This window comes from Bubalus kerabau, chromosome 14, assembly GCF_029407905.1.
Source record: "Bubalus kerabau isolate K-KA32 ecotype Philippines breed swamp buffalo chromosome 14, PCC_UOA_SB_1v2, whole genome shotgun sequence".
In the NCBI taxonomy this organism is placed as follows: Eukaryota; Metazoa; Chordata; class Mammalia; order Artiodactyla; family Bovidae; genus Bubalus; species Bubalus kerabau.
The window spans coordinates 74,740,732-74,812,820 of record NC_073637.1 but is presented as its reverse complement, the minus strand read 5'-3'; positions in this window follow the sequence as shown (position 1 = coordinate 74,812,820).

Sequence of the window (72,089 nt, the reverse complement as noted above, 5' to 3'; positions counted from 1 at the left end):
TCAGTTTCTTCATTTGTAAAATGAGGTAACAATAGCAACTGTAATCGTTATAGTAATAGAAATATTAGACTTCACCAAAACAGTCTAGATTTTCATGAAGCTTAAATTAAATATAATCAAAAAGCATTTAACATGGTAATAAATGCTCAATAAATATTAGCATTTTATTAATGTTATCACATATTTTATAATTTCATCTTGTTTAGTTGTTCAGTCGCTCAGTCGTGTCTGACTCTGTGACCCCGTGGACTACAGCATGCCAGGTTTCCCTGTCCTTCACAATCTCCCAGAGTTTGCTCAAACTCCTGTCCATTTAATCAGTGATGCCATCCAACCATCTCACCCTCTGTTGCTCCCTTCTCCTCCTGTCCCAGCATCAAGATTTTTTTTTCTTGGACTATCTATATCCCCCCAATATATAATAAACTTCTTACAGTCTTAGTGTTTGACACACAGGCACCCCACTCCAGTACTCTTGCCTGGAAAATCCCATGGATGGAGGAGCCTGGTAGGCTGCAGTCCATGGGGTCGCTAAGAGTCGGGCACGACTGAGCGACTTCCCTTTCACTTTTCACTTTCATGCATTGGAGAAGGAAATGGCAACCCACTCCAGTGTTCTTGCCTGGAGAATCCCAGGGATGGGGGAGCCTGGTGGGCTGCCGTCTACGGGATCGCACAGAGTTGGACACGACTGAAGTGACTTAGCAGCAGCAAACATTCAGAAAATATTCAATAAATGATGTCCTTATTCCTCTTTCTGAGAAATTCTTTCTTTTAGAAGTTCATCTTGAACTTCCCTGGTGGCACAATGTATAGGAATTTGCTTGCCAATGCAGGAGGCATGGATTCGATCCCTGGTCTGGGAAGATTCCACATGCCACTGAACAACTAAGCCCGTGTACCGCAACTACAGAGTCTACGCTCTACAGCCCACAAGCCACAACTTCTGAGCCTGTGCACCACAGCTACTGAAGCCCACATGACTTGAGCCTGTGTTCTGCAACAAGGCAAATCACTGCAATGAGAAGCCTGCCCGGCCAACAAAGAATACCCCCCACTCACCGCAACTAGAGAAAGTTCACACAAATGCAATGAAGACCCAACACAGCCAAAAGAAATTCTTAAATAATTAAAAATAAGTAAATTCATTTAAAAAGTAAGTTCATCTCTCACTCAGGGCTCACAATGCCACTCTTAATTATCCCAGTGGAAACATGGGCACAAAGATGTCCCCAGGATGCACTGATGCATTGTGCAGTTAGGGGTCACATCGCATGCTCTGGGTCTGCACACATGTGAACTCCAGACTTGCTTTCTCCACAATTTCTAACTGCTGAGGTTTCCCGTACAATGTGCCTGTTGAGTACAGTCTGAAAGTGAAGAGTGAATGGAGATAATTTGGTATATTATTTTGTGGAATATAAAAGATAATTCCTGCATTCCATTCCAGATGTCTAACACACACACAATATGAAGTTCTTTGTTTCTTTTTTTTCATGATCTGCCTGTCAATAAATGTAATTTTAAGAAAAAAATGCTATTTTTCTCTGCATATATATTTAAATGTTTTCAAAGTGAAGTGATATTGCCCCAGGGAAAATCAAATGAGCTACTAGGTCTAGAGCTTTTTTGCAACAAATTGAGAATAAAGTCACTATCTTAATCAGTATCTTACACTATTTCTACAACTATTAAACCAAGCCTCTAAAGTGGGACTGCTGTTGCTGCTAAGTCGCTTCAGTCGTGTCCGACTCTGTGCGACCCCATAGACGGCAGCCCACCAGGCTCCACCGTCCCTGGGATTCTCCAGGCAAGAACACTGGAGTGGGTTGCCATTTCCTTCTCCAATGCATGAAAGTGAAAAGTGAAAGGGAAGTCGCTCAGTCGTGCCCGACTCTTAGCGACCCCATGGACTGCAGCCTACCAGGCTCCTCCGTCCATGGGATTTTCCAGGCAAGAGTACTGGAGTGGGTTGCCATTGCCTTCTCCGAAAGTGGGACAAGAAGATCTAAAAGAACGTCCTCTCCTTGCCCTCTGATGACCTCTAAAGAGGGAAATGAGCAATTGTCCTAGACTCTACTTGTGTGCTGACTTGCTCTCATCCTGGATCTCCAACAAGCCCTGAAGGACAATGTGTTTGCTAGAGCAGAGATCATTAACTTACCAGTGACTGTTTCTATTGTAGCCTTAGCTTTACAGTGAAAAATATTTTTTAAGACACCCTACTCCTGCTAATCATCATAGTATCCTTTTTTACACAATTTTAATAGTATTTGCAAAGGCTCCTTTAAAATTGCATTCTTTCTGACATGCTATCCTTCTTTTTCAAAATTAATTAATTTATTTTAATTGGTGGCTAATTACAATATTGTATAGTTATTGCCATACATTGACATGAATCAGCCATGCATGTCCCCCATGCCTGAACCTCCCATCCTAAAGCCTCCTCCCACCTCCCTCCCCATCCCATCCCACTGGATCATCCCAGTACACCAGCTTTGAGTACCTTGTTTCATGCATTGAACTTGGACGGGTGATCTATTTCACATATGGTAATATACATGTTTCCACAGTTTATTGTGATCCACACAGTCAAAGGCTTTGGCATACTCAATAAAGCAGAAATAGATGTTTTTCTGGAACTCTCTTGCTTTTTCCATGATCCAGCAGATGTTGGCAATTTGATCTCTGGTTCCTCTGCCTTTTCCAAAACCAGCTTGAACATCAGAAAGTTCACAGTTCATGTATTGCTGAAGCCTGGCTTGGAGAATTTTGAGCATTACTTTACTAGCGTGTGAGATGAGTGCAATTGTGCAGTAGTTTGAGCATTCTTGGGCATTGCCTTTCTTTGGGATTGGAATGAAAACTGACCTTTTCCAGTCCTGTGGCCACTGCTGAGTTTTCTAAATTTGCTGGCATATAGAGTGCAGCACTTTCACAGCATCATCTTTCAGGATTTGAAATAGCTCAACTGGAATTCCATTCCCTCCACTAGCTTTATTCATAGTGATGCTTTCTAAGGCCCACTTGACTTCACATTCCAGGATGTCTGACTCTAGATGAGTGATCACACCATCGTGATTATCTGGGTCGTGAAGATCTTTTTTGTACAGTTCTTCTATGTATTCTTGCCACCTCTTCTTAATATCTTCTGCTTCTGTTATGTCCCTACCATTTCTGTCCTTTATCGAGCCCATCTTTGCATGAAATGTCCCCTTGGTATCTCCAATTTTCTTGAAGAGATCCCTAGTCTTTCCCATTCTGTTGTTTTCCTCTATTTCTTTGCATTGATCGCTGAGGAAGGCTTTCCTATCTCTCCTTGCTATTCTTTGGAACTCTGCATTCAGATGCTTATATCTTTCTTTTTCTCCTTTGTTTTTTGCTTCTCTTCTTTTCACAGCTATTTGTAAGGTCTACCCAGACAGCCATTTTGCTTTTTTGTATTTCTTTTCCATGGGGATGGTCTTGGTCCCTGTCTCCTGTACAATGTCACGAACCTCCATCCATAGTTCATCAGGCATTCTATCAGATCTACTCCCTTAAATCTATTTCTCACTTCCACTGTATAATCATAAGGGATTTGATTTAGGTCATACCTGAATAGTCGTTGTTTTCCCTACTTTCTTCAATTTAAGTCTGAATTTGGCAATAAGGAGTTCATGATCTGAGCCACAGTCAGCTCCTGATCTTGTTTTTGCTGACTGTATAGAGCTTCTCTATCTTTGGCTGCAAAGAATATAATCAATCTGACTTCAGTGTAGACCATCTGGTGATGTCCATGTGTAGAGTCTTCTCTTGTGTTGTTGGAAGAGGGTGTTTGCTATGATGAATGCATTCTCTTGGCAAAAGTCTATTAGCCTTTGCCCTGCTTCATTCTGTATTCCAAGGCCAAATTTGCCTGTTGCCCCAGGCAGGTCAGGAAGCAACAGTTAGAACTGGACATGGAACAACAGACTAGTTCCAAATAGGAAAAGGAGTACATCAAGGCTGTATATTGTCACCCTGCTTATTTAACTTATATGCAGAGTACATCATGAGAACCTCTGGGCTGGAAGAAGCACAAGCTGGAATCAAGATTGCCAGAAGAAATATCAATAACCTCAGATATGCAGATGACACCACCCTTATGGCAGAAAGTGAACAGGAACTCAAAAGCCTCTTGATGAAAGTGAAAGTGGAGAGTGAAAAAGTGGGCTTAAAGCTCAACATTCAGAAAACGAAGATCATGGCATCCGGTCCCATAACATCATGAGAAATAGATGGGGAAACAGTGGAAACAGTGTCAGACTTTATTTTGGGGGGTTCCAAAATCACTGCAGATGGTGACTGCAGCCATGAAATTAAAAGACGCCTACTCCTTGGAAGGAAAGTTATATCCAACCTAGATAGCATATTCAAAAGCAGAGACATTACTTTGACAACAAAGGTCCATCTAGTCAAGGCTATGGTTTTTCCAGTGGCCATGTATGGATGTGAGAGCTGGACTGTGAAGAAAGCTGAGCACCGAAGAATTGATGTTTTTGAACTGTGGTGTTGGAGAAGACTCTTGAGAGTCCCTTGGACTGCAGGGAGATCCAACTTGTCCATCCTCTAGGAAATCAGACCTGGGTGTTCACTGGAAGGACTGATGCTAAAGCTGAAATTCCAGTACTCTGTCCACCTCGTTCGAAGAGTTGACTCATTGGAAAAGACTCTGATGCTGGGAGGGATTGGGGGCAGGAAGAGAAGGGGACAACAGAGGATGAGATAGCTGGATGACATCACTGACTCAAAGGACATGAGTTTGAATGAACTCTGGGAGTTGGTGATGGACATGGAGGCCTGGCGTGCTGGGATTCATGGGGTCGCAATGAATCGGACATGACTGAGTGACTGAACTGAACTGAACTGAGACAGTAAAGTCAATTTCTACTGCTGCTAGTAATTAAAGATGAAGCGAAAACTCTAAGTCACTCCAAGAAAATTTACATACATCTTAAGATTTTTATTATGACTCTAGATCTAAAAGTCAGTACTAGAGTCTGTCAGCTCAGGCAGCATACCATCCAAAGCTGCTCCACGCAAGAAGGCCAACAGTTCCTGAAAGGATGGACATCAAAAAGTTGAGCTGAAGTGGCAGCTGTCTGTTTAAGCAGCTAGAAATGTGCTGAAAGTGATTTGTTTAAAAGATTTCTTGGCTTCACTGACTTGAAATCACCTAAGGACATCTTCTGGAATTACTTCCTCTTCTTAAGACCACACAATGGCTCTTACGTGGTTCCTTATTGCATCTCATATCAAATTCGCCTGAGCCACCAGGGAAGTCCTGGTGGATCAGACAGTAAGGCATCTGCCTACTATGTGGGAGACCCAGGTTCGATCCTTGAGTGGAGAAGATCCCCTAGAGAAGGAAATGGCAACCCACTCCAGTATCTATGGATGCCATGGATGGAGGAGCCTGGTAGGCTACATTCCATGGGGTCACAGAGTCGGACACGACTGAGCAACTTCACTTTCACTTTTCTTTCAATTCCTTGAACACATCAAGTGCTTTCCTTCAGTACAGGTTGTATACATGCTCTTTTCTCAGTACATTCCCCTACCTGTCCCCAAACACACAACTGCGTGCCACAACCAGAGCCCACCAAATCAGACAATTTTTTGTAATCGTTCTTTAGTTTTCAGCTTAAATATCCCCTTTTAGACTTTCCTTGAATAAAGCAGGTCCACTGGATTCTTTGTCATAGTATTCTACTTGTTTCCTTCAGAGACTTTATCATCATTTGTAATGACATATGCTTTTACTTTCTTTTGTTCACTTTTTAAATTATCTCCCCCTCCTCCCAACTTAAAGACTATGTTTCTCATTATATCTTCAAAGCAGAATACAGTACACAGTATATAATATACAGTAAATGAATGGTGAAAGTACAACTAAATGAACAAATGTGAAATAGGAACAAATATGAAAGAGAAGCAAAAGAATGCTGTAACAATGTCTGTCAGTAACCATCTCCTAAACACTTCAGCATCTTACATTCAACGTCATTGTCCAATACCAAGGTACCTCAATCTTCTTAGCTCATTAGCATCACATGGGAAAGTACCAGGTGAATCACAAAGTAATTAAATCTGTGTATCTGAGAGATGCAGCTTATGTTTTGATAGCTTTTAAAGTTCTCTAAAGAAAAGAAAAGTGAAAGAAAGTGGAGTTACTCAGTCATGTCCGACTCTTTGCAACCCTGTGGACTGTAGCCTACCAGGCTCCTCCATCCATGGGATTCTCCAGGCAAGAGTACTGGAGTGGGTTGCCATTCACTTCTCCAGGGGATCTTCCTGACCCAGGGATTGAACCTGGGTCTCCTGCATTGCAGACAGATGCTTTACCATCTGAGCCACCAGGGAAGTCCTAAAGTTCTCTAGGTAATTCTAATGTGCAACTAAGACTAGCATATTCCTGTGGTTCTCAAATGTGACTGCATCAGACTCCTTGAGAGCTTATAAAACATAGACTTCTGGGTCCCATCCCCAAAGTTTCTAGTGTGTCTGCATTTCTGCATTCCTAGGCGATGCTGATGTTGCTGGACTGGGAACCACTCTTACACTTTCATATAGGTTGCAGTGGACTTAAGTTTGAAAGCGGAGGGAATGCTGGATAGGATATTTTATGGAGGGGAAACAAAAAGACTTGAAATGAAAATAAAGGGGTTGCTTTAGGCACAGTTTCCCAGTTAATCACTTCCACGTTGAATCACTTGAGATGCCAGAAATCACAAAATGCCATTCAGCTGAGATGGCAGCGACGGGAGAGCCAACATGTTGGCAACATGCTCTGTACTCATTGTATACAGAGGGTCATGAGAAGAAAGAGCCCAAGGCAGGCTGACGAGGAAAGGTTACACCATGTGTCTCCAAATAGCCTGTAACTTCTCTACCAATGCAATAAAAATTCAATTCTGGTAATAATGCCATCTTTGGATAGACCGATTTCTCCATGTGGTGTTAAGAAATATCTTTACATCCGCATGCAATATGCTGCCTATTGGTTTTTAGTAAGTTAACATGCACTTGGAGTAGCAATTAACTATGCCATTGCTTTAAACTTTTCCTTAACACTTAATATTTATGCTGCTCCTGAGTGTTCCAGCACTCTAAGAGGGTCAGTTTCCTGGGTAAAGGGAGGGAATACAATGCATCTTTAAATGCAGCTAGGCTGATCTGCTCACTTAAGAGCCTCAGTACATCATTTTGTAATCACATATCTCAGAATAATTTATACAATCAATTAAAGAGCATTATCAAGGGATGATTTGACAACTGTTGCCATGCCAACCAGCGAAGTAGACAGCGCCTCCATGTTTAAAGGCTGCACCTGGTGATGGATGTGGCAGATTTTGAGGACTTAGACAGAATCACAGATGTCCAAAAGGTGTGGAGAGAACATGATTTAAAGCTTTGATGTTGTGCCATTTTTACTGGCAAAAGGGTGTTGATGGCATGTTGTTCACTTTCTCATTAAAATTCTGTCATTTTTCACAGTGTTCTGCATTCAGAGCTGAAAACTAAAGTGAGAATGCACTTTACAGACTGATAAAATATGATAGCAAAATGGATGATGTTCATTTGCAGGCTGAATTAATTTTTAAAAAAAGTTTGTGTCAGTGCATTTATGAAAAGCCCATTAATCAGACGCAACTTTATCAGCCTTAATGGACATATTTTTAAACACTTTTACATTAATAATTAAAATTTTGGATGGCAAATGGCTTCCAGCACATTGAACTAAAAAGTATTTGAAATGAATCACAATAAAACATAACAGAAGCAGAAAATACACTTTCCAGTGTCCATATGCTGCCTGATTTTTTGATTCCAATGACCATGATAAAAACCAATAAACCTTAAAGACTTTGCAAGATAGACTGGTCTTTTACTAACTGAGTTATGCCAGAAACCAAGGAGGCTCCCAAGGGCATTTCCAATTACAGACCCTATGTCAATAAGCAACAGGGATGAGATTAGAGCTTATATCTCTGGGATCAGCAAGCCACTTCTCTTTGCAGTATGTAGTTATTCTTTGCTCTATTAAATTGTGCCTTTCAAATACCAATTGATTATATGCTAATATGTGATAGATGCATTGCCCACAATATTTTTTAAATAGTGTGACAGTTATAAACTTAGGCTCTAGAACCAAACTGTTTGAATTTCAGCTCTCCCTCTTGCTAGCTATTAGGCAAATTATTTGATCTCTTTCTGCTTCAGTGTCCTCATCTGTAAAATGAGAATAGTGTCACATCTTATAACTGTTATGAGGATTAAACAAGTTATATAGAGCACTTAGAACAGTGCTTGAAGTGTTTATCCTCAAGGCTTTTATTATTACCAATATCATTATTATTACTATATTACTATTTTTAAGGCTCTTAGCCTTTCTATAAACAGTTGTTGCAGCAATCACTCATTTTTGCTTTCCATTCAGAACATGAGTTGATATAATAAGGTAGGTAAATTGCAAAGTCCAACTAATGATTTACTAAATTTAACTATCACAGGAAAAGTACACTGAGATAAGACAACTTAATAGGAATAAAGTGAGATAAAAGGTGGAAGATACAGGTATAGAAGGCAAAACTATGTGATAGTATCATCTTACGTTCTATGGCAAAATTTGGTTTCCTTCTCCCATCAGCTACTCTCTGGGGTTTATCATAACAAATACAGAGCTAGGATAATAGGAGGGAATCTTCTGCAGAACAAAACAAGAAGCACAGATTCCTTAAAGCAAAAGAACTCCCAGAGTTGTGTTCAGAGGACTGTTGAACAATAAAAAGATTGCCGTCTAGAGGTTTCAGTTTGAGACTGGATCCTGAAAACCTGCTGTCCTTTATCCTCTGCTCTCAGAGGCCACATCCCCCTGCTTGCGGGAAAAGAGATGAGGCCAAAGGATTGGTGTGATAGTCTGAGGTGGAGAGAGGAAAGAAAAGGAACCCCGCCAGTCTGGGCAAAAGGAGAGAGCGAAATGTGAGGAACTCCACATGCTGCTCCAAGGACTGTTAGAACATGTAGAGGACTTAGGGGAAAGCAAAATGTGTTTAATTCACTCTCTGGATTCTTGATATCTACTTGATCTTCTATAGTAAGGTTGTTTTGTTTTTTTTTTCCATGATGGACTCTGCCTTTCAATCCTCCCAACATTAAATGCATGAAAAAGGGACAATTTGCATAACTACGAAATATTAGAAGCTGTTTGTCAATGATTACCTTGGCTGATGCAAGACACAATAAAAATGAATTTCAGAATAAACACTAGGTGCTCAGCAAACTTTAGTTTCAGTAGTCTCCATTCTTAAAATCAAAAGCTGCTGTCCAAATCCAAAATATCAATATATATACTGCTGTCAGTTGGAAAGACCCAGTTCATACGTGCCTTAGAAAGACATTGGAACTGCCTTTCAAAGTATGTTAATACTACTGTTGATTTTGAATGTCACTAAATAACTCTCTAAAGTTGGACACAGCCAATCACTTGTGGGTGGATGTGCCCATCTGCAAGTGGACAGGCTTCCATATGTGGCCAATTATGTACTACTAGTTCAGCTGGCATAATCACTTACACAAATCGATGGCATTTACATACATGTTCACACATATTTATAGGTAACACATAAAGCACTGTAAGTACGTGTGAACATGCACGTGAATGTCATCGATTTGTGTGAGTGATTATGCCAGCTGAAGAATTCACTTGCAGCCTTAGTTCTTGGCTCTTCCTCTTAGTGTTCACCTTTCCTAAAATATGATTCGAAAAGTATGTGAATCTCTGTATACACACACACAGAGACATACACAGACACATACACATACACAGTGTAAAAAAAAGTGCTATGTATGTGATAAACATACAGTAGTCTCTGTTTTAAGGAACCTACACTACATTTGGAAAGAGAAAAATAAATATATGAAAAGTCAGGTAGGAATGAAGTGACAGTCACTCAGTCGTGTCCGACTCTTTGCGACCCCGTGGACTACACAGTCCACAGAATTCTCCAGGCAAGAGTACTGGAGTGGGTAGCCTTTCCCTCCTCCAGGGGATATTCCCAGCCCAGGGATCCAATCCAGGTCTCCTGCGTTGCAGGCAGATTCTTTACCAGCTGAGCCACCAGGGAAGCCCAAGTAGAAAACACCAAATTGAAAAGTATCATAAGATGGTTTATATATATTTGCCAAATGATTGGTATGAAAGATACATAGAATAAGGCTAATATTTCTTTAGACACAAGAGCTTTTTCTCTTGGGCTTTCCACTTATTTAATTTCCCTTTTCTCTTCATCTTGATTTTGAGATGTTTCTAAAGTATTCTAATTATTTAAGATTCATTCTTGGTCTTAATATAATTAAAAGAAATGTCAATAATGTCATTATTTACACAAGTTTCTCAGTATCTTGGAAATAGTATAAGATTTCTATGTTTAGAGCACTTGGAAAGAAAGTTTGCTTTCTACATATTGGTTTTAGTTCTATGATAATTTTCAGTGCCTTTTGTTGTGGACAAAGAAATTTCACTCATTCACTTAGCAAGCAAGCATTTACTGAGAGCCTACTATGTGCCCAGTGCCAATTACAAAGCGAGAACTATAAGCCACGATTTCTGTTCCTGAAGATTGTTTTAAATGACAATAAAAAATGAAAGCTAATTATCAGTTGATAATTATTAGTTGTCAATCCCTACATGGCACTGAATAGCCCAAAAGTTTTGAAGGTTTAAAAGTTTCCCCAAAACTCCCAAACTGCTTGATCTGTATGTTGACCAAACTCTTTTTTATTTTTCAGATAATTTTTCTGGCTATTGTTGTTCATTTATTAATATCTCCCCAGATATCCCGGTAACAAGACCAAAGGTTTGCAGTGTCCTGGGAGTTGGAGGAAGGGCCCCGTGTGCATATTTCTGCATTCCTCTCTGTCACTTTTCTGCCTGCTTACTGCCTTTCTGTGTGTCCTTTCCTGGAGCCATTAAACTCATCTCTACGGGGAAAAAAGGAGATTAAAGGAGTAAAGAGTCAGAGTAAGATACACAGGCTTACAGGGCCATACCATAAGAAAGACATGGATGCATCATTGTAAAGAACTGAATATATTTGAGAAAAATCTTTTAGCTTGCATTAGCCCAAAAAACAAGTTAGAGGCTGTATGTGGGAAACTTTCTGCAAACAAACATGAAAACGTTAGGCAAAGGGGTTTCAAAACCAGTGGTTAAAGGAAAATGAAATGCACATGGAAAGACAGAGAGATAAAGTGTAAATTTAGTTCAAAGTTACTTTATGACAGACAGATGACTTAAAAAGAACTGAAACACAAAGTAATTATGAATTTGCTCAGAAGACAAAAATATGCTGAAACCACTGCTAAGATTAGCTTTATGTAAGCCTTTATCTCTTGAATCTGTCTCCTTCAAACTTCAAGTACAAACACTTTAAAAGAAAGATTGCAAATGTTGATTCATGGTCAGCCTATGGAAGTTTTGTTAAGTTTGCCCCTTCAGATTTTCAGTGCCACCAGGGCAAGAAAGGGTAATCCATTTTAAATCCCACAATACTGATTGTATCCAGAGGGCACTAAATGAGTAATTTTTATTTTAAAAAGGGCTCTTAAGCATTAAGAGTAGAAACCATGACTTTTAAATTTGAATCTTATTTTTTAAATGTGTTTTGTATTCTTCATTCTGTCATTACAAAACTAGAGTTCCTCAGCCATTGGTCTTAGGTCTGATGGTTGATTGATGAGTAACTGGAAAAATAATTTTAATTAATTTGAATACAAAATATTTTTCATTTTCAAAACTGTCTCAATTGGTTTATTCAGTCTCTCCAAGTCCTATGAGTTTACAAATGAATTAGATAGGCACAATGAAGGCAATAAACTAACACATATCAACAATTTTTTAAGTGTGCCAAGCCCTATGCTGTCTGATTTACATATGGTGCCTTATTAAATCCTAACATTAAATCTGAAGAAAGTTTGATCTGGTCACTTTCTTGCTCTGTCACTTTATTTGTCTGCAAAATGAGAATACTAATAGTGGACTTCTCTGGTAGCGCAGCTGGTAAAGAATCTGCCTGTAATGCAGGAGATCCTGGTTTGATTCCTGGGTTGGGAAGATCCCCTGGAGAAGGGATAGTCTACCTACTCCAGTATTCTTGGGCTTCCTTGTTGGCTCAGACATTAAAGAATCTACCTGCAATGTGGGAGACCTGGATTCAATCCCTGGGTTGGGAAGATCCCCTGGAGGAAGGCATGGCAATCCACTCCAGTATTCTTGCCTGGAGAATCCCCATGGACAGAGGAGCCTGGAAGGCTACAGTCCATGGGATCACAAACTGTTGGAAATGACTGAGCGACTAAGCGCAGCACAGCATCTGACTTACAAGATTTTAATGCAGATTAAATGAGTTAATACACATAAAGTTTTGAAAGGAGTGAGAACAAGATTGTGGAGTGGGGAACCCTGAGCTCATGACCTCACACAAACACATCAAAATTACAACTACATATAGAGAAACTCTTGCTGAGAACAACCTGAAGACTAGCAGAACTGTTCTTCTACAACCAAGACTATAATGGAAGGACCACACGAAGGTTGGTAGGAGAGGACGATAAGCAATCTAGTAGGAACCCACAACCCTAGGGGGTGACTCAGAAGAGAAGGGGGACTATCACAGACTTGGAAATCCTCCCTACAAAGCGAGAGCTTTAAGCCACATATTAGGCACCCCAGCCCTAGGGTCCAACATTAGGAAGAGAAGGTGGTTGAAACCAGTGGGGCTTACTAGCTTCTCAGAAGGCTCTTGACATTTAAAACATAATTAAGGTGGCAAAAGTTAAGGAGAGAATTTTAAAGGTAAAAATAGGAAAATAAAGAGTCACATACAAGAAAACTCCCATAAAGATATCAACTGATTTTACAGCAGAAATCTTGCAGGACAGAAAGGAGAAGCATAATATATTTAAAGTAAATGTGTCAGTCACTCAGTCTTGTGTGACTCTTTGTGACCCCAGGGACTGTAGCCCACTAGACTACTCTGTCCATGGGATTCTCCAGGCATGAATACTGGAGTGGGCTGCCATTTCCTTCTCCAGGGGATCTTCTTGACCCAGAAATCAAACCCAGGTCTCCTGAATTATAGGCAGATTCTTTAATGTCTGAGCTACCAGGGAAGTTAGTACTGAGACAAAAATACCCCCGACAATCTAGGACATTTCACTTATCAAAGGTATCATTCACAATTGAAAGAGAGACAAACAGTTTCCCAGACAAGCAAAAACTAAGGTATCATCACCACTAAATCTACCTTACAAGAAATGTTAAAGGGTCAGATTTAAAAGAAAAAGAAAAGGCTATAAATGAGAAATAAAAAAATATAGGAAGGGAAAAATTCCACTGGTAAAGGCAAATAAATGGTTAAGGCAGTGAATCAAACACAAATAAGTTAGTATGAAAGTTAAAAGACAAAAATTGTAAAAATAAACTATAGCTACAATAAACAGTTAAGGAATTGACATGAAAATATGAAGTATGACATCAAAAACAAAATGTGGTTGGAGTGGTAAAAAATATAAATCTTTTAGAACGTGTTTGAACTTAAATGAGAGTCAGTTTAAAACAAGTAGATTTAGATCAACATATAAAAACTTTATGATGATCACATTCACAAAACAAAGGATAAAAATCACATGATCATCTCAGTAGATGCAGAGAAAGCATTTTTTTAAAAATCCAACATCTTTTCACAATAAAAGCTCTCAACAAAGTTGGTATAGAGGGAACATTTTTTGTTTATGACAAACCCATGGCTAATATTATACTCAATGGTGAAAAGCTGCAATTCTTTCCTCTAAGATCAGTAATAAGATAAGGATGCCCACTCTTGCCATTTCCATTTTACATAGTATTGGAAGCCCTAGTCATAGCAATCAGGTAAGAAAAATATAAATAGCATCCAAATTGAAAAGGAAGAAGTAAAATTGTCATGGTTTACAGATGACAATAATATACAGAAAACCCTAAAGACTTCACTAAAATGAATTAGAATTTAGAAATGAATTTAGAAAAGGTATAGGATACAAGATTCATATATAGAAATCTATTGCATTTATATACACTAGTAATGAGCTATCAGAAAGAGAAGTCAAGAAAATAATCTAATTTACAACTTCTTCAAAAAGAATAAAACACCTAAGAATCAGATCAGATCAGTCGCTCAGTCATGTCTGACTCTTTGTGACCCCGTGAATCGCAGCACGCCAGGCCTCCCTGTCCATCACCAACTCCCGGAGTTCACTCAGACTCACGTCCATCGAGTCAGTGATGCCATCCAGCCATCTCAAACTCTGTCGTCCCCTTCTCCTCTTGCCCTCAATCCCTCCCAGCATCAGAGTCTTTTCCAATGAGTCAACTCTTCGCATGAGGTGGCCAAAGTACTGGAGTTTCAGCTTTAGCATCAGTCCTTCCAAAGAAATCCCAGGGCTGATCTCCTTCAGAATGGACTGGTTGGATCTCCCTGCAGTCCAAGGGACTCTCAAGAGTCTTCTCCAACACCACAGTTCAAAATCATCAATTCTTTGGTGCTCAGCCTTCTTCACAGTCCAACTCTCACATCCATACATGACCACAGGAAAAACCATAGCTTTGACTAGACGAACCTTTGTTGGCAAAGTAATGTCTCTGCTTTTGAATATGCTATCTAGGTTGGTCATAACTTTCCTTCCAAGGAGTAAGCGTCTTTTAATTTTATGGCTGCAGTCACCATCTGTAGTGATTTTGGAGCCCAGAAAAATAAAGTCTGACACTGTTTCCACTGTTTCCCCATCTATTTCCCATGAAGTGATGGGACCGGATGCCATGATCTAAGAATAAGTTTAATCAAAAAAGTGAAAAATCTATAATCTAAAAATGTAATATATGGATAAAGGAAATTGAAGATCATATAAATAAATAAAAAGATGCTCTGTGTTCATGTATTATAAGAATTAATGTTGTTAAAATGACCATACTACCCAAAGCAATCTATTGATTTAATGCAATTCCTATCAAAATACTTGTATGACATTTTTCACAGAAGTAGAACAAATAATCCTAAAATTCACATGGAACCACAGAAGACCCTAAATAGCCAAAGTAATCTTGAGAGAAAGAAAAAAAAATGGAGTTATAATTCATCCTGACTTCAGACTACAGAGACACAGTATTCAAAGTAGTATGGTAAGAACAAAAATAAAAACAAACATAGATCCATGGAGCAAAATATAGCATCCAGAAACAAACCCATACACATATGGCCAATTAATTTATGGCAAAGGAGGTTAGAATATACACTGGGGGAAAGAGTTTCCTCAGTAAGTAGTTTGAAAATTGAAAAGCTGCATGTAAAATGTAAAAGAGTGAAATTAGAACATTTTCTCTTACCACATGCAAAATTAGACTCAAAATAGATTGAAGACGTGAATGTAAGATCCAAAACCATAAAAGAAAATATAGGCAACATGTTTTTTGACATAGATCTTAGTAATATTTGGTGGGGGGGATTTGTCTTCTCAGGCAAAGGAAACAAAAGCAAAAATAAACAAACAGAACATCAACTAGAAGTCTGCAAAAACTAAAAACTTCTGCACAGAGAAGAAAACTATCAATAAAACAAAACGGCAGCCAACTGAATGGGAGACGATATTTGTAAATGATATGTCTGATGAAAAGGTTAATATCTAAAATATACATAAAGAACTCAAGCAATTCAATATCCGTTAACAGTCAAAGCAGAAATCGAAACACAGAGGTAGAGCACAAAGGTATGGATACCAAGGGGGAAGGAGTTGGGTAGGAGGAACTGGGAGGTTGGGATTGATACATATTGATTCTATGTATAGAACAGACAGTTGATGGGAACACACTGTTCAGCACTCTACTTATTGCACTGTGGGATCTTAAACGGAGAGAAATCCAAAAGAGAGGAGATATATGTATGGCTGATTTGTTTGCTATGCAGTAGAACCTCACACAACATTGTAAAGCACCTATACTGCAATAAAAGTTAATTATTTTTTAAAAACTGGGTAGAGAATATGAACAGGCTTTTTCCCAAATAAAGTACACAGATGGCCAGCAGACACTTGAGAGATGACAGTATCACTAGGCATCAGATCAGATCAGATCAGATCAGCCGTTCAGTCGTGTCCGACTCTTTGCGACCCCATGAATCGCAGCACGCCAGGCCTCCCTGTCCATCACCAACTCCTGGAGTTCACTCAAACTCATGTCCATTGAGTCGGTGATGCCATCCAGCTATCTCATCCTCTGTTGTCCCCTTCTCCTCCTGCCCCCAATCCCTCCCAGCATCAGAGTCTTTTCCAATGAGTCAACTCTTCGCATGAGGTGGCCAAAGTACTGGAGTTTCAGCTTTAGCATCATTCCTTCCAAAGAAATCCCAGGGCTGATCTCCTTCAGAATGGACTGGTTGGCATCAGGAAAATGCAAATCAAACCCCACAATGAAACACCACCTCACGCTGGTCAGAATGGCTATCATTAAAAAGCAAGAAAGAGGAGCATTGAGAAGGATATATAGAGAAGGGAACCCTTACTGGTTGGAATGTAAATTGATACAGCCATTTTGGAAATTAGTATAGAGGTTTCTCAAAAAAATTAAAAATAGAAGTACCATATGATACAGCAATTTCACTCCTTGGTATATATCTGATAAAAATGAAAACATTAATTTGAAAAGGCACACATTTATTCATTGTAGCATTATTCACAAAAGCCAAGATATGGAAGCAACCTATTTGCCTATTGATAGATGAATAAAGAATATATGGCATTTATATACACACATATATGTGTATAGGGCTTCCCTCATAGCTCAGTCAGTAAAGAATTTGCCTGCAATGCAGAAGCCCTGGGTTCGATTTCTCGGTCAGGACGATCCCTTGGAGAAGGAAATGGCAATCCACTCCAGTATTCTTACCTGGAAAATCCCATGGACAGAGGAGCCTAGTGAGCTACAGTCCAGGGGGTCGCAAAGAGTCGGACACGACTGAGCGACTAAACCACCACCATATGTATATAGGAACATTTACTTGTAAAGAATGCATCTGCCAATGCAGGAGACTCAGAAGACAGGGGTTTGATCCTGGGTTGGGAAGATTCCTTAGAGGAGGAAATGGCAACCCACTCCAGTATTCTTGCCCAGAAAATTCCACAGACAGAGGAGCCTGGAAAACTACAGTCCATGGGGTCACAAACAGTAGGCTATGACTGAGCATGCACACATACTCAAGTATACAATGGAAAATTACTCAACCATAAAAAGAATGAAATCTTGTCTTTCTCAGCAACTTGGATGGACCTGGAGGGTATTATGCTTAGTGAAACAGAAAGACAAATACAGAACATTTTCACTTATATGTGGAATATAAAAAATAAAATAAACAAATATAACAAAACAGAAAGAAGCTCATAGTGGACTTCCCTGGTGGTCCAGTGGTTAAGACTATGTGCTTGCAAAGCAGCGGGTGCAGGGAAGTTAGATCCCTGGTCAGGGAACTAAGATCCCACATGCCATGCAGCATGGCCAAAAGAATTCTTAAATATAAAATTAAAAAAAATTAAAAGTGTATACTTAGAAAGAAAGAAAGAAAGAGACTCAGAGATACAGAGAACAAATTAGTGTTTACCAGTGCAGAGAGGGGTTGGGAGAGGTATAAGATCAGTTCACTTCAGTCACTCAGTTGTGTCCAACTCTTTGCAACCCCATGGACTGCAGCACGCCAGGCCTCCCTGTCCATCACCAACTCCCAGACTTTACTCAAACTCATGTCCATTGAGTCAGTGATGCCGTCCAACCATCTCATCCTCTGTCATCCCTTCTAATGGACTTAGCTGTGAAAATAGGGCCAGTTCTGTCTGGAAAGTTTCTCAAAATTTTGTCAAAAAAATGTATCTGGTCGGGATGTCTGATTACCAGTTCTGTTTCATTAAGAGCCATACAGCAGGAAGTCTGTAAGTTTTTATCAGAAATACCTAGTTTTTGTGTACATGGTTGTCTCTCAGGTACTTCAAATCCACCATATTTTAAACAGAATTCATCATCCTTTCCCACACTTTCCATATAGAAATTCCATTCTTCTCCTCCTTGACATAATCCTACAATACTTGCGTACTTCCATCTCTCCATTTCTTTCAACAGACAGCCAATTTGTCAATTCTGCTTCCTTTTTTGTTTCTCTTCCCTGTTCCTTTTCTCTCCGTGTTTATGGATGCTGCATACCAATAATCTCTCACTCAAATTTTTACATAAGTATTTTAGATAAACTTTCATCTACTCTTTTTCCCCACTTCTCACCCAATCAGTCTTCCATAAAGCCACCAGAATGATTTTTCTAAAAGGCAAACATCATGTAATCATCTCCACTATTTCTTGAATAAAGTCTTAGGTCCTTAACAAGGCCTGCTGTGCCCTTTATTGGGCCACTCTAGATTCGTCTCTCACTCACAGTACCAGTCATGCCGAATGCCTGGCCTTTATCCAAATGAGCCAGGAGTCTTCACATTCATGCCTGCGTTCATATGGCTCCCTAAGCCTAAATTTACCTGCTCATGTCTGCGTGGTAAAGATCTATTCATTTTGTAAGACCCTGGTCTAACATCTACACTTACAAGTCTTTCCTTGTTGGGGTTGGAAATACCAACCTTCGGTCTTCAATATACTCTTATTTTAATGCTTTATTATACTTTTATTAACTTATTTTTTCAGCTACTGTGCTTTGAACTTCTTGAGGCCAAAATTGTTGTCTTTTTTGAGTTTTAAACCCTAATATCTTAGACAGTTCCTGGGCTACTGCAAGTTTGCTGAAAGATTGAATGAGTATGAAAATTAGATGTGGTCTATACTCACACAGTTATGACCAACATAGACAGCAATATTAAAAAGCAGAGACATTACTCTGCCAACAAAGGTCAATCTAGTTAAAGCTATGGTTTTTCCAGTAGTCATGTATGGATGTGAGAGTTGGACTATAAAGAAAGCTGAGCACAGAAGAATTAATGCTTTTGAACTGTGATGTTGGAGAAGACTCTTGAGAGTCCCTTGGACTGCAAGGAGATGCAACCAGTCCATCCTAAAGGAAATCAGTCCTGAATACTCACTGGAAGGACTGATGCTGAAGCTGAAACTCCAATACTTTGGCCACTTGATGCAAAGAACTGACTCATTTGAAAAGACCCTGATGCTGGGAAAGATTGAAGGCATGAGTAGAAGAGGGCGACAGAGGATGAGATGGTTGGATGACATCACAGACTCAATGGATATGAGTTTGAGCAAGCTCCGGGAGTTGGTGATGGATAGGGGAAACTGGTAGGCTGCAGTCCATGGGGTCGCAAAAAGTCGGACGTGACTGAGTAACTGAACAACAGCAGCACCGCCTGGGAAACACAGAAGGGCATTAAGACGTTTTCAAAGATAATAGGAGAAAATTGAGGGCCCAGTGCCTTTCTATAGGACAGAACCACTTCTGGTCACTAGAGTGATATGTAGGTACTATCATCAGATCTGGAATGGTTTTTGCTACTTTCTGTCATAATGAAAGAAGTCCCCTTCAAATTAAGCCATCTTTCCAGAAAAATACATGACTTCAAGGAATTAAGTCTCACCGGAAGAAAATGGATCAAGGTTGGCCCTATCTTGTCAGGTAAAATCTGCAGGATTTACTTGTCCTTTTCCAGTTCTGATTTCTTTGACTTCCCATTTTTAAGAAATAAAGTGTTTTTAAAGGTTTATTTTAAAAAAGACAAAGATTTCTAGTCATTGAATTGCTCTTATGAAACATTATCATGATGAGTTAAGTGAAAATTAGAGCCACATGCCTAAAATTTCCCTGAAAAATATACATATATTTTAAAATGAAGGAAGGAAGTGCCAGGGAAAAATATGTTTTTAATTTGTTTGAGTTTAAAACATTCAAAACATATTTTTAAACATTTGCCAAGGATTTTTCAAAAACCATTGGATTTCTCATAACCTATAAAAGATGTCTTTTGAGGAATAGCAGGGAACTGGTTTGTTTGTGTTTTTTTTTTTTAATTTTATTTTATTTTTAAACTTTACATAACTGTATTAGTTTTGCCAAATATCAAAATGAATTCGCCACAGGTATACATGTGTTCCCCATCCTGAACCCTCCTCCCTCCTCCCTCCCCATTCCATCCCTCTGGGTCGTCCCAGTGCACCAGCCCCAAGCATCCAGTATCATGCATCGAACCTGGACTGGCAACTCCTTTCATACATGATATTTTACATGTTTCAATGCCATTCTCCCAAATCTTCCCACCCTCTCCCTCTCCCACAGAGTCCATAAGACTGTTCTATTCATCAGTGTCTCTTTTGCTGTCTCGTACACAGGGTTATTGTTACCATCTTTCTAAATTCCATATATATGCGTTAGTATACTGTATTGGTGTTTTTCTTTCTGGCTTACTTCACTCTGTATAATAGGCTCCAGTTTCATCCACCTCATTAGAACTGATTCAAATGTATTCTTTTTAATGGCTGAATAATACTCCATTGTGTATATGTACCACAGCTTTCTTATCCATTCATCTGCTGATGGACATCTAGGTTGCTTCCATGTCCTGGCTATTATAAACAGTGCTGCGATGAACATTGGGGTACTCGTGTCTCTTTCCCTTCTGGTTTCCTCAGTGTGTATGCCCAGCAGTGCGATTGCTGAATCATAAGGCAGGTCTATTTCCAGTTTTTTAAGGAATCTCCACACTGTTCTCCATAGTGGCTGTACTAGTTTGCATTCCCACCAACAGTGTAAGAGGGTTCCCTTTTCTCCACACCCTCTCCAGCATTTATTACTTGTAGACTTTTGGATCGCAGCCATTCTGACTGGTGTGAAATGGTACCTCATAGTGGTTTGTTTACTAATTCAAAGTTCTAGCTTCCAATGCTTTTGTCATACTTCAAAGTTTCTTATTTTGAGTCAAAAATAAAATATGTATAATCATGGATTTATCGAATGAAGGGAAGGTGTTCACTTCCCTGTCTTTTCATTTTTAAGAAAAAAAAAATGTTCATGTCCCTAAGGAATCTGACTTGAATGTTGAAGTTCAGGTGGTTAGTGACAGGCCAATTAATGTCAGAGAGCTTCACCATGGTCCCCACAGTGATTTTTCATCTTTTCCTATATGATCTGAAATACATATTGAAACAACTAATGTGATGAGCAAGGATTCAAAGGTGGTTTTACCTAGAGAAATTGCTCTTATGATGACTGTTAATGAGCCTTCATCTTCTCAACTAGTTATCAGAGCAGATTCATTTTTCAAATCTAGTGCTTGACCCCTGGCCCTGAGAATAAAGTTATATTATCTTAAAGTTACAAATCCACATGGTTCGACCACACTAGAGAACACACAGGACTCTAGGCGTAAGCTATTGCATGCTGTGGTCTAGAGCAGGTGTGAGAGAGAGAGAGAGAGAAGAGAATAAAGGAAGGGGAGGGAGAGACTGCTTGTGTGGGTGCACGTGAGTACATGCGTGTAAATGTGGGTGGGGATGGGGAGAAATGCTTTACATGACCAAGGGATAGATTTTTATTTTTAACCTCAGAGGAAGCTGTGATGTGATGAAGAGTCCTATGCTTAAACCCAGGGAGTTAGAATTCAAGTTCCATTTCTATCTAGTTATGAAGCCTTGGGAAAGTGCTGGATGTGTCAGTCATAATTCCTGCCCCATTCACATTTTCCTCAAAGTGAAGTTGCTCTTAACCAAAGATCTGGTGGCTAAGCTGCAATACTAAACTTTGTAAAATTCCTCTCCTTGTATGCAGATGATTGGACCAGAAGTCTGCACCTGATCTAAGGGCTAAGAATCACTGAAAAATCTAGTGACCTGCGAGGGAGCTAGGAGCCATTCCTGGGAGTCGTGATATATCAAAAAAAGAAAGTCACTCACTCGTGTCCAACTCTTTGAGACCTCGTGCACTGTAGCCTACCAGGCTCCTCCATCCATGGGATTTACCAGGCAAGAGTACTGGAGTGGGTCACCATATATAGGCAAAGCTAAAAAGGACATGATGGCTTAAAATATATGAAGTCATGATTTTAAAAGGAAACACCTGAGAGCAAAACAGAAAGAGATGATCAAAGAGTAATCACATCATGTTAGTGACAACGCGCTAGGGGTGGTCCATGCCTCTAACAAACCTAGACATTCAAAATGATGCCTTGGTTTCATCTTCATGACTCAGCCTTTTGAGTGTTGTGTTCTTGGCTTTTCTCAAGATTTTTCTTTTCCATGCAGACCCCAAACAATAATCCCCTCAGGCTGTTTTCTTGGAGGGGATATAGAAAATATTCACCACTCCAAACCATGTGCCTAAATGGGTCTTTTGATGACTGTGGATCTCACCATAGAAATTCCTTTAGGTGACAAAAATCTGGTTGAGTTTTGATAATATTCCCTGTAGGCAATTAGATAGGGCTCCATCTTCTACATCAGTCTTCGTTGCCAAGGGTTTCTTCTATGTATAACATTGAACCAGGTTAACCAAAACAGGCAGATTTTGGATAATGTCTTGGAATCATAAATCCAGTTTGGGTGTTTAGCTAGTGGTCTTAGATTCTGTTTCTTCTCATAAGTCTCATCTCCCGTATTTTTCTCTTTGGGACCCCTTGTGGGTTCATCTTCTGTGGTTGCTGCCAAACACAGAATCTCTGCCTTTTCTTTTATATTCAACCAACCCTGAGCACCCTAGCCTTTCTGGATCTGACTCATAGCTATTTTCTCCATGCACAGGTCCTTTTCAAGCAAACTATTAATAAAAAAGAGAGGAGATGGTCATAAGAATTAAGTATCTACTCACGATTTGCCTGAAAGTACCTATTCAGATATTGTATAAAATGAAACATAGCTACACATGTTTAAAAATTATAATTCAGCATAAAAGATTATCATCTCATGCCTCTTTGTGCTAGGCATGGAATCCATGGCCTGAATATGTGAATAAAGATCAGAGAAAACCGTAGAATTGCTTTAATGCAAGAACTTTTAACAGTGACAGCAACCACTTTTAATGATCTATGCATTAATATCCACAAGCCAGATGACAAATCATTTAGTTTTCACAACATCATTAGAAAAATATTATTTCCATACTAATCTTATTCTAAAATAATAGAGGTAAAAAAAAAAAGAACTTAAAGTTAGAAGGATAGAATGTGGCAATCCTGGACTAGTAAACATGATCTGGTCTCAAATTCCTTGCTTTTTTGCTTTATACATAATTAATTTTTTTTACCTTACTTCTTCTTTTAAAAATGATCAAACCCACTTCTTTGAGCTTTGTTGACACTACCTGCTCGTGGCAGAGGTCCTCACAAACACTCAGTTCATTCACTCTAGCAGAACCCACTGACTCAGCTCCCGGGGTCTGTTTTCAGGAATGAATTTCCCTTTCCCTTGTGCCTCTGGCATTCTGGCAAAACCTGACTACTATTTCTAAAGCTTACCCATGAGCTAAGCTTGAAGTGTCTGGCCTGTGACTAGTAATGATAACTGCTTAATCAATCAGAGATTGGCTCAACAAACACTGTACCTTGCCTACCTATGATACAAACAAGACTGCTAAGATAACTGAAATTAGGGATCCATAAGTATTCTGATTTTGAACTTTTAGAAACTAAGTTCTTCAAAAAGATTTGGATAAAAGAAAACTCTTGTATTGATATTGTCTTTATAGTTTGTATCAGTGGTCCTCAACTTTACTGTGCTTTGGAATCACTTGGAAATACTTAAAAAAATAGTGATGCATAGCTCCCAGTCATGGAATTGTGGTTTCTTTGTCACCTGAATATTAGAATTTTTAAAAGCTTCCCAGGTGATTCTACAATGTAGAAATTTGGGAACCAGTGGTTTATATTGTCTCCACTCCAATGACTAAAAGATGTGAATGCAAGCAGGTAGTACTCCATATTATGATAGAATTAGCCAAGTTAAATCTGCAGTTAGGCAGTCTGCACTTGCTAGATTTATAGGTCATTGCAAGATTTCCTATCTGTAAAACAAGAATAATAACGCAGCCATGAAATCAGAGTACAATTGCTTCTTGGCAGGAAAGCCATGACAAACCTAGACAGTGTGTTGAAAAGCAGAGACATCACTCTGCCGACAACGGTCCAATAGACAAGGCTACGGTCTTCCCAAGGTCACATATGGATGTGAGAGCTGGACCACAAAGAAGGCAGAGAGCCAAAGAACGGATGCCTTTGAACTGTGGTGCTGGAGAAGACTCCTGAGAGTCCCTTATACAGCAAGGAGATCAAACCAGTCAATCTTAAGTGATATCAACCCTGAATATTCATTGGAAGGACTGATGTTGAAGCTGAAGCTCCAGTATTTTGGTCTTCTGATGAGAACAAACAACTCATTGTAAAATTCGCTGATGCTGGGAAAGATCCAGGGCAGAAGGACAAAAGGACATCAGAGGATGAGATGGCTGGAGAGCATCACTGATGCAATAAACATGAACTTGGGCAGACTTCAGGCGATGGTGAGGGACAGGGAGGCCTGGAGTGCTACATTCCATGGGGTCACAAACAGTCAGACACAACTGCGAGGCTGAACAACAACAACAACATTGAGAATGTTACAAAGTTTGAATAAAGTCCGACTTTAAAAGCACTTTGAACAGTGTTTTATAAAGCGCTACCAACATGTATCTATGTACTTATTTATGTTTCCTTATTTATTTATTTATTATGTAACTCATATCACAAATCACATTGTATCATACTTACTTACTGTTGATTATTTACTGTTTTCCTCTAGGCAGATGGAATCATAGCTTTCATCTTTCTTTTCTAATGTCTAGTGTAGGATTTGTTTCACTGAAAACAACCAATCAGAATTGTTGAGTAGACAAATGTAGAGATGAACTTCAACTAAAAGTATAGTGGAGTGGAAAGGACAGTGAAAATGAAAACCAAAGATTAAGATTTGAATTACACCTCTATCACTCATTAGCTTTGTGGACATAAAAAGATCCCTAACTCTTTGAGGACTTGATTTCTTCATCTGTAGCCCTTAGGCAATGATTTTTCTCACTCAGTGTGTCCTGGTCAGTGCTAAGCATTGGGGCTGTGGAGATGAATAAGCCTCTCTCTGTGAAAAAATGACAGTTTTAAGATCATTTACCACATTTATTTCATCCAAAAAAATCAGTTTTTAATAACATTCTCTGAAGAATAAGACAAGAATAAGACAAATGAAATCTTTACAGTGCTTTCTCATGAAGCATTTCTTTGAGTTTATGGACAGTCTATGTATTCAAAGTGAAGATTTTTAAATGTCTAAATCTTCAGCCCCCAAACACTTTTCATCTGAAATGAATAGGTATGACTTATACCTAGATAAAGGTCTAAATTACTGAAGCTACATAAAAGGGGGAAAAAAAGTTACCCATGTCTGAACTCTTTCCTGTAAATATGTTAAAATCCTTTCCCTCATGTGTTCTTTGCTTTGCATTAACACGATCAAAACACATAGAAAAGTGTTTTCCTCCTTTACTTACCTAGCATACTTTTAGCAGGGTGTTTGAGGGAAAAAAAAAAAAAAAACGTGCATAGATCCAGGTTCAAATCTAGCCTTCACTACATACTAGCTTTGTCATCTCGGGCATGACAACAAGGATATTCTTGGTTGACAAGTAGAGCCCTATTGGATTGTTCAGGAATCCAGGTTCCATCTGTGGCTCTGTCCTCCCGGGGTGCAAGATATGACTCTATATCCTTTGCATATAGTTGGTTGTGGAAGAATAGAGTTCAGAGCATCTCAAGGGGGTGTTCACAAGCCCTGCCTGGAAACAGGGTGCATCCTTTCTGCCCACATACTATTGGCTGCAGCTTAGACATATGCCCACCCTAACATCTAAACTGAACTAGATGTGTGGCCAGTAAAAGAGCACAGTGGGGTTTTGGTGACCAGATGGTAGTGTCTGGCATGATCATCTAAAAGTTGAGGATGCAGATGACAAGGGAGGGAAATAACCAGAAAGTATAAAGTTAGTATTGAGTCAAGTAACAAATCTCAGTTATAAGAGATATTGGGGTACAATTCATAATCAGGCTGATTCCCTTTCGAATAAGAGTAAGATTTTACTAAATATTTAAAAAGCAAGTTGCACATTAATTCATCTACTCTTGGCCATGAACATCCTCCACTTTACAGATGGGGAAATGAGGCATAGAGATACTAAGTACCTTGCCCAAGTTAGTAAGTAACAGAGTCAAGATTCAAATTTAGGATTCCATGTGCTTAGCTATCGGGCGACAGTGCCTTGTTCTGGCTGGCCTCATAGGGACTGGCTTCTAAAGGTCTGAGAAGCCATGTTAAATCTGACGAAAGATTATTTTTACACAGAATTTACACTGAAGTATAGTGTTTAAATCAATAATCAGAGAATGACAAATTATCACTGTGGAAAAGTATATATTTGCTTTGGCTAGTACATATAGCCTTATCCATGAGACTTCTTTTGGTTGTAAGCAACAAAAAATAATTCTTATTAATTGAAACAGATAATAGCTTCTTTTAAATGATGCCAGGTAGCTTATGCAATACAGGAAGGCTAAAATAATGGAAGCCTCTTCTTACTATTGTGAATCTTGTTTTATGTCATTTCTGTGTCTTAACCTAGATTCTTCTGAAGACAGAGTCTGAGACAAAAGTGAATGAACAGGTAGAATATTCTGGAGGTGATCTCAGGGAAACAGGGAAATGGGGATAGCCAACACTGGATCAAGTTATTGAGCTGGTCATCACCATGGACAACTCTGAGGAATCCTATAAAATGCTCTCAAAGATATTTTCCCAATAGACACAAAGGTAAGATATCATCTTCTACCTTTTGCTGGCCAGGAGTGGTCCCATGGGTGTTAACGTGTCTTTCACTTTGTAGTGGAAATCCCACATCAGAGAAATACCAGGTCAGGAAGCAAGTAGTATACCCTGCAAGCCTGAGGAGGGGAGTGATGTCACATTGCATCTGGCAAGGAGGGTGGATGCCACGAAACTGTCCACTGGGGCAGGGGCTGGAAGAAGGAGATGAGAGGATTCAAAGCAGCCTATACTGTGTACCACATGCTCAGCACCTTATTGCTCGACTCATAGTGAGTACCGAGTGAACAGTGGCAGGCCGTAATACCGGCTCTAGCCATACAGAGAGAAGAAGAGAAGACCCCCAGGCTATTCTGCCAGGGCCAGAGGCAGGGGGCACTGTCGGTAGCACTGACGAGCAAGCTAAGTGGTCTGGTCCTTGGAGATGAACCATGATTTCTTATTACCAAATGCTCTCTCCAATTTCAACTTGTGTGAATGTTAATTACTAAAACTTTCGTCCTAAAATGATGTAATCAATTAGGCAGTTCCTGGCTCTGAGTGGATGAAATGAATTGCCCTTCTTTCAAAATCACTTATATCCAATCTCTAAAATTTTTCCCTTGATTGGAAGACTCACACGGACTACTGCAAATCATAACGCAAAGCCATACACGTGCATAATGCATGTACTGTAGTCTCTTTAAATGAAGGGTGCTTGATTAAAGGAGGATGACGAGAAAGATGAAAATGGGGCAGGATAATCTCTGGAGCATCTTTTTAAAGTCTGCTGGTCAGATATAATCACCCCGCAACTTTGCATTTCAGGGTAGCAAGACCTTACAAACTGAAATCATGCTGAAAACATATGCTCTTCCTGTTAAACCATCATTGAGTACATCTGGAAATCAAAATTTAGAAGGAGGAAGACTAGGCATTTTCTCTTAACAGTGATCATTAAAAAGTTTCTTCAAACAAGCTAGAGGAGAAAAGGGGTAAGTAAAAGTTATTTTTTTTTTTTATCAATTTTCATGGTTTTTCCTCTGGATTGTTTGAAGTGGCTTTCTTGTTCTTCTCAGCTTTCCCAGCTTGTTATGTTTGACTATAAGAGACACTGTTTCTGGTCCTGGGAGTCCAGATATTCAGAAAAAAAATTTTTTTTAAATCAGAAGGGAAACTGAGAAATAACCATTTCAGTGTTTGATATGGATTTATTTTTTGCCATGAAGAATCGTGGTAAGGAAAAGCAGTTGTGAAATGCAAATGGCTTCAATAATTTGAATCACGATGCCTCACTCTGGGAAACTAGATGCTACTTGGCTTCAGTCATCCACTGGGTGGTTCCACTCTCACTGGGCTGCCAAAGAGAGGGCTGTTTCAACAGGCACTTGCTGTATTAACTACAGAAACATAAAGGCTATAACAATTTCAAACTACTTTTCTCAGGGATCAAAATAGTTTAATGATATAATTAAGTTATATTCTTGAATGGAAAGGCAACCTCCTCACAAAGAAGACATGTGTCCTGCCATTGGGAAGAGATGCCAAGGGTAAAACTGTGTACTTCTCTGTAATCTTCCTCAATTGGATAATTTAGACATTTGCTGTATCCAATATTAGCATTTGGTTTAGCATGAAATATGAATAAAGTAGCAGGTCTAATAAATGACCAGATTAATAGAAACCATGGTATAGATAGAGGCAGGGGCCATTTACCGCATTTTTGTGTGCCACTCCCCCAAAACAGAAATGGTAAATCTTAGCCCTAGAAAGATTAGCTGTCAGCTAGAAATAGTTGTTCCCATTTTCTTGAACTAACATGGGTGGCAGCACCTGGCAAAATACCGCAAACAGACTATTTGTTCTTATGTAGCAGCCTTGGAATATGAGAAGAGGGCAGAAAAGTAGAGAGGAGCCAGACGTAGGAGAAGAAAAGCATCATGGAGCCAGACCTTTAGGCCTTCCAGGGCTTCTGAGATTTTTTTTTTTTTTAGTTGCTATTAAAAAAAAAAAAAAAAAAACTCTAATTTTAAGTAGAGAAGTAACAAAACCTCCTTAATCTTCTTTAAAATGTTGTTCTGTTTTTATTGTGTGGAGAATGGATTATAGGGAGCAAAGATTGGAAGCTGGGAGTAGCTAGGGTGAGCATGATGGTGGACAACATTGAAACCTATATGTTATGCGTTACTTTGCTCAACATTTTGTTTAAAGGGATTTCATTTGTCTGGAATTAGTGAATCAAGTTACAAATGCACTTATATCTGTTGCTTCTGAGATTATTTATATATATACATATACATGTATGTATTATAATTGTTGAGTAGCTTAAAGAAAAGGTTTATTTGCCTCATATTGCAAAAAAGACCTCAATGGCATCACCGACTCAATGAACATGAGTTTGAGCAAGCTCCGGGAGTTGGTGATGGACAGGGAAGCCTGGCGTCCTGAGGTCCAAGGGTTCACGAAGAGTCGGAAATGACTGAGCAACTGCACGGACTGCACAGAAGTCCAGATGTACCTTACAATTGCTCGATGTATGCTGTGCTTTTAGTTCTGTTGATAGCATTCCAGTGAGGAGAAAAGACAGGGAAAGGAGGAGAAGGATTTTCTTATCACAAGGGTTTTATTAATAGCTTTAATGCAGGAAGGTCAAGAAAGTATTTCTCAAAAATATCATTTGAGGAACTGTGTCACATGGGCAACCCTAGCTGGAAGAAAGGCTGATTTTTCTCCTGACACTTTGCCATTCTGGACAAAATCAGAAATCTCTTAGCACAAAACAAGAAGTAGTGGCTAACAGATAGGGACAAATAGGGTCTACCACTGTCTTAGTGGTGCTCTCTATCCCACGTGCTTGCCTGAAACACAGCAGTCAGCTACAATATTAAAACCATCAACACCTTTGAAGATAGGACTTTAAAATCCTGACAGTAAAGATATCCCCATCATCTCTAAAATGATGGGCTTAGCGAATCATTGCAGTAAATAATCTGTAGTGCATGTTTTGTTTTTGTTTTTTTTAATGAAAAAGACAAGGCTTCACGGATCCTTCATGGATCCTCATGGGTCACAGCCTTATTGTGGTGAAGGGGCTTGTGTAACTCAGTGAAGCTATAAGCCATGCCATTCAGGACCCATGCATGATGGACAGGTCATAGTAGATAGTCTGACAAAAAAATGGTCCACTGGAGGCCAGTTTCTTTCCATGAGAACCCCATGAACAGTATGAAAACACAAAAAGATATGACACCAGAAGATGAGTCCCCCAGGTCAGAAGATGTCCCATATGTGACTGGGGAAGACCAGAGGGCAATTAGTAAAGCCTCCAGAAGGAAAGAAGAGGCTGGGCCAAAGCAGAAATGACGCTCAGTTGTAGACGTGTCTTGTGGTAAAAGCAAAGTCTGACTCTATGAACAATACTGCATAGGAACCTGGACTGTTAGTTCCATGAATCAAGGTAAATTGAATGATGGCCAAGAAGGAGATTGCAAGAGTGAATATCAAAATCTTAGGAATCGGTGAACTAAAATTCATAAGAATAAGTGGATTTAATTCAGATGACCATTATATCTACTACTGTGGGAAAGAATCTCTTAGAAGAAGTGGAGTAGCCATCAACATCAACAAAAGAATCCAAAATGCAGTACTTGAGTGCAACCTTAAAAACAGCAAAATGATCCCAGTTTGTTTCAAAGGCAAACCACTCAACATTACAGTATCCAAGTCTATGCCCCTACACTGATGCTGAAGAAACTGAAATCAACCATTCTATGAAGACCTATAAGACACTCTAGAAATAAAACAACAACAACAACAAAAATGTCCTTTTCATCGTAGGAGATTGGAATGTGAAACATGGAAGTCAAGAGATACCTGGAGTAACAGGCAAGGTTGTCTTTGGAGTACAAAATGAAGCTGAGAAAAGGCTACCAGAGTTTTGTCAAGAGAGCACACTGGTCATAGCAAACACCTTTTCCCAACAACACAGGAGACCACCCATGGACATCACCAGATGGCTAATATTGAAATCAGATTGATTATATTCTTTGCAGTTGAACATGGAGAAGTTTGATACAGTCAGCAAAAACAAGACCTGGAGCTGACTGTGGATCAGATCATCAGCTACTTGATGCAAAATTCAGGGTTAAATTGAAGAAATTAGGGAGGACTACTAGGCCATTCAGGTATGATCTATATCAAATCCCGTATGATTATAGAGTGGAGGTGAAAAATAGATTCAAGGGATTAGGTCTGGTAGACAGTGCCTGAAGAACTATGGACAGAGGTTTGTAATACTGTACAGGAGGCAGTGATCAAAACCATCCTAAAGAAAAATAAATGCAAGGAGGCAAAAGGGTTGTATCTGTAGGCTTTACAAATAGCTGAGTAAACAAGGGAAGCAAAAAGCAAGGGAGATAGGGGAAGATATACTCAACTAAATGCAGAATTCCAGAGAATAGCAGGGAGAAGTTCTTATAAATGAACACTGGGCTTCCTGGGTAACTTTGTCGGTAAAGCATCTGCCTGCAATGTGGGAAACCTAGGTTCGATTCCTGGGTCAGGAAGTTCCCCTGGAGGAGGAAATGGCAACATACTCCTCTCTTGCCTAGAGAATCCCATGGACAGAGGAGCCTGGCGGGCTACAGTTCACAGAATCACAAGAGTCAGACATAACTTAGCACTCTTTCTTTCTTCTTTCTTTCTTTATTTTAATATATAGTAATGGGTATATTTTATCCCAATCTTGCAATTTAGCCCTCCTTTCTGCAATCCCCCTATAACCATACATTTCTAAAAACTTGCCAGAAAAATCAGTAAGTCATAAATACATAAAATAAATAGTTTTATTAATACACCTCAAATTTCAACAGTATTTTTAGAGAAATAACTGTCTGACCAATAGAGGGACCTGGTTTCCCCTTCATAGAATCAGTTTGCAACTCCCTGCTGGCAAATCATTTGTTTTAAGAGGGCAATGTTACATATACTTATATATATTTTATACCATGTTGATCTTTTGCATGCACAAAAAGGAAGTTTCCAGTTAAAGTATTTCATTGCTCTCCAAGGACAATAATGTGTACTAAGAGGCATAATTAGAAGACATTGGATTAAGCTGATAGTACCTAAGGATAACTCCCTGGACTTCTTTCTTTCTAAATGAACAATGCAAAGAAGTAGAGGAAAACAGTAGAATGGGAAAGACTAGAGATCCCGTTAAGAAAATTGGAGATAACAAGGGAACATTTCATGCAAGGATGGACATGATAAAGGTGAGAAATGATAAGGACCTAACAAAGAAAAAAGAGATTAAGAAGAGGCAGCAAGAATACACAGAAGAACTATACAAAAAAAAAGATCTTAATGACCTGGATAACCGTAATGGTGTGGGCATTCACCTAGAGTCAGACATCCTGGGGTAAGAAGTCAAGTGAGCCTTATTCCAGCTGATCTATTTAAAATCCTAAAATATGATGCTGTTAAAGTGCTGGACTCAAAATGTCAGCAAATTTGGAAAACCGAGCAGTAGCACAGAACTGGAAAAGGTCAGTTTTCATTCCAATCCTAAAGAAAGGCAATGCCAAAGACTGTCCAAACTACTGCACAATTGAACTTATTTCTCATGCTACTAACATTATGCTTACAACTCTTTAAGCAAGGCTTCAGCAGTACAAAAACCTAGAACGTCCAGATGGACAAGCTGTATTTAGAAAATGCAGAGGAAACAGATATCAAATTGCCAACATCTGAATTATAGAGAAAGCAAGGGAATTCCAGAGAAATATCTACTTCAGCTTCATTGACTAAGGAAAGCTTTTGATTGTTTGGATCACAACAAACTGTGGAAAATTCTTAAATAGATGGGAATACCAGATGAACTTACCTGCCTTCTCAGAAGCCTGTATGTGGGTCCAGAACCAACAGTTAGAACCTTACATGGAACAACTGACTGGTTCAAAATTGGAAAAGGAGTATGACAAGACTGTATATTGTCAGCCTGTTTATTTAGCTTATATGCAGAGTAAATCATGAGAAATGCCAGGCTAGATGAATCACAAGCTGGAATCAAGATTGCCAGGAGAAATATTAACAACCTCAGATACACAGATGACACCACCCTAGTGGCAGAAAGTAAAGAGGCACTAAAGAGCCTCTTGATGAAGGTGAAAGAGAAGAGTGAAAAAGTTGGCCTAAAACTAAATGTGCAAAAAACTAAAAGCATAGCATCCAGTCCTGTCACTTCATGGAAAATAGATGGGAAAAAAAATGGAAGCAGTGGCAAGATTTATTTTCTTGGGCTCCAAATTCACTGTGGATAGTGACTGCAGCTATGAAATTAGAAGACATTTGCTCCTTGGAAGGAACATTATGACAAACCTAGACAGTAATTAAGAAGCAAAAATATCACTTTGCTGACAAAGGCCCATATAGTCAAAGCTATGGTTTTTCCAGTAGTCATGTACAGATATGAGGTTGGACTATAAAGAAAGCTGAGTGCCAAAGAATCAGTGATTCAAACTGTGGTTCTGAATAAGACTCTTGAGAGTCCCTTATACTGCAAGGGACTGTTGAGAGTCCCTTGGACTGCAAGGAAATCAACCCATTCAACACTAAAAAAGTTCACTGTGAATATTCATTGAAAGGACTGATGCTCAATCTGAGTCTCCCATACTCTGGCCGCCTGATGCAAAGATCTGATTCATTGGAAAAGACCCTGATGTTGGGGAGATTGAAGGCAGAAAGAGAAGAGAGCAGTGAAGGATGAAATGGTTAGATAGTATCACCTACTCAATCCACATGAATCTGAGCAAACTCCAAAAGATAGTGAAGGACAGGGAAGTCTGGTATGCTGCAGTCCATGAGGTCACAAAGAGTTGGATATGACTTATCAACTGAACAACAACCACAACAATTATATATTTAATTTGAGAAAAAAATTCAAACTAATATCAAACTAATATCCTTTTGCTATTGTACTTGGAAATTACTTTTCTCTTCTCAGGCAGTGTAATATCTCAGCATCAATTATACTGTTATTTAGCCAGCTGGCAAATGGGATCACCATCGCTAATCCAGATGTAGACATCTTGGTTCCTTGCTTCTGGTACTATTATTTCCTTCTATCCTAGAATTCAGTTGTTAACAACAAGGCTATACGGAACTTCTCTTGTGGTACAGTGGATAAGAATCTGCCAGTTAATGCAGAGGACATGGGTTCCATCTCTGGCCCAAGAATATTCTACATGCCATGGAGCAGCCTGCAAGCTGCAAGAACTGACTCCACACGCTACAACTACTGAAACCTGTGCACCTAGAGCTTGTGATCCACAGCAAGAGAAGACATCACCATGAGAAGCTCACGCACCACAACGAAGAGTAGTCCTTGCTTGCTGCCACTAGAGAAAACCCAAGTGTAGCAACAGAGACCTAGTGCAACTAAAAATAAACAACAAGAATATACTAGGAAAGCCAGCCAGAAAAACCCTAGGAGGCTCAAATTATAAGTTGTACAAAAGTTAAAATGACAGCCTAAAATGTAAAGTGAGCACATCATGGTGGTTCAGGGGTTAAGACTTTGTACTTCTAATGTGAGGCACAGAAGTTTTATCCTTGTATGGAAAACTAAGATTGCACATGTTATGTGGCATGGACAAAAAAAAAAAAAAAAAAAAAACTAAAATGTTAAGTTAGATTTAAGTTAATTTAGAACTGGTGAAAAGCATTCACTTTTCTAAGTCTTGCTAAGTCTAAGATTGCTACAGTAAGCAAACAGTAAGATTTATTTGGAGGGCTAGAATAGTTCATAAATTACAGTTGATGCTATTGTTAATTACTCAGTTCAGTTCAGTCACTTAGTTGTGTAGGACTCTTTGCAGCCCCATGGACTGCAGCACACCAGGCTTCCTTGCCCATCACCAACTCCCAGAGCTTGCTCAAACACATGTCAATCGAGTCAGTGATGCCATCTAACCATCTTATCCTCTGTCATCACCTTCTCCTCCTGCCTTCAATCTTTCCCAGCATCAGGGTCTTTTCCAATGAGTCAGCTCTTCGTATCAGGTGGCCGAAGTATTGGAGCTTCAATTTTAGCATCAGTCCTTCAATAAATATTCAAGACTGATTTCCTTTATGATTGACTGGTTTGATCTCCTTGCTGTCAAAGGGACTCTCAAGAGTCTTCTCCAACACCACAGTCCAATAGCATCAATTCTTCGGTGCTCAGCTTTCTTTGTGGTCCAACTCTCACATCCATACATGACTCCTGGAAAAACCATAGCCTTGACTAGATGGACTGTTGTCGACAAAATAATATCTCTGCTTTTCCATATGGTGTCTAGGTTTGTCATAGCTTTTCTTCCAAGGAGCAAGCATCTTTTAATTTCATGGCTGCAGTCACCATCTGCAGTGATTTTGGAGACCAGAAAAATAAGGTCTGTTACTGTTTCCATCTTTCCCCTATCTATTTGCCATGAAGTGATGAGACTGGATGCCATGATCTTAGTTTTTTGAATGTTGAGTTTTATGCCAGCTTTTTCAGTCTCCTCTTTCACTTTCATCAAGAGACTCTTTAGTTGCTCTTCACTTTCTGCCATAAGGGTGGAATCATCTGCATATCTCAGGTTATTGATATTTCTCCCAGCGATCTTGATTCCAGCTTGTGCTTAAACCAGACCAATATTTTGTATGATGTACTCTGCATACAAGTTAAATAAGCAGGGTAACTATATACAGCCTTGACATACTCCTCTCCCAATTTGGAACCAGTCCATTGTTCCATGTCCGGTTCTAACTGTTGCGTTTTGATCTGCACACAGGTTTCTTAGGAAGCAGGTAAGGTGGTCTGGTGTTCCCATATCTTTAGGTATTTTCCTCAGTTTGTTGTGATCCACATAGTCAAAAACTGTAGTGTAGTCAATGAAGCAGAAGTAGATGTTTTCCTGGAATTCTCTTGCTTTTCTGTGATCCAATGGATGTTGGCAATTTGATCTCCGGTTCCTCTGCCTTTTCTAAATTCAGTTTGAACATCTGGAAGTTTTCATACTGGAAGTTTGAGAACATCTGGAACATCTGGAAGCTTATATACTGTGGAAGCCTAGCTTGGAGAATTTTCAGCATTACTTTTGTTAGCATGTGAGATGAGTGCAATTGTGCGGTAGTTTGAGCATTCTTTGGCATTGCCTTTCTTTGAGATTGGAATGAAAGCTGACCTTTCCCAGTCCTGTGGCCACTGCTGAGTTTTCCAAATTTGCTGACATATTGAGTGTAGCACTTTAACAGCATCATCTTTTAGGATTTGAAATAGTTTAGCTGGAATTCCATCACCTCCACTAGCTTTGTTTGTAGTGATGCTTCCTAAGGCCCACCTGACTTCACAGTCCAGGATGTCTGGCTCTAGGTGAATGAGCACACCATCGTGGTTAACTGGTCATTAAGACCTTTTGTGTATAGTTCTTCTGTATATTCTTGCCACCTCTTCTTAATATCTTCTGCTTTTTAAGATACATAACATTTCTGTCTTTTATTGTGCCCATCTTTGCATGTAATACAAGGCATAGTCTAGCTTTATTACATATTTAGCCTCATTTAATGAGAACAAGAGTTAGAGAGTATTCTTTATCTCACTTATCAGATGAAGAAAATGAGGCCAGAGAGTGCTAGGATTTGAACACTGGCTCCAAAATCCATTTTCTTAAACAACAAATTAGGGTGTTTTTGTATTCCCAGCAGTTAGGCTTCTACTCTTAACTAAATCTTCATGTTTGTTCTTATTTGCAATTTTTGCATTTCCCCAGAGAAAGACATACATGAGTCCTTTGAGAGCATTTATCTCATTACATAAGTCCTTTGAGGGCATTTATCTCATCTTGTGCTCAGACTCGTAATAAGTTCTTCATTTAAATGTTCAACAAATGCTTACAATGTGGCATATCCTGGGTAGAGTCTGAGGAAATAAAATGATTGGATATTGCCTTGCCTAAAACAATTACAGTCCACAGGCAGGAAAGATACACAAATATTGTTGATACAGGATGATACTGTACTTTGGTTCTAAGGAGGCAACCCAGAAGACTTAAGAACTGCAGAGTAAGGGAAGAAGGACAAGTTGGGATTCAGGATGAGGGGGCATCTAAGTCTTAGAAGAGGAAATAACACAGTCTTGTGGATGAAAAGAGTTTATAGAGGCACTTCAAGCACAGGAGAAATTTATGAAAAGGTAGGTCTAGAATTGAAAACTGTTGGCATATGGATGAACTGATCCATAATTGAGAGTTTGTGGGGCAGGTGAGGGGAAAAGATAAGGGAAGTAGTGTGCTGGCCATAAAAAGAGAAAGGTGGTAGAATGATTGAACTAGAGAATGAAGTGGGCAGAAAGGGAGAAAGGAGAGAGCTTGAGGGGCTGGGTGTCTCTAGCAAAAAAAAAACCAAAAAAAAAAACCATGTGCACTTGTGAGAGAAGTGCTGAGAAGTCTTGGAAGTAAAAGACTTTGTAGATTGGTCCTTTGCGGCTTAAGATTTCTAGAGTTGTAGAAGTGATGGCAACTTTTCTAGAGAAAGATTATGACAGGACCAAATAAAACTCTACTGGCTCATTCTCACGCAGTTGGAAAAAGGCTGAGTGATTTTTAGAGAAAGGTACATTAAACCCATGTGGCAGTCTTTGCTTCCTACAAGGATAGCCTAAAAAGTGGCATCTGTGATCAACTGACATGTGCAGTTTCTGCTGATTCCAGCTTTTTGATACAGAACTATGTAGTAACCTCCTCTAGAAGTACTGAAAAGATAAAATCCATCCATGAGATGATGTTCATCAATAATGTAATTTGTTCTTTCCCTCACCAGATGGACAGTACAGTAGAGTATATCACTTCCCAGATGTAGTGGATAATTTTTTCCATTTCATTTTTCTCTTCTTGAAGGGTATTCTGACACATCTTTTGAAGGCATCATCTCTCAGTTAGGCTTTGGCCTGTTGGGTCAAACCCTCACATCCCTAAAGACAGATCTTGTGCAAAATATATTCACCCCTTGAGACTGCTCTAAGGAGACTCAGAATGTGAGAGCTTTGCCAAACAGTAGCTGAAAGGCAAATAGTTGATCTACCCCAACATTTTTAATACAAAACAATTCTCTCTGAGACACCAGATTTGAATGAAAATCAACTCATTGAAAACTCATGTAATAATTGCATTGAGAGCACATTCAAGGAAATACTGATTATGAAAATAAAGATAAACTACAAAATGAGATCAAGCTGTATCATAGGAAATATAAAACCAGTTCTTGGTACATTGTACTTGGAACTTTGGGTGAAATTATTATAGTTATATCACAAACAGAAGTAGATAATCATGTAGGCCAACAGAAAACTGATACCATTCACTATTGCAAAGAGAAAACATATGTAACTTAACAATATTTCCTCCTCAAATGTCTATGGTCTAATATTCCTTATTTAAATTTATTACTTGAAGATTTTTACAAACCATAAACTACTAAGACTGCAAAAGCTTTAACATTGAATTTTAATGAAGTAATTATTAATAAATGGGCCTCCATGATGGCTCAGATGGTAAAGAATATGCCTGCAATGCAGGAGACCTGGGTTCAATCCCTGGGTTGGGACAATCCCCTGGAAGAGGGCCTGGCAACCAACTCTAGTATTCTCGCCTGGAGAATCCCCATGGACAGAGGAGCCTAAATTAATAAATGCTTTCTTATTTTAAAGAGACAACATTAGACAAGGCTTATATATACTAAATTTGGTAAACATTATTCCCGTTCTCCTACCCTCAGTTTCCTCATCTGTAAAATGAGAATTAAGTGTGATAATATATGTGAAATATCTTATACAAAGACCTTAAATGATAGAACACAAAATAAATCTACAGTACGTTTCTTTGAGTCCACTCCTGGTGGGCCAGCATTACAGACCAAATTATAGTTATCCTCTTTGCTTGCCAACAGATTTGGGATGGCTTTTGAAGGTCAAGTACAGCACAATAGTGGTCCCTTCCCTAATCCTTAAGAAAGTTACACCGTACTGTTTTGTTCATAAGACTGGAATGGTAAGGCCTCAAATGTTAGAAAAGTTGAATGAAAATTTTTTTTCAAACTCCATTAGTGAGTGACCTTTTAAGACTCTGTGTGTGTGTGTGTATGCTCAGTCGTGTCTGACTTTGCAACCCCAAGGACTGTAGCACATCAGGCTCCTCTGTCCATGGGATTTCCCAGGCAAGAATATTGGAGCGTGTTGCCATTTCCTTCTCCGGGGGATCTTCCCAACCCAGAGATCGAACCTACGTCTCTCAAGCCTCCTGCCTTGGCAGTTGGGTTCTTTACCACTGGTACCACCTGGGAAGTTACCTTTTAAGACTGGGAACTTTTAAAAACTTCCATCACTCATGTCTCAGTGTCTTAGTCCATTCAGACAGCTATAACACAATTCCATAGACTTAGGTGATTTAGAAACAACAGAAATTTATTTTTCACTGTGTTCTGGGGGCTGAAAATTCCAAGTTCAGGTACTGTAGTTTCAGTGTCTGGTGACAGTCCATTTTCTGGTTCATAGATCACTGTCTTTTTGCTGTGTCCTCACATGGAAGAACGAACAAGAGTGTTCTCTGAGATCCCTTTTAAAGAGCACTAATCCCATTCATGAGGGCTCTAACCTCATGACCTAATCACCTCCCAAAGGCCTCACCTTCTAATGCCATCACCGGGGATTAGATTTTAACATTTAAATTTGGTGGGGAGAGGGACAACACACAAATATTCAGCCGATATAAAACTAAAACTCAGTATATAAAACTGAAACTGGTTACATATACTATGAGTGTAGTTGATCATGGGACTCACTCTCCCAGTCCTTTGTTTGAAGAAGATCACCGAGAAGCTAAACTAGCTGTTGGCCAGGTTGGAGGGGTAATGTAGGAAACAGAATTTGCAAATAGTCATTTAGGTTCTTGTGTCATTGAAATTGTACTAGGCTCTTTACAGCCCTTATAAAATGTAAATGTAATAATCCTGATAGTAAGATATGACTTTGGCAGTTAGAAAAGAATATATTTTCTCTTGCCATGAATTTGGCAAATAAATACAATTATAGAATTAACAATCCGGTTGGCATCTAAAAAGGCTTTTTTTTAAATCAGGAAAGAAATGGCAGAATTTTATAGAATCTCTGTCTCTTTACCACTGGAATTTTATTAGGTTAATTATTTTTCATGAGTCTTTAGCAGTGACTCCTCATTTTCTGTTATTAACTCTATGAGTATGACCCCAGTTTTACCTTGGAAGGACCCAAAGTAGAAAGAAAGAAAATAAGAAAATCCTATCCAGCAATTCCACTTCAGAACATACACATCTGAATAAAATGAAATTATCAGGTCAAAAAGATATCTGCACATCCACATACACTGCAGCATTATTTCCAATAGCCATTGGCATGGAAACAACGTAAGTGTCCATCAACAGATGAATGGAAAAAGAGAGTGATATATATATACACAATAAACCCCTACATATGAACCTTCAAGCTGCAAACTTTCAAAGACGCCAACTTGCGTTTGCATGTCCAGTCGTGTACGTTAGCTCACATGCCCCTGTACATTGTCTCACGCTCGCATCCTTTCCAGGTGGTTGAGCTTTTGTGTGCTTTACTGTACAGTACTGTGTGGAATACAGTAGTACAGCATCTTTATTTCAAGCACAGGACGTCTAGAAGCAAATGTAAAAGCAGCAGGGATGTAGCTGGTACTGCTAAGAAGCACCAAGCAGTAATGATGGAACCAAAAGTGAAAGTAATTGAGAGAGAAGAGCAAGAAGTGGGTAGATATCACTTGTTCTTAGAAATAGTTCAACCACCAGCACAATTCTGAAGAACAAAATCACAGAACATGTGAGGTCTGCTATGCTGATGACATCAACAATAATATAAAGAAGAATGAGTGTGGAAAAGTGATAAAGGAGATGGAGGAACTTCTCAGTGTATGGATGCAGGATCAGTATCGGCATCAAGCCCCACTTAGAAAACTAAAAGGCTTTATGAAGACTTGAAGTATCAGAGGGTGTATCTTTTAAAGCCAACCGTGGCTGGTTCCATTGGTTCAAGGTCAGAGCCAACCTTAACAACATAAAAGTAAGTGGTGAGGCAGATACAGTAAGTGGAAGTGCAGATACAATAGCTGCCCGGGAATTTCCTGAGACTCTTTGGGAAATTATTAATGAAGGCATATATTTACCCAAGAAGGTTTTTAATGGGGATGAGATAGGACTGTACTGGAAGAGGATGCCAGACTAAAGTTACATCAGTAAGGAGGAAAAGTTGACGCCAGTCTATAAAGCAGCAAAGAATAGGCTAAACTTGTTGTTTGGTGGCAACGCTTCCAGAGATAAGAAGCCGAAGCCTCCCTTAGTTTATCATTCAGAGAACCCAGGAGCCCTTGAATACATAGCCTGTTGTGTGAAAGAGTAGCCCCAAAGCCTGGGTTACACGGGCTGTTTTACAAGATTAGGTTTTCCACCACTTTATCCCAAAGATAGCGAAATATTGTTTGGAGAAGGGAATCCCATTCAATATATTTTGCTGCTCAAAAATGCTCCAGGCTGCATTCATGAATGACTTTAACCCCAACATCAAAATAGTGTATCTGTGTGGGGAGAGGGCAAACTGGCCAAGATGGGTGTTCAGGATCTCTCACCCCATGTTTTGAAAATAATGACTATATAAAGCTGAGATCATTTGTAGCACTGCCCATGTGCGTCATGAGGTGCGTGCTGGGTCACAGGCTGCTCTGTGCTGTAAGGATATATGAATTCCACCTAGAAAGCAGCGACATTGCTGCTGAGTCATGGATGGGTACGTGGGGTCAGCCGCGAGAGGAGAAAACATAGGTGTCTCCTGCTGCAGCGGCTGCGTCAGCCAGGAGAGAATGAACATGTCTGCAGTTTCTACAGCTGCTCGAGTCTTCTTCCAGCCTCTTAGCTCTCACCTTACCTACCCTGGGTCAGCGAACAGTGCACACAGTATCAGTACAACTGGCATTACGAACAGGATCAGCAATGCAACTGGCGCGTCGAGGAAGGTGAAGAGCAATGCAATCTGCCACTGAACACTATGCTGCTCATCCAACCTATGGAACAGGAAGTTATAGTGACTTTCAAGAATTCTTATTTATATCACACTTTGCCTCTGGCAGTGTTCACTGGTAGGACTGATACTGAAGCTGAAACTCCAATGCTTTGGCCACCTGATGCAAAGAGCTGACTCATTTGAGAAGACCCTGATGCTAGGAAAGATTGAAGGTGGGAGGAGAAGGGGATGACAGAGGATGAGAGGGTTGGATGGGATCACCAACTCAAGGGACATGAGTTTGGGTAGACTCTGGGAGTTGCTCATGGACAGGGAGGCCTGGCGTGCTGCAGTTCATGGGGTCACAGAGTCGGACATGACTGAGAGACTGAACTGAACTGAGAATTAGGAACAACCTTGAACCAATTTTGGAAGGACTATAGCATCTACAAGGCTATGAGAACATTGATTTTGCTTGGCTTTAAGTTACAGCTGTCACCGTGAATGGAGTTTGAAAGAACAATTACCCACAGTTTGTTCATGAGTTTCACGGATTTAAGAAGGTGGATGAGAAGTTCAAACAGATCTTCAGCAACTTAGTGACCATCAACCAGAAGCTGGAGCTAGGTCTGCCAAGGACAACTTCACTGACCTTCTTACTGGGCAACACAAGAAGCTTATGAGTGAAGACCTGGTAGAAATGGAGGCCCAGAGAAAGGACGGAGAGAGACAACAGGAAGAATAAGCAAGTGAAGGACCAAAAAGGTTCACAGTGCAAGAAATGGCAAAAGGATGTTCTTTGCTTGAGGAGGCCCATTTTTGAGGCACAGAACCCGAATGTAGAGCAGCACTGGAAGGTTGCAGCTGTCATTCACAATGCAGTCCAGCGCTACGATGTCAAATATGATGCAAGAAAAAAAACTGCTATCCAGGCATCACTGGATCGATTTTCCAAGAAGGTAGATGGAATTGAATCTAGCAAGGAACCAAAACCCTTGTCATCGGTGTCAGGTGTGAGTGAAATTGCCGCTTGCCCTCTGTTCCCCGTTGCTGGTGATTCTCCAGCTCTACCATCTCCCACCTCCTCTCCCTCCTGCAGTCAGTAGCTCTTCTTGCCTCTTCACTTGAGTACAGCCCCTGTGTGCCGGCTGTGGTACTGTACTACTGTACTTTCCAAGGGACTGTACTGTACTACTGTACTTTCCAAGGGACTGTACTGTAGGGTTAAAAATGTTTTATTTTCTGTGTTTGCTTTTCATGTATTATTTGTATGAAAAGATTTAAACACCTACATAGTACTGCATCGCCAATTGTGTTCGTTGGGTACCTAGGCTAACTCTGTTGGACTTTCCAAACAAATTGAACTTAAGGACATGCTCTTGGAACAGAACTTGTCATAGGTAGGGGACTTACTGTATGTATATATATGTATAAGCATATATATATATATATATATATATATATATATATGTATATATGGATAATATTGGGCCATAAGAAAAGAAGGAAATCTTGCCATTTGTAACAACATGGATGGATCTTAAGGAACTATGCTAAATGAAATAAACCAGACCGATAGATAAATACTGTTTGATCTCACTTACACGTGAAATCTAAGAAACAAACAAACAAAGCTCATAGAAAAAGAGAGAGGTTTTGCTCTTATCAAAAGCTGGGAGTGGAGAGAGAGGGAATTGAATGAAGGTGGTTGAGAGGTACAAAGATAACGTTGTAAGAAAAAAAACTTACAACTTTAGTTGTAGGCTGTAATATAAATTGTAAGATAAATACTGTAAGTTATACTGGGGATATACAGTACAAAATGATGACTGTAGCTAACATTGCTGTAGACGGTGCTTCAGATGATCTTTGTTTTGACTAACTAGTCTACTTTTCCTTTGACCTATTTATCTGTTTATTGTACCAAGTTGCAGGTTTTCGTTTTTTTTTTTCAAACCATGACCTCAAACACTTTTGTACAAAGTGAGTTATAATAAAAATGGTAATAAAAATAATAATAGTTATGAATAACAACAATAAAGTTTTAGCTTATGCTTTTGGAAGAGGCCCTCAGAGTTCACCCAGTGTAATAGCTGAGATCCAGGGGAGGCAGCTTAAGTTTGTGGCAGGCTCAGGTGAAAATCTGTAATTTTGATTCTCTGTTTAATACTTTCTCCCCTATTCCAGGATGCCCCTTGGGTCAGATGCCTCTGATTTTTCAGGGCAATGGCTCCTGCTATCATCCCAACAGATGGAACCCTTCTATCCTCTGTCAGAATATCACTGGAAACCATAAAAACACCCTGACCTTTTCACAAGCATGAACATTTTCTCACAAAGATTCCCATGTGATGGTATTCAGGTAAACATGAAAATTCAAATTTGGAATTTCAAGACTGAATAATAGCAATGATATCTTATAATGTAGTGAACTGTTCACACTTCATTCAGAGTTTGCAGTTGCACTCACACACACCTTAGAAATCTGGGAATTGTTTTAAGTATTCGTAGCTGGCAAAAGAGAACAGGGGGAACCCGAAATTAAAGGATTAGCTCTATCCAAGAGGCCATTATCAAAAGGAAACACCTCTTATTCTCTGATAAAGATTTCCAAAGTGAAGAGCTGCCAAGAAGGCTTTTCCTCCCCCCACCTCCTATCAAAAATTGCATCTCTATTTTAAAAGTCTAATGATGCTGGCCTCTTTCTGGATCCATCTGTGCTATATCTGGAATCTCTGTGCCAAAGAGACTCACAGTCTGGTTTTATTCAATTGTACTTTTCTCTGTGCTTTCTTTTTATGTACACTGTAAATGGTTGTTTTGACCATAGTTCTCATGAAACAAAAGATGTCTATCTTTTATCATTGGGAGATATTGAAAGGAACGTCCCTTCTCTCCCTGCCTCTCAAAGCATTTAGAGCCATTATATAATGAGAAGAGAAATTCCACAGGGACTAACTACCACAAACATGTGCAGGTTAAGATATGTGAATGTATTTTATATTTGATATATTCAGTTCAATATCTGAAAGGGCTTAAGTAAATTTATGATGCTCTATTGCAAGCAATGTGATTTTTATAGACTCCAGGGAAAATATATTCTAACTTTTGCTTCTTCATATCAAATATATATTGAAGAAAAGGCAGCTCGTCTTCTAAAGGCACCTGGTCAGACTAAAAGTCTAAGTATTTAAGCTCTATTTAAGTATACTTCGATGTTTGAAAATGCATTCATTTTGCATAGGTCTTTTCTGTCACAAGGGCAAACATAGAAAGTACCATCCAACAGTTTTAATATTAGCCCTAAAGTGTAATGATTATGTGATTTGAAAATGCAGCTTGTCATGATCTGGAGTCTAGGAATGGTGAAATGTGTGACCCTGGGGCCCGTGTAGTCAATTGTACTCACATGAGCTCACCCTAGGATGAGTGGAGACAGCAATGCCAAGGGCGAAAGGAGGAGGCAAGCAGAAGACCACAGGGATGCAGTGGCTGCTGACCCTGGTTAATCAGAAGCATTGGAGGTACTGCAGGGAGGTTAAGGGCGCTATTTCTGGTCGACCTGCGTGAGTTTGGACCCCAGCTCCAGAAGTGTACAGATGTGTTCTCTCTAAGCTCTTTAACTCTCTTAAGTTCTTTAACCTCTCTAAGCTTTCTTAGCCTCATCTGTAAAGTAGGAAAACAGTAGTACTTCATGGAGAAGCCAATGGCCCCCCACTCCAGTACTCTTGCCTGGAAAATCCCATGGACTGAGGGGCCTGGTAGGCTGCAGTCCATGGGTCACTGAGTCGGACACGACTGAGTGACTTCACTTTCACTTTTCACTTTCATGCATTGGAGAAGGAAATGGCACCCCATTCCAGTGTTCTTGCCTGGAGAATCCCAGGGATGGGGGAGCCTGGTGGGTTGCCATCTATGGGGTCGCACAGAGTTGGACATGACTGAAGTGGCTTAGCAGCAGCAGCAGCAGTATTATCAAGATTTAATAAGATGATACAGATAAAGTGTTTATTCAGAGACACCCCTATAAAATGATGGTTAATTATGCAGACACTGGCCTCGGTGTAAGTTTTAAACATAAACCCATCACTTAATTTTTTGTGAAATTCTCTTTTAGTCTCAGTTTCCTCTTTGGGAATGCAGAGATAATAAATATAAGGAGCATTTTTGTGTGCACAGTGTATTAGATAATTATAAAAAGTGCCTAATGTATGATAAATGCTCAAAAATATTAGATGTGATTATATTTTTAGCATTCCTAAAAATGTTACTAGGAAAGCATCCAGGGCCAAAGAAATAGTGCTCACTGTCAGATGTTTGCTTATCTAGTTCCCACCATTCTAAGCCCATTTGTTTTGCTTCCAGGAGAAAGGAGGCGTGCTTATTTGACTGTGGAGAACAGAGTGGGTTCCACATTAGGTTTGCATCCTGATCCATCCTGACCCACCAGTCTAGCAATACCTCCAGGATGGAGTGTGAATTGCCCTGCAAGCTGTGAAATCAGATAGGTACAGGTACATGCATTTTCCTGCCTGATATCATGACGGACTCTCCTTTGAATGTCTGAACTGAAGGTCTTAGACGTTCCTCTTTATTCACAAATGTGGCCTCCACTGCTAGTGAGCAGCCGTCTGTGGCACAGCCCTTGACAAAGGTGCTTTTACTGGACGATGAGTCTTACTGAACGTTCCCGCTAAGAGCTCCGTTGTCTGCCAGCGCATCGGGCTGAGGTTCCTCCCGGTGTTCCACGGCTGAGACAAAACAACGCTGGACTGAATGTTATCAGCTTCATAAAGCATATGCTTGATGTCAGGAATGCTTATTCTTTAAAAAAGACATATGTTCGATAATACAGTGCCTTGACTTGTGGCATATTAAGCCCTTGAGCTCACAGATTCAATTGTGTTAACGTGATGAGCATCTTATACAAATGTTAGGCCTTCTCACTCGTCACCCAAGGACAACTTGGAACAGCAAGTCTATATGTGCATAGGGAGCAACTGAGGTGGCTCTGGGCAGGAGAGAGGGCAGGGTGCAAAAAGAGATGTGGAGCTAGATTTAGGTAGAGAATAATTTTCTATAGGACTTTCACTAACATTCATAATCCATATAACTTGACCTTTTTTCCCAGAGAAAAAGGACCCATGATCTTGTGAAATTGGGTATGTGCAAAATTTTTCCCAAGTTTCTCAGCAGCAAAATTTGTTCTTCGGCCAATTTTGCCACAGTAAGAGACCTTTCTATGTATTTACTTTATGGCATGTCTTTCCAGGCTGAGAATGCAGCACAGAACTCTTTATATTAACCGAGCGATCAAATGGTAAAAGAATCACTTTGGCCACTCTCTGTGTGAAGGGAACATTTTCTGATGATAAAATAAGTAATTCCATATGTACATGAACTGTTAGTATTCGATTCCTGTTTCTCTTGTAATGTACTTGGTCTTTGTCTTTTGAATCAATTAGGTTCGTCTCAAGGGGATAAAAAAAGAAAAAGAAAGAAAGAAAAACAGACCACAGTTTAAGCCAAAACATTATAATACTGTCCACTCAACATATGGTGTTTATAGATCTTGAAAACAGAATCAGGAGGAATGCTTCAGATTAGAAAGGCTTTTTCCACATCAGGAGTGGTTTCAGTTTGTTAGCCTTTTAACTCTTTGGTCCTGGAATAGTTCTTATTACAGCCAATAAAATGATCAGTGAAATAAAGAGAAAATATATTTTGTTAAATAAGATGTGAATGCCTGCATTTTATGCAAATATGCCACTTTGCTTTTTATTTTATATGTATTACATAAAGATCCTCCCATATATACGTGTATTCAACATCTCTTTTAAGACACAATGTGAGAAATTGCGGCTGTCAGAAGTTGTGAAGGAGAGCTACCTAGAAAATCTTTGCTCTGAGACAGAGTAGTATGGCTGACCTTTGACTCCACAGGAAAGTCTGCCCCCTGTTCAAACCTTCTCGGTCCAGACAGCCCAGGACAGATGGTGCAAGCATTTCTGCCAAGCCAGCCGGTAAGAACAGGCAGGCAGACATCTGCAGGTGAAGGCCGGGAGGGAATCACGGCTGGAAGGTCATTGAAAGTCAATGCACAGAAAGCCTGTTTCCCCAGCAGCAGAAATTACCTGGTAAGACCTCAGCAGATCCACATAGGCAGTAGGCCAAGGGCAATAGACACCAAATACTTCAGCTAGCCCAAGAAGGGCCTGGTGTCTATTAAAATCCCAAACACCTGAATCACATCTGACATGAAGATTATAATAAGCTTCCACCTAAAGGTTCTGAGTGCCAAACAGCCCTGGGAAGGAGTATATTAGCACAATAAAATCACAGGGTGAGTTGTTAAAAGTCCCAATGCCCAGGGCATACCCTAGACCAATCAAGTCAGAATTTCTGGGGGAGGATCCAAGCATCAGTACCTATCTCTAAACAGCCCCTGCAGAGGGGAGGTTGCAGACAGAAGGAGCACGTCTCAAAGCACAAAGCTGGAGTGTTTTTTGTTTATTTTTTTAATATGTATTTACTATTTTTGGCTTCATGGGTTTCCTTTGCTGTGTGTGGGCTTTCTGTAGCTGTGGCTAGCGGGGGCTACACGCTAGCTGTGCGCAGGCTTCTCACTGCGGAGGCTGCTTTTGTTGTGGCCTGCTGGCTCTAAGGTGAGGCTCAGGAGTCTGGGCTCATGGACTCCGTCACCTCACAGCATGTGGAATCTTCCCCGACCAGATCGAACCCATGTCCCCTGCACTGGGTGATGGATTCTGAACCCCTGGACCACCAGGGAAGTCCCTGGATTGTTTTTCAAGTGGCAAGTTAGGGGTGTAGAGACTGAGATCTGGACACCCACAATTAAAACTTAAGCCACTGGCGGTGGAGAGGTCATCATTTCTCAAGAAATTGTCTTTCCTGGGAAAGAGGATGGGGCTAAGAATCTGGACATCTGATTATTACAACCAAAATTTCCCAGTCACTTCAACAGAGAACCTCATTTCTGCTCAATGAATAATAGGAGAGTTGGATAGAGGGATCTCCAAGGTCCTCCCATACCTCCCATTTCTGTAGTCAAATGCTGGTGTGTAACTTTGCATAGTCTATTCTTGTCTTTTTAAAAACTGCTAATTGATTTTTTCCTAATGATTACAAAATAAGAATATTATAATTTTATATTTTAAAGCCTCTCTCCGACATTTCCAGGTACCATGTAATAGTAGATAAAACATTTTTAAATGTTTCATTCTCTGATAACTCCTATTTAACACTGTATGGGAAATAATAACCAGTGCAACAAGGGAAGGAAAAGAATTTAAAGGATTGGGAAAAAGAAATAAAACTTAAAAAAATTTTCAGATGACAGGATTGTCTATGTATAAAATGCCAAAAATTAAAAAAAAAAAAGAAAAAAGACTACTGGATCTAATAAGTATGTTTGCTGCTGCTGCTACTGCTGCTAAATAGCTTCAGTCGTGTCCAACTCTGTGCGACCCCATAGATGGCAGCCCACCAAACTCTGCCGCCCCTGGGATTCTCCAGGCAAGAGTACTGGAGTAGGTTGCCATTTCCTTCTCCAATGCATGAAAGTGAAAAGTGAAAGTGAAGTCGCTCAGTCGTGTCCGACTCTTAGTAACCCCATGGACGACAGCCTACCAGGCTCCTCTGCCCATGGGATTTTCCAGGCAAGAGTACTGGAGTGGGGTGCCATTGCCTTCTCCAATAAGTATGTTTAGCAAGGTCTTAAAGTATAAATGGATTTCCCTGGTGGCTCAGATGGTACAGAATCCGCCTGCAGTGCAGGAGACCCAGGTTTAATCACTGGGTTGGGAAGATCCCCTGGAGAAAGGAATGACAATGCATTCCAGTATTCTTGCCTGGAGATCCCATGAACAGAGGAGCCTGATAGGCTACAGTCCTTGGGGTCTCAAAGAGTCAGACATGACTGAGTGACTAAGCACACACACAAGATAGAAACATCATTTATAATTTTTATTCAAGCACCCAAAATTGAAAATTTAAAGTACTATTAAAATAGCATTCAAAAAATAGAAATAAACTAACACAATTTGTATATTAAATCTTAAAAGGGCTTCCTTTTTAGGGCTTCCCTGATGGCTCAGTGGTAAAGAATACACCTGCCAATGCAGGAGACGTGAGTTTGGTGCCTGGGTCAGGAAGATCCCCTGGAGAAGGAAATGGCAACCTACCCCATTATTCTTGCCTGGAGAACCCCAGGAGCCCTGAGGGCGACAGTCCATGTGGTCACAAAAGAGTTGAACATGACTTAGAGAGTAAACAACAACAAATCTAAAAAAGATTTGTCTGTTAAAACTATAAAACATTGGTGAGAATAATAAAAAAAGATATAGGTATCCATGGTTTAGAAGGATCAATGTGGAACACGTGTATACCTGTGGCGGATTCATGTTGATATATGGCAAAACCAATACAATATTGTAAAGTTAAAAAATAAAAATAATTAAAAAAATAATAGAAGGATCAATGTTATTAAGACATCAATTCTTCTCAAACTGATAAATAGAGTTAATGAAATTCCAATCAATAACCCAGAAAGCTTTTGTAGAAACTGAAAAGCTGACTTTGATATTTATATGAAAAAAAACAGAGGACATAGGATAGCCAAAACAATTTTGAAAAATCCCAAAGATTCACACTACCTGATTTCAAAACTTAGGAGTCAGTGCAGTGTGACAGGACACATTCGATTCAATAAATCTGAACTGGGACTCAGAAATAACTAACAAATTTCCCATTGATGCTAGTATGTACTGCCGGTTTGGAGATTTCATTTTGAGGAAGAATAATTTAGAGAGTTTCATGCATCTAATTTATGATTTTCTTAAGTTCAGATCTATATTGTTAGCTAAACCTAGTATGCAAAATAATGGAAATTTAGTGTCACAAAATGAACTGTATTGCTTGTTATTCCACCATAATATTAAATTACCTAAAAAAATGATAAAGTTTTTATGTGTTTCAATTCATGTTTGCCATAACCCAGAATGTCTCTAATGTTGTCAAAAGTATTGAGAATGTGGTCAAACTTTGTCTTAAATATGCCACTGAAAAGTTATTGTAGAAATAGAACTAACTACTAATAAACCAATTCAGCAAAGTAACGAAATACTTGGGAATAAACTTAATGAAGTAGAGTTATACACTGAAAACTACAAATGTGGAAAGAAATTAAAGATCCAAATCAATAAATAGACATCCATGTTCCTGGATTGTAAAGCTTAATATTGTTAAGGTAGCTGCTGCTGCTGCTGCTAAGTCACTTCAGTCGTGTCTGACTCTTTGCAACCCCATAGACAGCAGCCCATCAGGCTCTGCCGTCCCTGGGATTCTCCAGGCAAGAACACTGGAGTGGGTTGCCATTTCCTTCTCCAATGCATGAAAGTGAAAAGTGAACGTGAAGTCTCTCAGTCGTGTCTGACTCTTCGCGACCCCATGGACTGCAGCCCACCAGGCTACTCCATCCATGGGATTTTCCAAGCAAGAGTATTGGAGTGGGTTGCCATTTCCTTCTCTGTATTAAGGTAACAATGCTCTATAAACTGATAAATTAGGAAATTAATTCTGAAATTTATGTGTAAATGCAAAAGAACCAGAATAGCCAAAAAATCTTGAAAAGGAAGAACAGTTTTGGAGGGTTTACATTCCTTAAATTATGACCTAAATCAAATCCTTTACAATAATACAGTGGAAGTGGCAAACAGATTCAACAGATTAAACCTGGTAGAGTGCCTGAAGAACTATTAACAGAGGTTTGTGACATCATACAGGAGGCTGTGACCAAGACCATCCCTAAGAAAAAGTCTTATGGACTCTGAGAGAGAGGGAGAGGGTGGGAAGATTTGGGAGAATGGCATTGAAACATGTAAAATATCATGTATGAAACGAGTTGCCAGTCCAGGTTCGATGCACGATACTGGATGCTTGGGGCTGGTGCACTGGGACGACCCAGAGGGATGGTGTGGGGAGGGAGGAGGGAGGAGGGTTCAGGATGGGGAAACACATGTATACCTGTGGCGGATTCATTTTGATATTTGGCAAAACTAATACAATTATGTAAAGTTTAAAAAATAAAATAAAAATTAAAAAAAAATAAGTAAAATAAATAAATATAATCTAAAAAAAAAAAAGAAATACAAAAAAAGCAAAATAGTTGTCTGAGGAGGCCTTACAAATAGCAGAGAAGAGAAGTTAAAGGCAAAGGAGAAAAGGAAAGATATACCCATATGAATTCAGAGTTCTGAAGAATAGCAAGGAGAGATAAAAAAAGCTTTCCTCAGAAATCAATGCCAAAAAAAAAAAAAAAATAGACGAGAACCATAGAATGGGAAAGACTAGAGATCTCCTCAAGAAAATTAGAGATACCAAGGGAACATTTCATGTGAAGATGGGCACAATAAAGGACAGAAACGGTATGGAACTAACAGCTGAAGATATTAAGAAGTGACAAGAATACACAGAAGAACAATACAAAAGGAATCTTAAAGACACAGATAACTATGATGGTGTGATCAGTCACCTAGAACCAGACATCTTGGAGTCTAAAGTCAAGTGGGCCTTAGGAATCATCACTATGAACAAAGCTAGTGGAGATAATGGAATTCCAACTGAACTATTTCAAATCCTAAAAGATGATGCTGTTAAAGTGCTGCCAAAGCCTTTGACTGTGTGGATCACAGCAAACTGTGGAAAATTCTTAAAGAGATGGGAATACCAGGCCACCTGACCTGCCTCCTGAGAAATCTGTATGCAGGTCAGGAAGCAACCATTAGAACTGAACATGGGACAACAGACTGGATATTGTCACCCTGCTTATTTAACTTCTATGCAGAGTACATCATGAGAAACGCTGGGCTGGATGAAGCACAAGCTGGAATCAAGATTGCCGGGAGAAATATCAATAACTTCAGATATGTAGATGACACCACCTTTATGGCAGAAAGTGAAGAAGAACTAAATAGCCTCTTGATGAAAGTGAAAGAGGAGAGTGAAAAAGTTGGCTTAAAACTCAACATTCAGAAAACTAAGATCATGGCATCTGGTCCTATCACTTCATAGCAAATAGAAGGGGAAACAATGGAAACAGTGGCAGACTTTATTTTTTGGGGCTCCAAAAGCACTGCAGATGGTGACTGCAGCCATGAAATTAAAAGACTCTTACTCCTTGGAAGAAAAGTTATGACCAGCCTAGACAGCATATTAAAAAGTAGAGACATTACTTTGCTGACAAAGATCCATCTAGTCAAAGCTATGGTTTTCCAGGATGTATGTATGGATGTGAGAGTTGTGCTATAAAGAAAGCTGAGCACCGAAGAATTGATGCTTTTGAACTGTGGTGTTGGAGGAGACTCTTGAGAGTCCCTTGGACTGCAAGAAGATCCAACCAGTTCATCCTAAAGGAGATCAGTCCTGAATATTCATTGGAAGGACTGATGCTGAAGCTGAAACTTCAATACTTTGGCCACCTGATGGGAAGAACTGACTCATTTCAAATGAGAACACCCTGATGCTAGGAAGGATTGAAGGCAGAAGAAGGGGATGACAGAGGATGAGATGGTTGGATGGCATCACTGACTTGATGGACCTGAGTTTGAGCAAGCTCCAGGAGCTGCTGATGGACAGGGAGGCCTGGTGTGCTGCAGTTCATAGGGTCGCAGAGTTGGACATGATTGAGAGACTGAACTGAAAATTTCCCAATTTCAAAACTTGTCAGAAAACTATGGTAAGCAAAGGAAAAAAAAAAAAAGCATGAAAGAAAACATAGTACTAGCTTAAAAACAGACATATAGAACAATGGAATATAATTGATAGTCCAAAAATACACTGTCAGATTTACACGACTGAGCTACTTGACTTTCACTTTTCACTTTCATGCACTGGAGAAGGAGATGGCAACCCACTCCAGTGTTCTTGCCTGGAGAATCCCAGGGACAGGGGAGCCTGGTTGGCTGCCGTCTATGGGGTCACACAGAGTCAGACACAACTGAAATGACTTAGCAGCAGCAGATTTACAACCAATTGATTTCTGACAAAGATGACAAGGCAATAGTTTTTTTCAACAAATGGTGCTCAGACTGCTAGATATTCACATGAAAAATAATCAAGTCAGACCCTTACCTTACATCATATACAAAAATTAACTCAAACTAGATTGAAGAACTAAACCTAAGAGGCATAAGCTATGAAAATATTAGAAGGAATGTTAGGTCTCATCAGCCTTTGTTAGTTTGGATCAGATAGTATTAGGTGTGACACCAGAAACACCAGCAACAACAACAAAAGAAAACAGGTAAACTGGAAATCATCAAAATTACATACTTCTTGCTCCAAAAGACACTGTTAAGAAAGTGAAAAGATAACTCACAGGAGAAAAGTTTTGCAAATAATATATCTGATAAGGGACTTGTATCTAGACCGTATAAAGAGCTAATAAAACTAAAAAAGACAATCCAATTAAAAATAGGCAGGGGATCTGAATAGATAGCTCTCAGAAGAAGATATCCAAATGTCTGAGAAGATACTCAGTGTCATTAGCCAATATAGAAATAAAAATCAAAACCCCAAGGAGATATCACTTCACAGTCACTAGGATGACTATCATTTCACACACACACACACATACACACACACACACACACACACACACACACAGAGAAAATAACAAGTAACAGACAGGATATGGAGAAATTGTAACACTTAAACATTGCTGATGGGAATGCAAAATGCTGCAGCCACTTTGGAAACAGTCCAGCTGTTCCTTAAAAAGGCTAAACATTGAATTGCTATATGATCCAACAATTCCATTCCTATGTATATACCTAAGGGAAATTAAAATATATGTTCACATAAAAACTTGTACACAAATATTCTTAGCGTTCTTCATAATAGTCAAAAGATGAAAACAACCCAAATCAATCAATAAAAGCAGTATACCCCCAAACAGAACCATTAGTCATCAATGAAAATAAATTATCGATACATGCTACAACATAGTCGAACCTTGAAAACTATCAGATCAGATCAGATCAGATCAGTCGCTCAGTCGTGTCCGACTCTTTTTGACCCCATGAATCGCAGCAAGACTAAGCCAAATAATCAGTCTCAAAGGACCATGTATTGTACAGAATTGGAAAATCTGTAGAATAAGAAAATCAATTGCTTAGGGATGGTGGAAATACCAGAGGATTAGAGAGCAGTGGCTAAGGGGTCCAGGGTTTCTTTTTTTTTTAATTATGTATTTATTTTTAATTGGAGTATAATTGCTTTACAATGTCGGGTTAGTTTCTGCTGTACATCAGCGTGAACCAGCTATATGCATACATACGCTCCTCCCTTGGGAGCCTCTGGGTCATCACAGAGCGCCGAGCTGAGCTCCCTGCGTTGTGTAGCAGCTCCCACTGGCTGTCTATTTCACACCTGGGAATGTGCGTATGTCAGTGCTGCACTCTCAGTCTGTCCCACCCTCTCCCCACTCCCCCACCTCCGTGTCCACAAGTCCATTTTCCACCTCTGTGTCTCTATGCATGTCCTGAAAGTAGGCTCCCTAATACCATTTTTCTAGATTCCATATATATGTATTAACTTACCACATTTTCAGGATTTCTTTTCAGCCAATGGAAGTGTTCGACGATTGTGGTGATGTATGCATAATGGTGAGTATACTGAAAGATGCTGAATTTTACACTCAAAAAATGTATAGTATATAAATTACCCTTCAGTGAAGTCTTTTAAAAGAAAATATGACTAATTATGTTAAGGACATTTTTCTGAAATAAAATACATTAGACATTTTGAAGTTTATTCCATTTCTAATTCTCTTAGGAAACATGGTCTTATTACATTGAATTGTTTCTTGCTTAGTTAATCTTGTAGTCTTCATAGCAAAACTACAGTACCACATATTTCCACTATTTGTGCAAATAACCAGCCTTTGCCTCAAACGAATGTTTCTATTAACACTATGCCTAATTATTGAAAATAAACATGTGCAGATACAAGCTTCTGCTCACTGCCTCTCAACCTATCGTTTCCTGCTGCTGGCTCCCTCCGAGGGGCCTTGGCTTATTGAGGCTTGCCAGGACCCTGATTTGTATGAACATGCCCTGGAGTCTATCCTAAGAATTAAAATTTAAATAATTCTCTTCATCATCCTGATAAAAATCATAAACATATACATGCATAAAACAAATAAGGAAAGTTCCATTCAAAATAAAATGTTCAGTTTATGAAACAGTATATTTTTAAGATAATCCTTTTTTATCTGATAAATACAAGCAGAATTCCAAAATCCCAAATCAATGTCCCAACACCAAAGTCATTGGAGACTGAATCTGCATGACAGATTATTTAAATTAAAAAAAAAAAAGCTGAATAACTTAAAAAATTTCAACTAAAAAACCGACTCTTTCCGAGGTGTGGTAAGAGCATGTTTTCTCATTTTTGTTTTCCCTTTACGCTTTGAACGTGTTAATCAACTTCCTTTTCAAGAGTTTATACTTCACATCATTTTGGGGCTGCAGTCTACAGGGTCACCAGAAGTCAGACACAACTGAGTGACTAACATTTCATTTATGACTGTATCACAAATTCCCAACACTCACTTTCATGTTGTATCAAGACTATTTTAATACTAGGGAGATTACCCATCATGACTAACTGGAAATTATTCTGACAGACACACTGCATAATCTTTGGAGGTTCTATCAAATAAAGCACAGATATTCCTTTGTAACAGAAAATATGGAAGTCAATATATGGAAACCAGGACATGAGACAAAAATATATTTCACATATTCAATTCTATAGGTGTTCTACAATTAACGTGAAAGAATTTAGTAAGAAATACATGTGAAGTGATGCTATAAATTACAGTGTATCAGACAAACTTTAGTTCCTACCGGTGGTAGTAACAGTTTCTAAGAACATAGTCATCTTTACTTATTTGCAAAATGGTATGGTTTGAGGACCTTTTAAGACCAAAAGGCAATCTATAAAGCTTTAAGTATATGAAATTAGAGGTCAAATACAATTTACTCATATTGAAATTTTCCTAAAAAATAAATTGTATTGTTTCAGGATAATCCAGTGGTAAAAAGATTCTGTTATCACTGAACCATTGAGACTTAGGAGAGCATCAATAAACAGTGCTAAGTAGGTTCACTTTCAAGAAAAAAGGCCCAGTCCCTGCTAATGAGGCTTCCACGCATTCCCAGTCAAATCTGATTTTATTCATTCAGTGACTTCACAGCCACTGAATAAGACGTTCTTGTGAATTTCTGCAGTTCAATAACTGCAAAGGTTGATCAAAATTGGGTTTTTACATAAGCAGAACACTCTTTGGGCTTCCCTGGTGGACCAGTTAGTAAAGAATTTGCCCACAAAGCAGGACACATGGGTTCAGTCCCTGGGTTGGGAATATCCCCTGGAGGAGTGCATGGCAACCCACACCAGTATTCTTGCCTGGAGAATCCCCATGGACAGAGGAGCCTGGCAGGCTACAGTCCATGGGGTCACAAAGAGTCAGACGTGACTGAGCGACCAACAGCATAGCACAGAACACTCTTTCACATAAATCACAGCAAGATCCTCTATGACCCACCTTCTAGCTTAATGGAAATAAAAACAAAATTAAACAAGTGGGACCTAATAAAACTTAAAAGCTTTTGTACAGCAAAGGAAACTACAAATAAGGTGAAAAGACAACCCTCAGAATGGGAGAAAATGATAGCAAATGAAACAACTGACAAAGGATTAATCTCCAAAATATATAAGCAGCTTATGCAACTCAACACCAGAAAAACAAACAACCCAATCAAAAAGTGGGTGAAAGACCTAAACAGATATTTCTCCAAAGACATACAGATGGCTAATAAGCACATGAAAAGATGTTCAACATTGTTCATAATTAGAGAAATGCAAACCAAAACTACAATGAGTGATCATCTCACACCTGTCAGAATGGCCATCATCAAAAAATCTACAAACAATAAATGCTGGAGAGGATGTGGAGAAAACAGAACCCTTTTGCACTCTTGTAATGAAATTTGGAATATAAATTGATATAGCCACTTTGGAAACAGTATTCATTTCAGTTGCTCAGTCATGTCCGACTCTTTGAGACCCCATGAACAGCAGCACACCAGGCCTCCCTGTCCATCACCAACTCCCAGAGTTTACCCAAACTCATGTCCATTGAGTCAGTGATGCCATCCAACCATCTCATCCTCTGTCGTCCCCTTCTCCTCCTGCCTTCAATCTTTCCCAGCATCAGGGTCTTAAATGAGTTGGCTCTTCGCATGAGGTGGCCAAAGTATTGGAGTTTCAGCTTCAACAGCAGTACTTCCAATGAACACTCAGGACTGATTTCCTTTAGGACAGACTGGTTGGATCTCCTTGCAGTCCAAGGGACTCTCAAGAGTCTTCTCCAACACTACAGTTCAAAAGCATCAATTCTTCAGCACTCAGCTTTCTTTATAGTACAACTCTTACATACATGACTGCTGGAAAAACCGTAGCCTTGACTAGATGGACCTTTGTTGACAAAGTAATGTCTCTGCTTTTAATTTTTTTTAGTTTTATTTTTTTTGTCTCTGCTTTTTAATATGCTGTCTAGGTTGATCATAACTTTCCTTCCAAGGAGTAAGCATCTTTTAATTTCATGGCTGCAATAACCATCTGCAGTGATTCTGGAGCCCCCAAAATAAAGTCAGCCACTGTTTCCACTGTTTCCCCATCTATTTGCCATGAAGTGATGAGACCGGATGCCATGATCTTAGTTTTCTGAATGTTGAGCTTTAAGCCAACTTTTTCACTCTTCTCTTTCACTTTCAAAAAGTATGTAGATTCCTTAAAAAAAAAAAAAAAGGAACAAAACTACCATATGATCCAACGATACCACCAATGAGAACATAACCCTCAGAAAACCATAACTGAAAAGTATACATATACCTCAATGTTTATTGAAGCACTATATGGACATGGAATCAACCTAGATGTTCATTGACAGATAAATGGACAAAGAAGCTGTGGTACATGTATATGCTGGAATATTATTCAGCCATAAAAAGGAATTCATTTGAGTCAGTTCTAATGAGGTAGATCAACCTAGAGCCTATCATATATAGTGAAGTAAGTCAGAAAGAGAAAAACAAATATATTAACACATACATATGGCATCTAGACAGATGGTATTGATGAACCTATTTGCAGCCTAGCAATGGAGACTCAGACATAAAAAACAGACTTGTGGACACAGTAGAGGAAGGAGAGGATGAAACAAATTGAGAGAATAGCATAGAAATGTATACATTACCGTATGTAAAACAGACAGCCCGTGGGAATTTGCCGTATGATGCAGGGAGCTCAAACTGGTGCTCTGTGACAATCTAGAGGGGTGGAATGGGGTGGGAGGTGGGAAGGAGGTTCAAGATGGAGGGGACATACATATATCTATGGCTGATTCATGTTGATGTATGGCACAACCAATCCAATGTTGTAAAGCAATTATCCTCCAATTTAAAAATATATAAATTAAAAAATTTTAATGAGATTTTTAAGTAAATACTTCAAGCACATTGAGAATGGATACCCTTTCTCTGTAATAATTGTTTTGTGGTCAGAAAGGCTTAGTAACTTAAAGTTCAATTCTTTAGAGCAAGGAGAGTCATTAATGGTAAGAAATAAGTCCTCCTGGATTTCAACTGATCCCTCTTTTCTTCTCTATGAATTTATAATTATGGATGATACAGAATATTTTTAAAACTCCCTTTTATACAAAAATAGAAGTAGAGCTGATAAACAGCAATCTGGAGCCCCAAATTAGAAATCAATTTCAAGGTGGGTCAGTGGTAAAGAATCTGCCTGCCAATGCAGGGGACACAGGTTCAATCCCAGGTGTGGGAAGATCCCACAAGCCCCTGAACAACTAAACCCATGCTCCACAACTATTTTTTTTTTTTTGCTCCACAACTATTAAGCCTGTGTTCTAGAGCCCGGGACTGCAACTACTGAAACCTGAGCCCCCTAGAGAGCCGTGCTCCACAGCAAGAGAAGCCACCACAATGAGAAGCCCAGGTGCTGCATCAAGAGTAGCCCCTGCTCCCCAAAACTAGAGAAAGGCCTGCACAGCAATGAAGACCCAGCACAGCCAAAAGATAAAGCATTTAAAAATGCTTTGAGACCCGTATACCCATATTTGTCTAGTATGTACTCAGGAAAGGGTAGGTTGAGTAATTACCTGGCCAGAAATCTATTCTTGTTTCTATTTTTTTAGCCAATTCTATAATTTGTTAAATGTAATTTTTCTTTTTTTTTTTTTAAACAAACTACCAGTGATATAGCTTTCAGAATTAATGGTTTAATTTTTAGATTAAAGATGCTAAAAATGGTTGATCTACTACAGATCTGTAAGAAAAACTCAAAAAATAAGCATTTTTATTTCTTCAATAATACAATATTTTATAGAATTTAAGACTTTATAAGCTACAAGAAAAACAAATGTTTTATATATGTTAAAAAAAGAAAACCAATGTCATTAAACTGGCACAATGCCTTTTGTCACTTAACATTTTATTTTATATTTTAAAAAAGAGATCTTTGAGGCTTACTTGTTCATAGATATTTATCACCCTATTCCTACACAGAAAGGAAAATATAAGCAAAGTAAGTTCATTACAGCTTTGATAAATATTGTCATTTGACAGGCAATTCTTCAGCACATATGTCAGTAGCAAACATAAGATGGGTTCTACTTTGGGGGATCTTCCTTTATGAGATCCCATAGAGCATGTCATCATTGCCTCATAAGAAAGTGTGAAACTGGCTATTCTCTGGGCATGGATATTTGCTTCATTATATCACATTTAGGCTTAATTGTTCTGTGTCTGTGTCTTTCTGTTAAATAACTTTCCATTTCAATGCCAAGTCATAATGTAATATTTTAATACTATTTGTATAGCATTTAAACTCAACATATGTATCAGACTCAATTGAATTAACAATAAGACAGGCAATAACCAAGTTCAAGCAATAGCTACTACAGCATGATTATCCTCTGACCATCCATTATAAGAAGTATGCCAATTTTTAAAAATGTTGAAATATGAAAACATGTGAATCTTAGAATTGAAGACTCCAATGACAATCCCCTGTAATTTCATCATGGTGGCTATCAGCCTGAACTTGGTAGCCAGATAGACATGAGTATGGACTCAGTCTTTTAATTGCTGTATGATTGATACTGCGCAAATTACTTAACCTCTACAAGCCTTGCCAGGTGCTAGATTCTGCCTGCTAATGCAGAGAATTAAGAGACACAGGTTCAATCCCCAGCTGAGAAGATCCCCTGGAGGAGGGCATGGCAACCCACTGCAGTATTCTTGCCTGGAAAATTCCATAGACAGAGGAACCTGGCCAGTCTACAGTCCCTGGGGCAGCAAAGAGTTGGACATGACTCAGCAGCTGCAGCTATAAGCCTTAGGTCATTCAAAAACAAGTAGTATAGTTGTGCCTATAGTACAGAATGATTGTAGGTATTAAACAATGTAATTTCTACATACACTGCTCATTAAATACTCGATATTATAATTTTTACTAGAAGCGTTATCTGTTTGGCCCTACACAACCACCCATAAGGCAGTAGAAAGACGATATTCCCATTTGCTTGTTCTGCTCTCCTCAGAACAAGGATCAAGGATATTTTGATCTGCCCAAGATTACAAAGTCAGTAAGTGACTGGCTCCTTCCATATAGATTTTCCTCAGACTGAGACTGATAAATGTACATAAACTTCCCATTCTCACAAAATATGTTGAATTAGCTTAAAGAAAATAAAAATGATCAGAGCATTGTGAATATTTTTGATTCTCCAGTAGCCCACTCATCTTTATCCTAAAAACAGTACCCCTTCCCAACTTTCAATCCGTATTAAATACAGCTTCAATTCCTGGCTCCTGGGATAAGGCTCAAGTTCAGCTATTCAAGTTCACAACTTTGAATTCCCCTGGCTACAAAGATTGATCCAAGAACAGGCACTTAACTCAAACCAAGTTAGTCAGAATAAATCAGAACTAATTTCAGGACTTTTACTTGAACAACACGAAGAGATATTTCAACAGAGGACATTTCCCCCCTTGGCTTTGGCTTGGATTTGAGGAGGCATGAGGCTGGAGCAACGGCTACCATCTTGTGACCGCATGGACCCTGAAACTGAAGCCGAAACGTGGCAGCCCTGGGCAACAAGCTGAAACCAGATGCTAAGTTCCGATACGTGAGCTTCTGAATCGTCATGCTTGGATTTACCCTTTTTTTTTTTTTTTTTACCTCTCAGTTATTTGAGACAACACATTCTCCTTCTCTGCACAAATTCTAGCCTTCACCTTCTGAACAAGGGACTCAAGAAAGGGCAGTATAAACCAAAAAGAGGTAGGTGTTTAACAAGCTTCAAGATTTCCATAGCCAATACATAATTATTTATCTTTGTTCTGAAAAAGTGAAATCAATTAAACACCATCAATTTGCCATGTACACAATTTTAAGGACAGGAAACAAATGTTTACTGTGTCAATTTCCTTGTCACTGGCTAAACATCCTAAGGACTTTCTGTATTAATTTATAGTAAGCAACACTATGAAAAGAGTTGGATTATATAAATTTAAATATCTTGAGATTTGAGTGAGACACACATGGAATTATTTCAATATATCTAATTCCACTCTGGTGTCATTGTGGATTTGTAAATCATTGACACTATGCAATTCAATTTTCTGTCTTTTAATTCTCTAAAACCTGACTAGTTAGAAACCCAAATACAATTTACTCAACTAGCTAGCTACAATAATTCATTCAGACTTATACAAATCTATCTAAATATGATACAGAGTAAAATCTAGTAAAAACTATTAGCACTAAAATTAATAGTTAAATATAAAAAGGGAAAAGCGGAAAATGACGAATTCAAAAGCTGATTTAATAGGAAAGTAGTTAATTTTCTTTGCTAAAAAGTAAAATGTTTATTCAGAAGTTCACTGTGTCTAAGTTTCTTCCAGGAGAAATTAACAACAGCTGGGACATTTGTATACATACAGAGAAATCTACATATTCCCACATTTTAGGATTCCTCTCACCTAGAGCCAGACATCCTGGAATGCGAAGTCAAGTGGGCCTTAGGAAGCATCACTACGAACAAAGCTAGTGGAGGTGATGGAATTCTAGTTGAGTTATTTCAAATTCTAAAAGATGATGCTGTGAAAATGCTGTACTCAATATGCCAGCAAATTTGGAAAACTCAGCAGTGGCCACAGGACAGGAAAAGGTCAGTTTTCATTCCAATCCCAAAGAAAGACAATACCAAAGAATGCTCAAACTACCCCACACTTGCACTCATCTCACATGCTACCAAAGTAATGCTCAAAATTCTCCAAGCCAGGCTTCAACAGTACATGAACCGTGAACTTCCAGATATTCAAGGTGGATTTAGAAAAGGCAGAGGAACCAAAGATCAAATTGCCAACATCTACTGGATCATCAAAAAAGCAAGCGAGTTCCAGAAAAACATCTATTTCTGCTTTATTCACTATGCCAAAGCCTTTGACTCAGTTCAGTTCAGTTGCTCAGTTGTGTCCGACTCTTTGTGACCCCATGGACTGCAGCACACCAGGCCTCTCTGTCCATCACCAACTCCTGGAGTTTACACAAACTAATGTCCATTGAGTCAGTGATGCCATCCAACCATCTCATCCTCTGTCGTCCCCTTCTCCTCCTGCCCTCAATCTTTCCCAGCATCAGGGACTTTTCAAATGAGTCAGCTCTTAGCATCAGGCCAAATTATTTGAGTTTCAGCTTCAACATCCACACAGTCAAAGGCTTTGGCATAGTCAATAAAGCAGAAATAAATGTTTTCTGGAACTCTCTTGCTTTTTCAATGATCCAGCAAATGTTGGCAATTTGATCTCTGGTTCCTCTGCCTTTGACTGGACCACAACAAACTGTGGAAAATTCTTAAAGAGATGGGAATACCAGACCACCTGACCTGCCTCCTGGGAAATCTGTATGCAGGTAAAGAAGCAACAGTTAGAACTGGACATGGAACAACAGACTGCTTCCAAACAGAGAAAAGAGTATGTCAAGGCTGTATATTGTCACCCTGCTTATTTAACTTATATGCAGAGTACATCATGAGAAATGCTGGGCTGGATGAAGCACAAGCTGGAATCAAGACTGCTGGGAGAAATATCAATAATCTCTGATATGCAGATGACACCACCCTCATGGCAGAAAGCGAAGAGGAACTAAAGAGCCTCTTGATGAAAGGAGAGTGAAAGAGTTGGCTTAAAACTCAACATTCACAAAACTAAGATTATGACATCCAGTCCCATTACCTCATGGCAAATAGACAGGAAAACAGTAGAAACAGTGACAGACTTTATCTTTTGGGGTTCTAGAATCACTGAAGATGGTGACTGCAGCCATGAAATTAAAAGACACTTGCTACTTGGAAGAAAAGCTCTGCCCAACCTAGACAGCATATTAAAAAGCAGAGAAATTACTTTGCTGACAAAGGTCCATCTAATCAAAGCTTTGGTTTTTCCAGTAGTTATGTATGGATGTGAGAGTTGGACCATAAAGAAAGCTGAGCACCGAAGAATTGATGCTTTTGAATCGTGGTGTTGGAGGAGACTCTTGAGAGTCCCTTGGCCTGTAAGGAGATCCAACCAGTCCATCCTAAAGGAAATCAGTCCTGAATATTCATTGGAAGGACTGATGCTGAAGCTGAAACTCCAATACTTTGGCCATCTGATGCGAAGAACTGACTCATTTGAAAACACCCTGATGCTAGGAAAGATTGAAGACAGGAGGAGAAGGGGACGACAGAGGATGAGATGGTTGGATGGCATCACCAACTCAGTGGACATGAGTTTGAGTAAACTCTGGGAATTAGTGATGGACAGGGAGGCCTGGCATGCTGCAGTGCATGGGGTCACAAAGAGCGACTGAACTGAACTAAAAGGAACCACAGTACTATTTTGGTTTTCTTGTTCCTTCAACATACTGACTTAAGTTGCTGCTTTTACATAACATTTTTTTAACCATCTACTCTTACTACTAATCCATGTGTTCTAAAAATGTTTGTTCACAGAATTGGATTCCAAAGAAAAACAGATTGTACCTTAAACCACAAGCATGGAGTAGTTGGATTTTACTTATAATTATATACAGCACAGATAATAAAGCTGCAGAAGCACGTATTCAACAAATACAAATATTAGCATATACTTCAATTTAAATGTTCTTTCTCTTTCATTACAGGTTCAAAATCCAGAGGCAGGTGGGAAGGGGGAGGCGGGGAACTCCCTCATTTTTTTGCCTCGATAAATGGTTCATATATACATTTTCTTTGAAATAGTAATTACGGCCTATCTTTCCTTGATACGGCAGGTGGAGGATTAAATAAAGAAGTCTTGTAGCCTGTCATGCACTGGAATGAAGAAGACTCGTCTGCTATCCTTCTTCAACCTTCATGAAGCTTTCTGTTTTTCCTTATTATCCTATCCTTGCTGTGAAGTGTGCTGGCCTGTCGATTACTTACAAACTCTCACCTTTATAGGAGTAAGTAATAAATGGGTTAAAGTAGCAGCTGTAATCTCATCTTTATTTGACTAGAGCAGCTTTTCAAACTTTTTAAACCTCAGCCAATAGGAAGAAGTACATTTCCCTTCACAACTCAGGACACACAAATACTTATGTTTATATGTATGTATGTCTAACTGAAACACAAATTTCAACAGATCTTGACCCTTACTACATGTAGTGGACTCTGATAAGTCTCTATTTTATTTTATTCTAGTCTCTGAATCGTATTTTTTTCAACTGCTGTTTCAGAACCACTAAATTGATCCTTTATTAAGTCTTGACCTAAAGGGTTGAAAATCAGTCTCAAGAGATGAAAGCAGCTTAAGCTAGAGCTTGAGTCTTGAAATAGGCTTCAAATCTGACTTTGCTGTTGACAGTCATGTGACCTTTGACAAGATACTTAGCTAATATGCTGTTTCTTCATTCATAGAATGGAGGCAATATTCCTACTTCACAGAATGATTCTGAGAATCACTGTGATGACATGAAAATCCAAGTCCATCTCTGATATATGGTTCAGTTCAGTTGCTCAGTCATGTCCGACTCTTTGCTCCCCCACGAACCACAGCACACCAGGCCTCCCTGTCCATCACCAACTCCTGGAGTCCACTCAAACCCATGTCCATTGAGTCAGTGATGCCATCCAACCACCTCATCCTCTGTTGTCCCCTTCTCCTCCTGCCTTCAATCTTTCCCAGCATCAGGGTCTTTTCGTATAAGTCAGCCCTTCACATCAGGTGGTCAAAGTATTGGAGTTTCAGCTTCAATATCAGTCCTTCCAATGAATACTCAGGACTGATCTCCTTTAGGATGGACTGGTTGGATCTCCTTGCAGTCCAAGGGACTCTCAAGAGTCTTCTCCATATATCTTCTTCTGATATATGGTAGGATGAAGTTAATTAGTAGTTCCTGGACCATCCCTTAAATCTCAAAAAACCTAACAGGGGACAAGCTCTGTAGAAATGCTGCTTTTCAAACCCTTTTAAACCTTCTCTCTCCTTCCTTCTCAGTCTTTCCCACAGACCCACAGATAAAACACGTGTTTAAATTCTCCAGTCTGTTAGGGGCCACTTGAGCCAGCACCACGGTCACATCAGCAAACACTGAAAACACCCGGAAGGAAGATAACGCTGGTGATGTGCATTGCCACAGGATCAATTTCGACAAATATTGCACAAGATACTTTGGGGAAGATGGTATGAGGTATTACCACTTAAAGAGGAACCAGAGCTTCTGCCCAACTGTCAACTTTGATCAATTATTGACCTTGGTCAGTGAGCAGACATGGGTGAAAGCTGCAAAGAACAAGACTAGCTGTTCGTATCATTGATGTGGTGCCGTCGGTCTTAAAGTTCTGGGGAAGAGGAAGCTCCCAGAGCAGCCTGTCATCCTGAAGGCCAAATCTTCCCACAGAAGAGCTGAGGAGATTAGCAGTGTGGTCGGGGTTTGTGTTCTGGGAGCCTGAAGCCACACGGTGGGAGATTCATTAAATGTTAACAAGTGATTTTCAAAATCAATCAATCAATCACGAGTCTGAAGAGTGAGAAATTACTAAAGTAAGAAACATTTAATATCTCACACTTTCCCACCAATTCCTGTGCAGGCCCAGGTAATCAACAGTTCTTTGGAATATCAGGATAAAACCAGTAGAAACTTCAATATTCTTGGAACATCCTCGTCCATCATGATCTGACTCTGTCCTTCACCTCCAGCATTAGATGAAACAGTTCCCCTCATCTTCCGAAGAATACGTAATGATTTCCATTATTGCCGGCCTTGTCGTGCTCTGTGGCCTCTTTGTGTTAATCAGTGTTTCCATTGTGCTGACCTCAGCATCTTGCCCCAGCTTTCTGTTCTGCCACTTAACTGCCTGTGTAGTCTTGGGCAAGTTACTGATTCAGTATTTCTGAACACGCTTTCCTCATCTATAGTAGAATAATAATAATATCCACCACATGAACATTCTCGAAAGGAGATAATGACATCAGGGCTGTAAATTGCCTGGCACATAATGAGCACTCAATGAGTGATGATTGCTAATATTTTCATTATGTTTATCAGTCAGTGCTGAGTTAAAGTAACATCTGTTCTAGCAAATCTTTGCTGACCCTCCTATTTTACATCGCATGCCTTACTTACGGATTCTCCTCATGCTCTGGGCACACATCTCATTGCATCATGTTCTAAGCTTTTGTTTTCTTGCAGCTTCCTCTACACAACTGGAAAACCTCTTGAGGACAAGCAAATATCCTTTACTTCCAAATCTAGAGCATCTAGCAGAGTGCCCAGGACATTATAAGGTTTTCAGTAATTGTGTTTAACTTGTTCAATTAATGACTAGAATACAAAAGAAAATAATTACCACCTCTACCATACCTTTTAGAACTGGAGTACTATTAGCAAAGAAAGGGTAGTGATTGGAATAAGTGCTACTCAAAATAAAAATGATATTCTGTAATTTCAAAGGCAAAGTAATGCTAAAGAATGATTTCTTCATTTTTAGCATTCTCAAGTTGCTTTAAAAACCTGAAAAGTGACTGTTCCTTTTTCCAGTGATTCCAGTAGTTATTCTGATACATTAAACAACATTTTATTGTGTAACGGCCAGGCACACTGTTCTATGTGTTGGAGATGTAACAATGAAAAAAAAAAGTCCATCCCCTAGAGGAGCTTACATTCTGATGGGAAGAAAGAGCCAAATAACTTCAATGAATATATTATATAAGGTATAACATATGTGCTGTGCTTAATCGTTCAGTCGTGTCCAACTCTTCGCGACCCCATGGGCTGTAGCCCACCCGGTTCCTCTGTCCATGGGGATTCTTCAGGCATGAATACTGGAGTGCGTTGCCATGACCTCCTTCAGGGGATCTTCCCAACCCAGGGATCGAACCCAGGTCTCCCACACTGCAGGCAGATTCACTACCGTCTGAGCCACCAGGGAATAGGAGTAGATGCTATAGGGAAAAAATAAAGCACAATAAGGAAATGGTAAGGATTTCCTGTTTAAGGAAATCTGGTTCTGTTATGAGACAATAATTGAGGAAAAACTGAATGAAGCAAAGAAATAAAAAATGTGTATCAGTCTCTTAAACACTTTTACACTTAATTCTAAAATTTTCCAGGAATGAAGTCAACCACAAACTAGGAAAGCAACTTTGTCATCCCAATCAATTGAAAGGGGATTACTTCAGATGCATACAGTAGCATAATAAGCAGAGATTTCAACTCAAGCACTAATTGGTTTCAGCCATGACCTTGCAGGAACACACTGAAATCTATTTATAATAGCTATGGCAGTGACTCTGTTACTTAAAAGCTGTGGCTCATGTGGCCTACAACCCTTTTATGCCATAAGCTTCTTTTACCTCTTCAAAAAAACCTGAGCCCTGACCCACATTGGCTAGATTACTTGACCTAGCATTTCATTTACTTGACCACTAAAGTTAGTAAGAGTCCACACCATCTAACTTTGAATAACTTAAAGTTGACCAGTTCCTGCATCTTTGTTGATACTGCCTGTATCCTATATCCTAAGGCTGCATGGCTCCAATAATAGTGAAAGGATATCCTAGCCTGGTGTTCTCACTCTGACCATTTGGTCACAACATCCAAAGTTTTTCTATTGACCTAAATTTGTTTTTGAAAACAAATCTCAAGCTCATATTAATGCAGTCATTTCAAATTATCTAAATTAACTCTTTCACATTTTAAAACGTCTATACATTGTATATGAAAGTGAACTGTTAGTTTCTCGGTCATGTCCTACTTTTTGCCACCCCATGGACTGTAGTCCGCTAGGCTCCTCTGTCCATGGAATTCTCCAGGTAAGACTACTGGAGTGATTAGCTGTTCCCTTCTCCAGGGGATCTTCCCAACTCAGGAACTGAGCTCAAGTATCCTACACCGCAGGCAGATTCTTTACCATTTGAGCCACCAGGGAAATCCATACTTTATATGTATACATATAAAAGTATATGCATATATTTACATATATGCTGAAAAACCAGTATAATTTTTTCTAAGCAAAATAAAATGAAATACAATTTTTCTAGCCATATCCATTATTAGACATACTTGCAATATGTTTGTAGGAACTTGAATAAGTGAAAAGGACTCTCTAACTTCTTTCTGACAATATTTGAAGTAAACCAATGTTACCCAGATAGTTAAGTAGTATTTCAAACTGATTAGTATGTAAATAAATTGGTGGAGAAACTACCTCAGTTGAATTTGCATCTTATTTTGCATATTAGTAAAAATGTCTGACATAAGTGGATACTGAAATGGATAATACAAGTTAACATTTCTAAATTTTGGGGGGAGCATGTCTGTCAATACTATAGCAGGCTTTATAATAAACTCACATCTTAAAATAGATATAATTGATTAGTTATTACTATAGCTCAAAGTTGGTATAGCTATATTAGTTCTTCCACACAACCTTAGAAATACATGCAGACCTTTATTAATTTAACATGCAAAAATACTGATTGCAAATATCTGAAATGTACATATTTTTAGAGAGGCCCAAAATTCCATGTGCACATAGATGACATAAAAATATTTAATTAAATTATTTAAAGAAGTTCTTCTCATCATTAGTCACCAGTCACCTTACTACTATCTTTTCCATCTTCCTAAACAAACAAATAGTTTAAGAATATACTTATATGTTAATGAGTTGGAGGGGGTGGACAGGGATAGGGGATGGCTTAAATTATAAAAAGAATTGCCTTAATTCTTTGATTGAATATTTATGTGCAACACGGTTTTATTCAAGTTGAAAATTTTTTCTACTATTAAAATAATATGTAAGGTCAATATCATTTTCTACCATATTTAGTGATATATAAGGCTGTTTTAATTGTTAATTGGCTTGGCTCTTCTGTGATGTAATAATAACCAGATAACTGTTTCCCAAATTTGTCTGGTCAGAAGGATCACTAGACCACAGTTCAGACCTATTAGTTCAGGACTTCCAGGGGTGAGGTATAAGTTTCTAACAAGATAATGAGACACAGCTTCTAATCTTTAGGCAAATCAGGGAAAATCTGATTAAGTAATTTATGAATTACAAAAAAAGACTGAGAATCGTCATTTCTCAATTGTGCAAATAACTTCTTACAGTTCTTTCCTGTAAGAAATGCTTTATTCTCAAATTTAGAATCAAGAGTAAATATTATGGTCATGAGGGGGAGGGAAGTGGAAGGATGGATAAATTAGAGGCTTGGGATTGACATATTTACATCACTATATATAAAATAGATAGCTAATAAGGACCTACTGTATAGCATGGAGAACTTTACTTCTATAGTAATGACCTCACGGGGAAAGATTCTAAAAAAAATGGATATCTGTATAACTGATTCACTTTGCTGTCCAGCAGAAAATAACAGGAGAAGGCACTGGCGACCCACTCCAGTCTCTTGCCTGGAAAATGCCATGGACGGAGGAGCCTGGTGGGCTGCAGTCCATGGGGTCGCGAAGAGTCAGACACAACTGAGCGACTTCACTTTCACTTTTCACTTTCATGCATTGGAGGAGGAAATGGCAACCCACTCCAGTCTCTTGCCTGGAAAATCCCAGGGGCGGAGGAGCCTGGTGGGCTGCAGTCCATGGGGTCGCCAAGAGTCGGACACGACTGAGCGACTTCACTTTCACTTTTCACTTTCATGCATTGGAGGAGGAAATGGCAACCCACTCCAGAATTCTTGCCTCGAGAATCCCAGGGACGGAGGAGCCTGGTGGGTTGCCGTCTATGGGGTCGCACAGAGTTGGACACGACTGAAGCGACTTAGCAGCAGCAGCAGCAGCAGAAAATAACAACATTGTAAATCAACTATACTCCAATAAAAACTTTATAAAAAGAGTAAATGTGATAACAAAATGGATTAAAGACTTGAGTTTAGAACTGAAATAATAAAACTCTTAGAAGAAAACATAATCAGTATGCTCTAGATAACTCTCCTCAGGCAAGAGAAACTAAACCAAAAATAAAGAAATATGGTTACATCAAACTAAAAAAACTGTGCAGCAAAGGAAGCCATCAACAAAGTGAGAAGACAACCTACCAAATGGGAGAGTATAATGGTAAATTCCATATCTGTTGAGCAGTTAATATCCAAAATATATAAAGAACTTATACAACTCAACAACTAAAACAAACCTAATTTAAAAAATGGGCAAAGGACGTGACATTTTTCCAAAGAAGATGTATATATGGCACATGTAAAGATGTTCGGCATCACCAATTATTATGGAAATGCAAATCAAAACCACCATTAGATATCACCTCATACTGTTAGAATGGTCGTTATCAAAAAAGTTAAGAAATAACTAGTGTTGGCAAGAATGTAGATAAAAGGGAAGCCTCATACTCTATTAGTGGGCTGTAAATTGGTACAGCTGCTGTGGAAGACAGTACAGAGATTTCTCAAAAAATTA